Here is a 65,648-nt window from a genome sequence, read left to right as displayed (position 1 = left end):
CAGGAGGAGGGGGAGCCTGCGGAGGTGCTCGCCGATGTCGACGCCGCGGAGGTCGACGAGCTCGTCGCTTGCTTCAAGAGGTGATTGGTTGCCGAAATTGTTGCTCAATGCTCAGTACATGGTATAATATTATTTCAGTCGGAGACCTGTAAAAATCTGTTAGGAGGATCTTGTAATCGAACGCGACCAAAAAGTAAACAGTAGTACATTAATTTTGGATTTTTGGGGCTAATCAGCGCAAAAGGGTGTTCTTTTAGACAAAACAGTAGGCTTAGTGATTCTTAGGAGTTTGCTGGATGATTTAGTTTCACGTTGGAAATATGGATGACATATACATGTTTCAATGCTGTTGGGAGTCCAATTGAGTGTTGCAACTTTCTGCTGAAAATGAATTGATGTATTGCAACTTGAACTTTCAATACATTATCACTTATTGACATTGTAGACATAATTGGAATTTAGTGCCAAATCTGCCACCTCTTTGTACACCTTAGCTGTTATGTCCTTCAACTTGAACAATTTTGCTGATGTGATGATGAAGAGTGCCTAGGCCCAGTCTTTGCATCAACTTTGGTCCATTCCCTGCAGCAGGGAATTAACTCTACTGCTTCTGTTAGCGACATTGTTGTGACCTTGTAAACGTTAGCGTGTTCTCTGCTTCTGTTACTAGATCATGCTAATTTCAGGCTTTATTTTGTTAGACACCTGAATGTTGTGATGCATGTTTGTGCCCCGTACTTGTACTATACAACCTATGGATCAGTACAAATCAATGTGTGTTGGACCTAGCTCTTGTTCAGTAAGGAACTGTAGTTACAGAGTGCTCTTGTAGTCTTTAATAAAGCAGCTTCCCTGGGAATAATTATGGTTGTTATAGGTTATTATGTTGAGAGTAAGATCAATTAATCAGCTTATGTGGGAAATTCTAGCCAAAACAGTCCACTTAGTTATTTTTTGGTGTTTTCTTAGATAATTTGGTTCCAGTTTGAAGTTAAATTGTGCACTTAAGTTTGAATGCACACTCTTTTCGACATTTTAGTGTCATAGTTTGGAGTCTAATTGTGTAGCAAAACTTTTAGTGCCAAAATTCTTGAAGATCAGAATCAGCTCACTGCCAAGCTTGTGGATCGTTAAGCATCTCACTGTTGAGAATATAGACTGTAGTTGGAGATTTTTGTGTCACGTAGGAACCTTAATGATGAATTGCTCTCATTCCCTAAGCAGCTTATGTTGAACTTAGTGTCTGTTAGGTTACTACGGTGAGCTGTAGTTTAAGAACATGGAATTTTCACAGCTTGTTGTAGCTGAAAGATCCATAACACTGCATTGCGTTACAGCTTTACCCTACATTGGGGAACCAATCTATCTATCCCTATTTGACCTTTTTCCGATGAATTTCATGTCTTGTGACCTGGTAACCTTATCCTGTTTTCAGATATCGGTTGAGATCCAAGGTTGAAATAGATAATGTAAGTGAGAATTTTGCATGTTGGCAAAGGTTTGGACGGAATGTGGTGCATACTGAACCATCTACTCAAGAACCTGAGGCTCAATCAATTGGATGGGGACAAGGTATTGACCATGCTGGTGAGTCAGCTGCACAAGGGAATGGTCATGGTTGGCAATGGCTCAAAGATCCTCGGTTAGACTACCTTGGTTACAGAGGAATTTTTCCAGCCGACACTATACGTAAGTAACTTTTTTCCTTGGTATTATTTCCTAAAGCTTCTCTGATATAAATGTCCAATATTTGACATAAATAATGACAGATTTGAACACTTGACCTGTTTTTGTATTCACAGCACCACTGGTTGAGTCTGACAAAGAAGCGGATGAACGACATTATCAGCTTTGGCGGATAGAGAATGGAATTGCAGAAGGTTCAACTGAGATCCCAAAAGGTAAGATTCTTTTTCGAGCAGGTGGTTCGTGAGTCATAACTATGCAATGTTATCATAGTTTCTATTTGATAATTTGACGTCGATAGGTATCATATTTTTCTGCTTCCCTAGAATTTTGGCACATTTCTGGAAGGTTCAGCTCCTGAATAATTTGTTCATCTCATGTTAGACAAAGTTAGCATATCTGTTTTCTTAGTCACACATCACCCAACAGTTTCCTTTATCTCTAATTTGTATTTTGACTAGAAGCTGCTCCAAGTTCACTTACAATTGAGTTTGATTAATTTGTTTCTAAACTATAACTGCAGTATGAATGAAACGTAGACCTTAAAAAAGGTAATATCTCAGTAATACAAAAGGCTTGCAATCTCAGTTGCTAACGTTGGTACCATACATGATATGTGTTCACTGAAACAACTTCATTAGAGTTGATAAAACATTAACGGGCCAGATGGTGTCAGTTTTGTGGTTTTTTCTGGAGGTCTGTAAAAGCTAGCGTAGAGGTTTAGAGTACCTTCCAGCTTTCCCGGTTCCCATGTTTTGAAAGCTCTATAGAATATGAATGGCCTTATCATTTTGGAAATTGTCCAGCTATTGGGCAACATGGTTTTCCTGACAAGATGGCTTAGGTTGCCCCTTCCTTTTTCATGAAGCTGTCCTCTTGTGATTCAGGTGAAGCAATCCCACTGGAGTACAATCTTGCTGCCTTGAATGCGATTTCATTTGAGAAGGGTTGCTACATTGGGCAAGAGCTTATTGCACGGACACACCACCGTGGTGTCATTCGGAAGCGCCTTATGCCAATGAAGTTTGTTGATGAAAAGGGCGAAGGTATAAAATACTTTTCGTGGTAAATAACACAGCGTATCACCATTTTGTTGCTGGATGCTAATAATGCAACCTGTGTTATCAGAACTCGACCAGGCTGTAGCTCCAGGTTCAGAAGTTGTGAACGAAGCTTCAGGCAAGAAAATCGGTACAGTAAACACTGCCCTGGGCTCCCGCGGAATGGGCCTGTTGAGACTTGAAGAGGCACTGAAACAAGGATCGTTCCTTTGCATCAGCGATAACAAGGGCGTCAGGGTTCAGCCGATCAAACCGGACTGGTGGCCAGCTGAGTGGACGCAGATGGTTGACCAGCAGAGTGCAGTTGCCTGAGAGCAAGAGCCGTGAGAAGTGAACTTAAGCCAAAACTTCCAGCGAAGCTCATGGGAGCTACAGGTGGAGTTCTGCCGTCAGGTGGTGTTGAAGACTGGCAGTACACATAGCTAACAGTTTCAGTTTTAGGCAAGCCCTCCGGTGTATCAAGGCAGAGCCTGTTTTCCTCCTCTCTGCCTGCGCTTCACTTGTGCGTCGATCAGAATAAGCGACTTAGCGACTTAGCATGCGACTCGAGCATGTTTTGTATTCGAATAAGTTCCTCTGTTGCCAGCACGCCAGCAATAAGACTGATCTTGTACAACATTTTTTCTTGGACAGTCAGAACTCAGCACAGATTCGTTGATCTCGCTTGTAAACTGTAAAGCATTTCGTGTTCGTGGTTGCCTCAAACACTGTTGTACGCACACGAGGTGTGATGGAATCACGGAAGGAGATAGCCTGCTGTTTCAACGCTCGCTCAGGCTTTGAGCCTTTGACATGGACTGGACCACACAGGCACACTGGGCAGCCAGCCAGCCAGCCCAGGCACCCTCTAGTGCGACGGGTACAAGCAAGCTGTGATCCCCTGCTCTGCTGCAAAAGACACGAGCCATTGCCCGTCATCTTATGAGTCTTGACCACGGAGGCGTGCACGACGCCCTGGTCCTTGGATTCCCTGTGACCTTATGGCCCCTCTCGCAGGCCACCGTCAGCAAGACCAAATGGAATAGAACGGAATGGCGTTGCACAATCCAAACCGTGCCGCTGCAAACTACCACAGCAGACGGACGCTCAGGCGCTGCAGGTAGAGCTCGCCGCGGAGCAGAGCAAATTTTGTACAGTTCGTAGACGACTAGTTGCTGCCCTTCTGCGGATAGCAAACGACGTCTGATACTAGTACCAGGAAAGATGAACAGTGTCCTGCCGATTGTTCAGGACTTCAGGCTGTGCAAATTACCATTCCACCCTCGTCTCTGCAAACAACCTTTGTTCTTGCAAAGCTCCAAATGCGGATAAGATTCGATTCAGAAGGGCTAAAAAGACTCTCTCGTAGGCTGTAGGCTGTGGCCTGGCCTGCATGGTTTAGGATACATCCCCCCCGAAAGCTAAAGAGGGACCATGTGCACACGTGACAGGAAAAGCAGTAGCCTACTCACCGGGAACCATCAAAAGCCTGAAAATTTTATTCAGGCTAGGCTAGCAATCTGATCTTGCCCTCAGCCCGCTCCCCAAGAACAGCACACTTTATGGAGATTGTTACTGTATCAGAGTTGCAGATCGCTCTACAACGGCGAAGCGTTCAGCTCCAGCACAAGACATAGGCCCTGTTTGGCACAGCTGAAACTTATTGAGAAGCCAGCTGGTGGCTAGCTGGTCAGAGAAGCAGCTGGTTAAAGAAGCAGCTGGTCACAGGACCTGTTTGGCACAGCTAAAATTTGTTCATAAATTATTAACAATTAATAGAGTGTCATTAGACAAATAATTAGGCCGGCGCGGGGCGCGGGGGCGGAGGCCGCGCGGGGAGCGGAGGCAGAGGCGGCGCGGGAGCGGAGGGCCGGCGGGGGGCGGCGCGGGGGCGGAGGCCGGCGGGGAGCGGAGGCGGAGGCAGCGCAGGGGCAGAGGCGGAGGCGGCGCGGGGAGCGGAGGCGGAGGCGGCGCGGGGGGGGGGGAGGCGGAGGCGGGCGCGGGGGCGGAGGAGGCCGGCGCGGGAGCGGAGGGCCGGCGGGGGGCGGCGCGGGGGCGGAGGCTGCGCGGGGAGCGGAGGCAGAGGCGGCGCGGGGGCGGAGGCAGAGGGCGGCGCGGGGGGCGGAGGCCGAGGCGGGGGCGGAGGCCGGCGCGGGAGCGGAGGGCCGGCGGGGGGCGGCGTCGCGGGGGCCGGCGGGGTCGGCGCTGGGCGGAGCTAGGCGGCGCCGCGGGGGCCGGCGCTGGGGCGTCGTGGGGGCCGGTGCGGGGAGGATAAGCAGACGATAAGCTGGTTCGGGGTGGCTGCTGGAGGAAGCGCGGATAGACGGGCCGTCCACAAGCGCTGCTCGCGGAAGCTGGGCCAGAAGCGGACCGTTTGGCAACCTCACGACTTAAAATTGTTCACAAGCTGGGCTAGAAGCGGAGCCAAACAGGGCCATAGACAAGAAGCTTGCCAGGAAACTTCTCACGGTATCAGTTGCATGTGGTGGTTCGTGTTTATGTTCAGCAAAGCTAGATAAAAGCGGCTTAAGCCCAGCTTTATCATCAGAATTACTAAACCGCTGTCTCGTTGCCATCGATCGTTGCAGAGGGAACGCAGACACGCTGACACCCAACGGTTTGGATTTCGTATTCGAATTCAAACTGAGCCGAGGCATTCATGCTGCCTGAAGTTTGCTGAACGACCCACCCAACGGCACGCTGGGGGAGTCGTCCAGGCTGCTCAAGCTTTCCGAGGACCAACACCCAAGGTCCCGAGCAAGCAGCGGTGGCAGGACCGCAGGAGTCAGGAGAGCTGTAGCGGATGCCTCCACAGGAGGGTTCAGGAGACCGAGAGGCGAGGCGAGGAGATGGGTGAGGAGCCGTCCGTCACAGTGCCCGGTGCAGTGCAGGGTGCAGAGTCAATGCTGCTCCCAGCCACGGGAATGGCAGACAGCCGAGACTCCACCGAGCAAGCACGCACGAGACGAGAGCTTGGTAAGCACCTATAACTATTCAAATATGGTAGAATCTTTACTCAAATATTATCTTTGATAATCACATAATTGCTCTTGTTACTCTATGTGATAAAGGGGATAAGCAGTCTCATACATCGTGAGAGGCGGACGATTCTAAATCGAAATTCAACCCTTGCAAGGTAAACCTAACACACACGCTTGAAACACCACAGGGTTGTTCCGAAGCAACCGTTTGCCTTTCATTCCGACTCGTGGATCAGTGCCACCACAAGCGACTGCAGGTCATACGCACTTCCAAAGTGCAGGACGTACGTCTGTAGCGCGACTACAAAACCCGTACTCCTGGTTGCCCAGTAACACGTATGCCTACACGTCGAACAAAGTAACCAAAAGAAGCAAATACATGTGGTGGGTGGTATGTCCACTCCTCGGGCCGATCGGTTACTAGGCTTACCGCTTACCATATTTCACGGCATGTGGCTAGTACTTTCAAACGCTTAACCACCGCTACCACACACTGCGACCTTATCAAATTCATCAACACAGACGGGATATCATCTTGACCATGATACCTCATCAAACTCCTGTCCGTCATCCTTATAGTGATAACAGGAATGTAAACATTACAATTCCTATATTGCGCTATATTGCGCGAGTGACAGGAAATCACTCGTCTTCTATCGGTCCTATAAGCAGAGCAGCTATTCGGACTCAAGTTCTAGTGTTCAATATATAGGTATCTGGAGTTATGCAACTAAAGTTTCCAAACAATTCCTAAGAACTTAATGCATACAGATATATGTAATAATATAGGTTGCAGTGTAGTAAAGTAGAGGTTATGTCCGGGGCTTGCCTTCGCTGGTAGGGTTGGGGTTAGTCAAACTATTTTCTTCCGAACCTTGGTTCGGGGCTTCAGAGAAATCCGCGACAAGATTCCCGGGGTCTTCAGAATAAACTTCTTCTTGTTCCGGAATCAGCTGATAATTCCCGTCAGCGAGAGTGGTCGAGTCTATATGAGATGCAAAGTTATAAATCATGGAATACATATATTTTTATATTAATTCACAATAAAGTTGCAATCCAACTTAAGAAAAATTACATTACGGTGATAATCTAACTACCCTGTACTGGGCAGTCATTTATCAAGTATTAGTTATTTTATCTAAACCCATTAGACAACAGGGTTGGTTATACTAATTATTTAACTAGTAGCATGAAGCAACCAGTGGGGTGGTTCCTAACATTTGTATTAAAAAGCTTTATATATTGACTTTACTGATTTATATGAATTTTAAGTTACCATCACATTATAAATCAATTATATTATGTCCAAATTATTTAACACCTAATTCTTAGTTGAAAATTTAATAATATGTTGCAATAATACAGAACAGTACCTTAACATATTTTTTATGATTTATGAACATTTAAAAAGTAATTTTTAGTATAAAATTTGATTAATCAAGTATTTGCAAACAACGATGGTTCGTTAAGGATTATGTATAGTACGTAAGCCCTAGGGTAATGTTATTATGGGAATTAGAGGTGGCTGTAATATATATATATATATATAACTCTAACTTTCAGCATTACTTTTCAGTTGAAACTTAATTTCATGCACAATTCAACTTTACATTATGTAACGACATCTTCGATCGTGAGGTAAGAAGGTAAGGATCCTCAGCCAACTGAGGGAGCTTGGCCTTCCTGTCGGTGATGCGAACCGAACGCTGTTTCTCAAGCAGTGGCCTACTTGAGATGCTGCCAATGTATCGATTTCGATTGATTACATTGGGAGTATATGGTTCGGCGCAGGGTATGACGATCGCTGTTCATACCCCCGCATTTTGCGGTACCCCCGTGAATACGTTATTCAATAACGTATGTTAACGTTGTCTGTACGGCGGTAATTGTACAGATGCTGTTTCTATAGTGAGCAGTAATGAATGGGGACGCTTTCATGACATGCGGGCATGAAAGGTTCATTGGATATATATATATGCATTATGGTTTTCTTCAGGTGCACTAACCACGATCTCGAAACTAGGACGGATAGGGTTTATCGACTAGTTAATAGAGAGAGACGTATTTATATTGTGCCACCGTAACTAACCACGTAAGACCAAGATTACTTGGCAGTTAATTTTTATTTGTGAGATCGATTAGTACGTGCATGCATAATCCATTAATCAACTAAATTGAATGCTTAAATTGATGCTTCCTAAGAAATAGGCAACATGGCGGTATTTCTTAAATTGGGTATGTAAGAATCTTTAGTTGGGTATCTTAGGCATTCATCTGATTTCCAGCCTTTGCTGTTATCAGAATTAGCTATCTTAATCCATTTTACCTTGTAAATTTTCCCAACAGGGTAAAAATATCTTACCATTTGCATTGTTATCGCAGATGGCTGCTCCTACTAATACCTTTTGGGATCAGGAGGGGCACTTTCACACCAATGGTTTACATTGGGAAGGGTTTCCTCGTCTTTTGTGGGAATCCTTGAGTATGTTTCATTATACAGAGCCTCCTCTGTATGATGGGGTAGAGTATCGTGAAGAAGGAGTTCCCCGCTGCAGGGTTAAGATGATAATTCCTCAACACCCTTTCCGCTCATTATGGCCTCCCATAGAAGTGGAAGTGGTTGGATATCATCTAGTGGATACTCTTGAAACTGCTGCTTTAGAAGCTATCAAACTTTTGTGCAATCAGCATCCGATTGAAGTTGCCGCATATCCTATTGGGTTATTTCCTACCATAGACCCGGGTAATTTGGACTGGGATTTTCGGACAGACCATCATGGTCATCTGCTAGGAGATCTGGCTGAAGAAACCGTCCGTATCGTTACCAGGTTTATGGATGTGCAATATCATTATCAGATGCTACTGCGTCATTGGGTAAGTCAGATAACTGGTGTGGCTCAAAGCCACTATCGGAATGCTGACCATCAAGTAACCCAAATAGAAGAATTACAAGCTTTGGTAACACAAAAGAATGAAATTATTGCAGCAAGAGATGAAACTATTCTTCATCGCGAAGATCAGATTAATGAGAGTGATCATATTATCACTCAGCGCGACGCTGTTATAGAATTTCTACAAGAGCAAATTCATGATCTGATACTTGAAGCGGATGATGCTCAGGCTCACATTGAAGAATTGCAGCAGCAACCGATACTTCCCGCTATACCCATAGTACCTGAAGAAGAAGAAGAAGATCCAGAGGAGATTGAGGGTGTTTCAGAGATTGACTCTGAGCATGGGGATCCTGTTCTCAGTCCCTATCACTCTCTTACTGGCAGTCAGTCTTCTGTAGGAAACTTCGACGATTTTTAAATTGTCGACTTTCGAGATGTAACCTCAGGGAATGTAATAACTTATGTAGTTAGTAGTCTATCTAGACCTCGTGCCATTTGATGAAACATAGATGGCCTAATTAGTGAATTCTCGGACATGAGATGTGGAGAACTATCTGAGACAGTGATGTAATATAAGTTCCTGTTTTATCATCTTGTTTATTATCTTTAAATTCTGAAATGAGGTGATTAAATGGAATGTATGCATTGCTTGTCTAAAGAGTTATGTCTTCTGAAATTGGGAGTAAGGCTATATGGTTAATAACGGACATCTCCTTTATTTCAGATGGTTGGAGCCACACGTGGAACCCCGGAAGGTTTCCGGACTGATCAGGCCAGCGGTTCTCAACAACCGCCACCACCTCCTCCCAACCTTGCCGAAGTCATGGCTCGGCAAACGGAGTTGCTTAATTTGCTGGTTCAAGCACAGCAGAATCAGCAGCATCAATTCCGAGGAGGCCGGGATGATCGCAATCCTCCTGTGGCTAGTTACCAAAATTTCCTCAGTACCCAGCCGCGTTTCTTCAGTAAGGCCGAGGAACCATTGGATGCCGATGCATGGCTCCATATCATCGAATCGAAGTTCGCTTTACTGACCACACCTTGTGCGGACTCTAGCAAAGCTTCCTTTGCTGCTCAACAACTTCGTGGTGCTGCTCGAATCTGGTGGGATAATTTCTATGCCATGCAACCCGCAGGGCATGTCATCACATGGGATGAATTCCGGATCGCTTTCCGAGCGCATTATATTCCCGCAGGATTATTGGAACGAAAGCTTAATGAGTTTCTGGCTCTTACTCAAGGTGCCAATACAGTTCTGCAGTACGCACAGAATTTCAATCATCTGTGCCAGTATGCAGGGTATCATGCAGATAATGATGCCAAGAAAAAAGACTGTTTTCGCCGAGGCCTTAACACCAAACTCAAGGAACGCCTGAACCTTGTGAGGGCTAATACTTTCAGTGAGTTGGTCAATATGGCCTTAACTCAAGAAGACTGCATTGTGGCGCATTATGCCGAGAAGAAGCGAAAGAATCCTGCTGGACCCTCGAGTGCTCAACCACCGAGGTATCGGGTTGTTTCCAATACGCCGCCCAGAGCACCACAGCGCAATGCTCCAACGGGTAGATTGGTTTTTAGGCCGCCTCAGCAGCAAGGAAGGTACAGACCTCCTGTGCCTCCACAACAAGCACAACAATCTGGCCAACGGCCAAATATTCAACAAGTGCCACAGAAAGACAGCAACTATCGCTGCTACAATTGCGGAAGTGCGGATCATTTCATCCGAGATTGCCCGCGGCCTAAGAAACCTAATCAAGGGCAGAGCTCCACCCAGGGAAACCAGAATAAGGGCAAGAAGCCAGTGATGCAAGTCCGTCAAGGACGAATTAACTTCACCATTCTTGCAGAACTTCCAGATGGAGCTCCCATCATGTCGGGTACATTTTCTATTCACCATCAACCAGTTGTTACGTTATTTGATTCAGGAGCAACACATAGCTTCATTAGTAACAACTGTGGTACCCGACTAGGACTTGATTCTTGTCCTATCCAGGGGTCATATATGATCTCTACCCCTGGAGGAAATATTACTTCCAACCGAATAAGTAGATATGTGCCAATTCAATTAGGTAGCATTGAAATCAAAACTGATTTGATTTTATTAAGTTTGGAGGGTATTGATATTATACTTGGGACAAACTGGATGACTGAACATCGAGTCCAGTTAGATATATCTTCCCGAGTTATCGAAATTGATTCACCATATTGTGGAGCCATTACTCTTGTTCTGCCTCCGCCAGAATGTCTACACCCTTACACATATGCTATCACAGATATCAAAGTCAAGAATATTCCGATAGTATGTGAATATCCCGATGTCTTTCCAGACGACTTGCCTGGAATGCCCCCAGATAGAGACATCGAGTTCATCATTGAACTTCAACCGGGCACTGCTCCAATTTCCAAGAGACCGTATCGCATGCCTCCAAATGAATTAGCAGAACTGAAAATTCAGCTCCAAGATCTTCTTGATAAGGGTTATATACGCTTTGAAGTGTTCATCTCCAAGGATTATACTAGCTTTTACTAAATGAGCAACAAAAACGCTTTGGCTTTCTAGATTTGTACTACTTCAGATTTCAGCAGCTACTTTGTAGCATCCCACTCAGAAGGTGTTCATCCCCACTCAGAAGGGGTGCAATCTGTTATAATTTTCATTTGGGGTAGTGAACCATGCACTAAGGTTTCCTCCTGGTATAAGGAAAGACACGGACCAAATACAAGTGCATGATGGATGACAACCTATCTTAGACAGAAATGAATTTTCTTCCACGAGGAATAATGCCAAGAAAAGCAATTATCTGTCTCCACAAAAAACATCATCCTTGGTACACCTAGTAAATAAATGAAATGGCACTTGCATAACTTCTTACAAATATAAAAGACTGCTTACCAGAATTATCACTATTTGGTGCACCAGCATTTTGATTCCAGCCAGGCAAGTGATGTCCAGCATTCCCCTTCCATGATTCCTCAAATCCAGCTAGTTCATCTACAAATTACTATGAGTTAATAAATAATCAAAATTGCATTCTGGGCACAGCAAGGAAAACGAGACATATCAAACAAACCTTCATTCAGGTTATGCAGTATCTGTGTACTGTCAACCTTCCCATCTGACTTCAGTTTCCTTGTCAGGGAGTGGCCCTAAAAAGAACAAGGAACAATTAGTTATACTGTACCCAGATTGAAGTCCTCTTTTTATTTTTGCCTGTTTGGATCCATTAGCAATCGGTAATTCAAGATAGTACTAGGCTCGTGCGTGCATCAGGCTACTCAACAGTATATTTTTGATTGAACATATACAGCTCTGAATGGATTGTCTACCTTATCATGTATTCCTCGTGATATTCTATGAGTGGCCTCTTTAGTTGTTGTATCTGCTTCCTTGCTTTCTTCCACAGTGATCTGCAAGAAGCACAATTATTTTCACTTCTACCTCCCAAGCACTGCAAAAAAGAGGCATCACCTGCCGTTTCATATAATTAGCTTACCCCATCACTGCCAGTCCGCCGAGTCTTTGAAGCAGTGTAATAAGCTCCATTAATACCACCATAGGTCACTGAAGAGCTCTGATATGTGAAAGTACGAGCTTGTGATTGCCCTCCACTATTAGCCCTATTGAGATCCCTCCGTAGCTGGACTTGACCACCTTCCATCACTACAGAGAAACAAGTCAAAAGATGTGACTCCATATACGATTAACTCAGCATCTCCATGAAACTGGACAAGGAAACTGAATGAACCCTGCTCCTACCATCACTTGCATCATCTGGCTCCTGAACATAAGAATCCTGGTTTGACTGCTCGTTACCGTGCTCCGCGTTTTCTCCTCCCTCCTCATCAAGCTCTGTTATGACAGGTCTTCTGCCATTACTCTTAGGAGGAGCTTGCTGGATGAATCCATCGTTCCTCATGTCACCGAACGGCCCTCCCATCGGCCCAAAAAGGCTAGGTCCAAACATGCCATGGCCACCCATCATCCGACCCTCGAATGGCTGCGTGAAGAATGGATCATCAAATGGATCCCTCCCTCCAAAGAAGCCAGAAATCAAACTCCTCTGGGGACCAAAACCACCAAACCCAGAAAATGGGTCCCTGCCACCGAAGAAGTCGTCCCTCCCGTTCTGCCCTCTATCCATTTCGGAGCAATTAGGTGTTCTCTGCAAGCTGCAGCAGTTATGGTAGCAGTTAGTAACTTGCAGTCTTGCAATACTAAATACAGGAAGGATCATAGAACGAGAAATTTCTCATGCAAGCATCCTTCCATCCCTTCCCGCAACTAAATTTTACTAACTCCATTCTGAGAAAGGCAGTTCGCTTCTCAAACAAACGCACTGAGCATAAGCATCACTAAACTGTTGTAATCAAGAAAGAAATTTTGGTCCATATAGGTATCAAGCTCTAACTAATCTCCATTTTCTAGGCACAAGACCGAACCCATCGATTGTTCCTGGAAAGCTAATACGCCATCGACACGCATACAAGACCGAACGCATCGACAAGCATATATCTCTAGCTAAAGAATTGAACACCACCACCAATAAGACAGGCAAGATCAAACCGAAATGCTCAACAAGCATGACAAACTCACGACTACCCAGGAATTAACCGAGCAGTTATCTCTGCCGTCCATACCTGGAGGATCTCCTGGGGCGCACGGAGAAGGAGACGGCCGTCGAAGGGAGGGATCGCCGGAGGAATTCCCGAGTCTGGTGGTCGGGGACGGCTTTTATTTTGGGTTGGTGAATGGGGTGGTCGGATTGGGGAGAGGAGGAGGTGAAGGCGCTGTGTGGTCTCTGGAATTTGCCTTCTCCCGAACGTTCGGGTTGTGGAGGTCCGCGAACCCTCCAGAGTCCAGACTGACCGGTCAGTGTAGGGCTGTAGGCAGGCTCCAACTGGGCCAGTTCGCTTACTGGGCTTTAAAGCAATTTCGTGTCTTGGACAAATATCCAAAAAAAATGGGCTCGGAGTAGTAGGCTTGGGCCATTCGGCTTGGATCGGGCCGAGCTGGCTCTACGAAAAACTTTGAGAGCCCGTTTGGATGTGGATATTGTTGAGTTTGGTATTGAATTGAGTTGAATTTCAAATCAGACCTACTTTAAAAATGAACAGTAATACCAAAGCTATTATTTGGATGTAGATGAAATTGATTGATGAAATTCAACATTAAACGAATACCGATTCATGTTTGAATGTACATGCTGTGAAATTGGAATCAGCCCGCGGCAATCGCCCGCTGTCGTCTCCTCTTCTGCCCCCTCGTGAAGCTCCGGGCCAACGGGATACGAGTAGAGGGAGGGGCGGAGGAGCCAAGGAGTGATGGGCCGGTGCAGGGGGGCGACGCGGCTGCTGCGCCGGCGCTACGAAGAAGTAAAGGGGCGCCTCTCCTCCTCTCTCTCCTCCCAACCCTCCCGCTCCTCGTCATTGACCTCGGGGCCGGCAAGTGGCCGCCGGCAGCGGCGGCTGCACCACGAGGGGAGGCAGAAGGGCGGAGGGGCGGGGCCGCCGACGAAGCGCCATGCTGCACGCAGGTGGAGGGGCGGAGGACGGGCCAGTGCAGGGACGCGCCGCGTTACGCCGGTTGGTGGGAGCGGGCTGGCGAAGGGGTGGGTGCTCGCCGCCAGTTGCGAGGAAAAAAACTTAAGGTTTTCTTTGCAAATCTCCCTAAACCGGAAAGGTTGGACTGTGGGTTGATTTTGAGAAAAGTTGTTGGCTTTTTCATAAAATTACCTAAGAAAGGAGGCCAGCCTGTAGGTTGATTTCTCTAAAGTCCGAGGATTTTTTTGCGAAGTGACCGGGACTCGCACGATCTCGGCCGTCCGAGTGACCGATGCGACGGCCGGGAATGACCGGCGACATGGCCATGCTCCTTTGCTCTCTTTTGGTGCATGAATCATACATAGAGATAGAGATATGTAACTTTGTCCAGGGCTGTCAGGTAACTTTTTTGTTATTTGTTAAATGTTGTGCAGCTGAAAGAAATCCTTGATTGGAAGTATGTAAACCTTTCAGGATAGCTACCTAGCCTGTTCCATTAATGTCTTCTAGGTTCTTCGGATATACGTTACTGGAAGAGTGCATATTGGAGCAACTATTTTGTATCTTTCCTGAACAATCCAATATAACAGTGAATAATATTTCTCAGCAGTACATTTCACGCAATGGAGTGGAGGTGATTTGATGGCAAACTACTACGTATATTCCAAAGCATAAGCTTGTCTGTCTGGGAGGTCTTGCATGATGGTCTCGAGCAAATAGAAATTCAGTGCTCAAACATTATTACTCCTTTGAAGGCAGCCAGAAATGATCTCATCAATCAAATTTAATCAACTGACGAAATTATAATGTCTTACAGACCTGAGCAATGGACGTAGGCCATGCTGGAGATGGTTTTAACTGGAAGGCCTAACGGCGCGACGATGAGCTATAGCGTGCTGGTGCCAACGACGACGGACATGCACACCACACCGGCGGCCATTCAATCGGCCTGGCGGGATTGCTCGTGCGCCCGCGCCGCCCAGTGTACTTGGCTTCCTGCTGCGGCCTCCTGTGCACGGCGGCTGGGCAACCACGTGCCTTGGCGAGGCGGCGGCCCGTGGAGGAGCTTGAAGGGGCGCCCTGCAGGCGCAGGCGCAGGCGGCGGCGGCGGCGGCGGCCGGGAGGAGGCGCGGAGGCGAGCGTGATCCGAAAAAACTGATTGGCCCTGTTAGGATTCGATTATTATTTGTTAATAAATTACACTTAACATTGTATCCGTGTTGATCTCGGACTAAGCTCGCACCGCTTAGAAAACGGCCCATACATAGCCAGCCCCCGCCCCCGTGCACATGGCGACGTCGTCGTCGACACCAATATAATCAACCTCGAGGCAGGCGCACTCATGGCGGCGGCGGTGATACCGGCGCCCACATTGCCATGCCTCGTCTTCGACTACGACGGCGAGCAGCAGCGCACGACGCTTTTCAGCATCTCCGACGGCGCGCACCGCGCGTGCGAGATTGAGGAGCTGCGGGGCAAGCGGAGCTGGCCCACGTCGCACGGCTGGGCATGCTCGCGTCGGACCCGGCGACCGCGGCCACGTTCCTGTGGAACCCGCCGCGCGCTCCGGGGACCGCCGCCGACCGGATCGCGGTGCCGCCGCTGGCGCAGCCGCCGCCCTTGCGGTCCGTCTGCGCGCGGTCCGGCGACCCATGCACGGCCGCCGGCGGACGATGCACGGTGCTACTCGCCGAGCCGCCGCAGAGCACCATCCTGTGGTACTGCCAGGCCGGCGGCACGGCGTGGACCAGGCATGAGTACGACCTGGGCAGCGCCAGCATCCGGGTGCCGGAGGGGAACGCGTGGTGCAAGCGCACCGTGAACCGCCTCGCGTCGTGCCAGGACAGGTTCTACTATCCCCACTCGTCGACCCAGTGCGGCGTGATCGGCTTCTCCCCGGCCGGGCTGCCGGAGCTCAGCACCGTGCCGATGAAAATGGTGCGGCCCGTGTCCCTGAGGGCGGCTTGATGGCGGCGGCGGCCACGTATATTGTTGAGATCGGCGGCGACCTCCACACGGTGTACGTGTTCCGCCATGGCATCGACTTCACCGCCGTCGCCGACGTCGGCGTCTACAGGATGGACTTCGCGAGGCAAGATCATGTCAGGGTGGAGAGCATCGGCGATCGGGCTATTCTGGCAGGCTCCGGCAGTTGCTTTGGAGGGTGGTGTCCGGCCACCGAGTTTGGGTTGCTGCCGAACACCGTGTACTGGATGAGCTCGGTCGACGATCGGTTGCATGTGTTCGACATCGAAGTGGGAGCAGAGGAGGTGCACGAGCCATGCAAAGGTGTTGCCGTGCCATCACGCAAGCCATTTTGGATAATTCCTGCGCATCCATAAGTCTGCCACGTCACTTTGACACTAGAATAAAATAGTAGCATTTAGTTGTTCAATGACGCAAATGTGCCATATGAACTATGTACCATTTTGTAATAGTGTCTAAATTAAACAATATTCTAGAACATGGTGACAATTAACTTCAATATTCGTACGATATTAAAAGAGAGTCGTATATTCGGAAATGGCTACATGTAGTATTAGAAAAATCATCAGACGCTAATCATCCATAAAACATATCGTTAGCATGTTGCATGTGCATGTTGGTATTTATTTTTTTAATAAAAGGGCACAAAGATAGAAGATATAAATTTTATGCTCAAATAATGTTTAGTATGTCAAATGTATCATTTATGACCATGGTTGCTTAATAAAATAAATTCAAATCCTTAGTTCAAACATCGTCTATTTGAAAACTTTGAGTGCTGGAAATTCCAAAACTACTTATTTTGCCACTCAAACCAAATCGGCCAGCTCTATTCTCTCTGATTCCTTTCTCTCAATCTTTCTTTTTCTTCTCCCTGGTACAACTGACCACCCAATCTCCCCACCATTGGTACCTCCGGCACCATCCCACCTCCCTGCTTCCCCACTTTTCCCCTGAGCCATCATTGCCACTACCTCCGCCCCTCACCGTCGAACTCCTACCTCCGACCATTATTCTCATCATCCAACCATAAATATGGATCGCTGGTGAGCTGCTAATGCTCGTGCTCTCCTTGTCTCTCAGGTTTGGCCCGAACGCGGCCATGCCGCTCGGCGGCGCTGCCGCAGGCGTTTCTGCTCGCCGCCGGAGCAAATGTGCCAGAGCGGAGCGAGCGGGGGAGAGTGGGGGAGGTGGTGGAGCAAAAGCACAACGGATCCAGCGATGAAATGACGACAGGCTCAATGCAAGTTTCATCGCGTGTCATCTAGCTTACCTGCCACGTCAGCAAAATTGTTGATATGCTATGGACTTAATGCTGATAAAAGATTCTTGACACTACCACTAAGAGTGGCCTAATGGTCATGGCAATGTTTCACGTCCCGCCAGATTCACCATAACCAAACCTCGTTTCAGATCTATATATGCAATAATTTGATATGTATTACCATACAAACATCAATCTAGATTCATAAACAGTTTTTGGCAAAACGATCCTATCAATTTTTCTATTAATCTGTTCGTCAATAACAGCACCAAAAAAGGGACAAAATGTTTTACACATGTCTCTTATTTTACAACCTAATATGCCAGCTCACTTCCTCAATTCGAAAATAAAGAAGAATAACGTGTGATCAGTTCGACAGACATCAGTCATTGGTGACAATTGACAGCATCAACCTGATAAAATGTGAAACTGTTCATTGGCAAGTATGTCTGCTGTAAGCTGCAAAAGCAAACGAATTAATATACTCCGGACTGAGTAAAAAGGATCGAACCAATAAGAAGAGAATGTACCTTATATCGAGTACTATAAGGCGAGAGTTCATTCCATCGCTCGGTATGCAAACTACTTGTTAGCGGCGCTACCTATCGACTTCAGCTTCTGCACGTGGGAGAGTCGTTGCATGAACATAGCAGGCTGACTTTCAGCAATCCCCGTGGGAAAGAATTGATGAAAAAGAAAATGGGAACCCTTAAGGCAGATCGAGTTTTTACCGAAATAAACTGCGGAGGGTCATCGATGCTAGATGAGCCCAAAACGATTTCGCGCTTCATTTTCATTGTAAGCTTGTGCACCGTGCGCAACTGATCCATTGGAGTGTGAAGTGAGATATATGCACAACAGAAATCGAAATTACTATTTTGTAGTAAAGACACAACGTACTTCAGATCTAGTGGCTCCACCAATCATGAAGACGAAAATCCGGTTGCCTAGCCTCTTGAATTCACCTGATGAGTGTCTCAAGACTGAAGAATCACTGCCAATCCAATTTATTATGATAAGGAAGTAGCCAAAGCTTGGAACCCACTGAAGTAGGTGTGTTACTCGAAATTCATAAGGCCCAAGAGGTCCAGACGGAAAATTATGTTTAATCACTACCTTGATTGAGAATCGCCAGAGGTCCGAGACTTAGCCCATTGTGGTGTCCGCCTTGACCTCATAGACATTGGTTGTGGGTTTTGTGGTGGTCCTGCCGTTGATGCTGTTTGAGTGGCACCTTGAGGAGCAGAACTTGGCTCACCCATAGATGGGTATTCTTTCAGAGGTAATTCACCTTTGCTCAGTTTCTCAATTAGCTCCTGTTAATAAATCATGGAACTCCAACTGTTACAACAGATAATTCAACATGTAACGAAATTCATAAGAAAAAAATTGAATGTAGAAAAAATATACATGCACTTAAGAAAATTTCTGAAGGATAAAGGCAACATACTTAATCATAAATTTAAATAGTAATTTTATTTGGTTAATGGTAAGTAATTCTTGACCGCAAGAACCTAAGGAGATACTCTCTTCAGTCAGGACTATACAACAAAATATAACTGCATGCATGTCAATCTTGATGTTGGAACGTCATATGATTCTCACACAAGGTAATATTTGTTGAAGACAAGGGAAGGTCAGTAAGAACATGCCTCAATAAGTGGGAAAAATCGTGATAACGCCCATGTTTCCTCCCCATCCTGTTTTTCTACCCTGGCAGCATTTTTCTTCTGGAATAAAAATTAGAAACATGTGAATACAGGGGAAGATTTAGAAAGTTATTTCGTACAAAGTCATGACTTTTCATCTCTATATGGAGAGAAAATCATGAGCTCACCTTTTGCGCATCAAATTTTAGAGAGAAAGTACCGGTCCTTGATGACTTTTTTGTATCTACACCTTCCAAGTATCTTAAACACTTTATTACATCCATATCATCATGTGGAAGCTTTGCTAGCTGAATATCAATAAATTAGCTCGCTGTCATATAGCTATAGAACAAATAACATAACATGAAAATTTGTCAACAAAGAATGTAGATGCTATTCTATAAAGTTTGTTAACAAAGATCCAAATGACAGAATAATCTTTAGCTTCTTCTGTAATGCAAGATGATGTTAACAATCTCAGTCTATACGGCCCAGACTTATCTCAATGACTCAATCTGGGTATTGGATTTTTTTTCGCAGGTAGCATAATAAATGGCTAATAAGGCAAAAGTATTTTAGATGAACTGGGATGCAAGTGTCCAATTACAAGATGTAAAAGCTACTCTTTACTAGCTTTAACCTCCTTCAGAGATGGATTAAACTTATTTTAAGACTATTACTAAGCTGGATTTATTTTTGCGTTTCTTATTCTTGTTTCCTGTGGGTTTCATTTCTAGCCTACCCCAACTTGCTTGGGACAAAAGGCTAAGTTATTGTTGCTATTGTGTACTAAGCTGGATTTATGTCCAAGCTTCCGCATCCTCAGGTAGTCAAAATAGTTGCATGAGCATTTTCTACCTCACACACAAAAAATGGTGTCATGGTACCTTTAGTTATTGCCAAGTAGTGGTCTTAATTTATACATTTACTCCTATGCAGAAGCAATGCACATTACAATTTTATTATTCCCTATAAATAATCAAGAGTTGATATTAGCTTAGTCTGAAATCCGTAGTGTGAATAACCACATGATAATTTTAAGCACAAGTTGCTTTTGCATTGATATGTACTAATCTGAGAGAGAGGCATATGGGAATTATGTAGGATTTAGCAACTAGGATAAGATATCACATATAGGACACATTCTAAATATCTGGTCCCTATTAATATGCCCTAAATTCCAATACTCATAATTAGTGAGAGCAAATCGAGGTTTACTCCAATGTCATTGTATATCTTTGCATCTTGAATAAGGCGTGCACTATTTATATAATCAATAGCTCATAAGCAGTAAAAAAATTATGTGAAATACCTGCATCAACTTTTCCCCTTTGTCACCTTCAAACTTTTCTGGATATACAATTGCATATATTATCAGCAACCTCAATTTGTTTTCTGGACTCATATCCTTGATAGTAGAACAAGCATGTCAAGCAAAGAACAAAATCAAACTGAAAGGGACTTAGCAGCAAGCCTATTTTTCGTTTCTCTTTCTGAACAAACCTGCTTTGACCTAAGCATGCTGATCACCTCCTTCGCTCCTGCATCTCCAAAAACCAGATCCTGCTCCAGCTGCCCAATGTCACGGAGCCCATACTCCCTGATAAACCTATTAATTTTCCCAGCAATCTGAAAAGGAGACCAATCGAAGTTTTAGTACTCATCAATTGAAATTAGAGGTAAATACAACAAAGGTTGTTGTTCAAAGTAGCAGTTAGGGCCTGTAACCTAACAAACTTTATTTCTTCTATAAATGAAATGACACAACTCTCCTGCAATGTTCCAAAAGGATGTTGTTCAAATGCAAGGCACTGGGCCATATGATGCATAAACTAAATATGGAAAACATGCATTAAGGTGAAAACAAATGCCTTTAAACGACAACTGCTTGCTTTGAACTATATTCAATGCTTACCTATGTGGGTAAAACATGTAAATGTGGAAAGGACAATAATGACATTTCTTACCATGTTAAATAATTTATTTTCTACCGTGGCTGCAATAGATTCCATCAGGAGCGATGAACCATCTTTTGGCGCCCCTTTATAATTATGTACCATAAGATAATATAATTTGTTTTAGTGCTAATATAATTTTGTTCTTGCATCTGTATGAAAGTTAAGCTCCTGATTCCCTTAAATTTATAAATATAGGAAATGGTAAGTGATGACTTGTAAAGATAAAAGATTAAACATCAGAACAGAAAGCATACAGGGCAGATATTCTTTGAGAGCAACCATCTACCTCTATATGTAGTGTCAATTTCTCAACTTGATCACTATATTGCGGCAAAGCTTGAACGATTTTCTGCAGATCCCTTGTTGAGATTTCACCACCATCTCTAGTTGAAAATGGAAACACCACTATCATTTCTAATGCAAGAATTTGGAAATATTATGCATTTTATGGTCTGGCATCAGAAGCAAATTTTGTGCCAATACCTAGTGATAGACCTTTTATATATAATCAAACTAAAGCTACAGTTTAACTTAAACTATAGGTGTTTCTGTATCACTTGCCTTGCAGCATTAAATCCAAATAAAATCACTTGTTCAAAAGAATGCTATATGCTACTGAGATGCATATGGTCATATTTGACGTTTGAATAATTGTGCCGCAGATAAATATCCAGCACAAGGGGTACTCAAAAGTTGAGATAGAATATGACTAACATCAGCAGCCCAGAAGTGTAGATAGCACTATAACTAAAAATCATAAATAGCAGCAGTAACAAAAAAAATTGAGGCATTCTTATGAAATACTGTACTATAGGATACACCATGCCCAAAAAAATCACTCACAATTACATCCGAAATTGAGAAAGGTTATGCACCTTGAATGTAGTTGTGCTGCTTTATTCTTGGAAACAAAATTATTCATCTTTTCATACAATCTCTCGCTAGCCTAGCATTTTAATTAGTGTTAGGAATAATACACCAAAATATAGTTAAGCGATCAAAATGCACCAATATAACACATAAGACTCACATCAGCTATGTGAGCATGGCGAAGCTCAAGCCAAAGAGGATCATGATCCTCCAATACAGCCTCCTTCTGTTCAGGTTCTGAACCTGCCTTTGATACCTTCCAACAGAAAATAACATTAAGAATAAGGAAACTAAAGAGAATTAGTAGATCGTTACTAATATGATATTACAATTACCTCGTATATGTATTTGGTACCATCCATTTCAAGTAGATCATGGCACATTGCATCATAGGTCCATTCGTGAATAACAGGTGCTATCTTTGCAGTCATATGAAATTGTTGTAAGCTGTTATGAATATATTGACGAGGTTTGCTATATTGACGATCTTTACTATACTTTTAAGATGAATAACAGGTTATGCTTTAGCACCTGATCTATAGGCCTGTCAACAATGAGCAGTTCACATGTCTCCTTCTGGGGAAATTCAGGAATTGTTGATTTATATTTTGACACAATATCCCAAACAGCAGTAGCAAGCCACTTTGGAACCATGTCAAATTTAGTAGTTGCGGAAGCATCTCCTTTTGGGGCCCGATACCGCACACATGGAAATTCCTGCAAAGTACTTAAATCAGCTTTCGTGTTTAATAAAAAAGGGGAATAATAAGGCTATTTATTCATAAAATAGCGCAGTAGAGCTAAAGGTCTAGTTGCCTCTGTTGCTAATTAAGATAGGAGATAGTCATAAATCAAGGAAATCTAAAGTTAGCATTGTAGACCACTCCCTCCTTTCTAAAATGTAAGAAATTTTAGTTTTGCACTAAGTCAAACTTCTCTAATTTTGACCAAGTTTATAGAAAAATATATTAACATCTACAATACCAAACAAATGCAAATGTATTCTGTTCACTAAAAGAGAAATTTTCTGTGCAAATATATTAACATCTACAATACCACTCCCTCCTTTCTAAAAGAGGAATTTTCTACTAATTATCAGTGGGCATGAATAGATTGTAACAAATGGAGTTCACTAACGTACTTTCAATGATGCAAATGTGGTCGCGATGCGAGTAGCCATCGTGCTTATAGTATCATTGAACATTTTGGAATTCTGTTCACTTGGGCCATATAAATCATTCAGCGCCGAATCATGGTCAGTTACGAAGCCCTGCATATATAACAGATAAAGTTAGTAGTATAGTGATCATCGTATCATAGACAGAGAGCAGGAGACAAAGGCATGCAAATACAAGGGCATCCAGCATGTTTACTGGAATGGATTTCCTATGCTTTTCACTTAAGAAAATCATGAATATTTCCACCATACTAGGAAATTTTAAAACCATTTAATTCTTTCATAATGCAAGTGCATCTGTGTAACAAAACCAACGACAACAATAGTTTGGTGTCAGCCTTTGCTTGCTTCCTATATAGCCTATAAAGGATCACAACACTATGCTGTTAATTATTTTTATTGAATGTTTGTAGCTGACACCGACCAGAAAGAGAGAAAATAATAAAGTGAGCATATGGTACTTTCATATATTAGTCTCAGAATTCATGTGAAATGATGTAGATTGAAAGCTGAATACCTGCATGTCAATAGTAAAGAATTCCAAATTCATCTGCAACCAATTGAATCACAACATTAGAATTTATTAGAAGAACTTGTGCCATAGCTCAAAACAATGAAAGATAGATACATTGCGAAATAACCTACCTCTCTTAGTGCACCAATCCGTGGTATTACACTGCTGTCATTCTTTATGTAAGATACCAGCTCCTTAGGAATCGGTGAACTAAAGAAGATGTATGCCCTAGCGTTTGAAGTGAAATCATCAGCGTGTTACTCAAAATTTATTACATCTGAAGCTTTTGGAAATGAAATTCTAGCTACAAAGTGGAGGTGGCAGCTCAACGTACTTCCTGTACAGTGGACATCTCCCAGACATATCGGAGAGAAGCATTATGACACTGCAGATTGCAGGAAATGTGCATTAAGAAGAGAGCTTAAGATGAATTACATATTTATTGTGCTACATGGTAAAGTGGATGCTGCCATGGGGCATAGCAGCGCCTACTGAAAATTACTTTTCTTTCAGTGGCTGCAGAAAGTAGATTGCATCCATTGAAGGCATCGGCTCCCTTCTCTTGAACAGATCTTCGACCACTGCAGGATATGGCAGTAAGATTATTATACATAAACTCCTTCAACCGATCAGCTCTGCCCAAGTGTTATTGACCAAAAACAGGTGTCTTTGAGGAAACGCAGTCAGAAGAAGATGGTAACAAACACCCATTTACTTTCTCCTAGATGATCATGCATCCAGGTCTGGGAAACTTACACGAAATCCCCGCGTCGGTAATTTCCGCCATCTTGCAAGCATAACCCATGATCTTCACTGTAAACTTATCCATTATAAGAACCTGCAAATGTGACAAATTTGTAGCACACAATCAATTCCCCTTCTTATCCTGATAACCACCGCAACTAATTAGTAGTGCTCAGACTGATCGGGGTACTTCCATAGCAAACGTGCCAGGATAATCACATAATTTGGGGGAAGATCCATGCTTGTTGCGTTAAAAAAAAAGGAACAGCATTGTGAATAGCTAATTATGATGTGATGATTGGCTTCTCGACCGAAACATACATGGTGCAGACTGAACAGATTGGCAGTAAGCAGGGGATGAGCAGAGTATGCGTAAATCAAGCAGCTGTGCACAAACATCAAAAGTACCTTCCAGGAGCTCTTGGTCTCCTTATCCTTGTCCGGCTTCAGCAAGTCCTTCAGTATCCCTGCAGGACGCAAAGCAGATTGAGATTGTGGGAGGCGGCCATCGAAGAGCCGGTTCAGAGGACGTACGGTCGCGGCAGATGTTGCGGAAGACCTTGGGGTCATCCGCCGGGGCGCCGAAGTCCATCGACATCTCGCCGCCGACGGCTCCGAACCGATCCGATCGACGACCTCCGCACCAGCAGCAGCAGCAGCTCCCTCTTCCTCCTCCGCCTCTTGTCGCTCCCGCACTAGCCTATATCCTGATTTAGCCGGCCGGCCGGGAATGGCGACGAGCGCAGTGGGTGCTTGATAGGTGCGTGCGCGCAGGCCCGCGCGGGGTGGGGAGGGAGGAGGGAGCAGGCGACGCGTGGGGCCCGCCCCGATCCCCGCTGGGGAGGAGGAGAGGAGGGCAACGATGCCCAGAGGAGAGGCTGGCTGGACACTGGAGCGAGGACGCCATGGGCACACGACGTCGGGGGATCGGAGGGAGCGGCAGCTTGGTCGCATGCACGTCGTAGGCGCGCTACACGACTGCGAATCTTCCGCATGCATACTTGCGTGTTCTTCTCTCCCTGCATCCCAAACGGCTCCCGTCGTGTCAAAACTTAGGCTATCTCCATCAATATTCCCTAAATCTCATCCTCTATATCCATCCTCCATATCAACTTCATTCTCTATACCAAATTTAACTCCAACCACATCCTCTATTTCCATCTTCTATACCTCACAATCTCAATTTTTTATCTTTTTCTTCCAACTGCCCTTTCCCCACCCGCAACCGCCGAACGGAGCCCCTCCGCCCGCAGCCCCTCCGCCCGCCGGCTCTGCTTCCGCGCCCCGCCGCCCGCAGCCCCTCCGCCCGCCGCCTCTGCTTCCGCGCCCCGCCGCCCCCGCGCCCGGCGCCCCTGCTCCCGCGCCCGCCGCCCCTGATCCCGCCGCCCGCAGCCCCTCCGCCCGCCGCCCCTCCGCTCCGCCGCCCGCGCCCCTCCGCTCCGCCGCCCCGCCGCTAGCCCGCGCCCCTCCGCTCCGCCGCCTCCTCCGCGCCCACCCCCTCCTCCGCGCCCGCCGCCTCCCGCCCCCTCCCGCACCGTCCCGCGCCGCCTCCCGCGCCCGCCCCTCCTCCGCGCCCGCCACCTCCTCCGCGCCGTGCCGGCCCCTCCTCCCTCCTCCCGCGCCCCTCCGTCCTCCGTCCTCCGGCTCCTCCCTCGGCCGCCCCCTCCTCCGCGTCCGCCGCATCCTCCGCGCCGCGCCCGCGCGCCTCCGCCCGCGCCCCGCCGTCGCCCCTGCTCCGCCCCGCGCCGCACCGCCGTCGCACGCGCCGCGCCGCGCCGCGCCGTCCCCGCGCCGTCCCCCGCGTCGCCCCTCCCGCGCCGCCCCGCCCCCCGCGTCGCCCCTCCCGCGCCGCACCGCCGACCGGACTGCACAGGCCTTATGGGAATATCTGCCTTGCAGAAGTGCATCGCCGCCATTCGCATCCTGGCTTACGGATTACCAGCCAATGCGGTCGACGAGTATGTGCGTATCGGTCCCTCGACAGCTCAAGAGGCCTTGAAGCATTTCTGTCGAGCAGTCATCGATGCATTTGGTGGATACTATCTGCGAGCGCCAACTGAAGAGGATGTCCGCCGCCTCGTCGAGGAAGGTGAACAACGGGGATTCCCGGGAATGCTTGGCAGCATAGACTGCATGCATTGGACGTGGCGTAATTGCCCATCATCGTGGAAGGGCATGTTCACCGGCCATGGGAAGTCACCTTCTATTATTCTAGAGGCTGTGGCGTCCAGGAACCTATGGATTTGGCACGCTTACTTTGGAATGCCAGGTAGCTGCAACGACATCAACGTTCTTCACAGATCGAGTCTCTTTGACCGCTTCATGCAGGGGACCTCGACGCCGGTGAACTTTACAGTCAATGGGCATTCATACAACATGGGATATTACCTGGCAGATGGAATCTACCCAGACTGGCCCGCATTTGTGAAGACCGTCCGTCATCCGATGGAGATGAAGACTCGCCTCTTCGCCGCAAAACAGGAGGGTGCTCGGAAGGATATTGAGAGAGCATTTGGTGTGCTTCAGGCCCGGTGGGCAGTGATTCGTGGGCCGGCCTATCCATGGGGCAGGGACGATGTGCGGGATATGATGACCGCATGCATCATTATGCATAACATGATCATTGAGGACGAGGGTGACAGGGCAACGAACACCATCTTTGAAAATCCCGGGCAGCATGTCGACCTATCAACGGGGAACTTGGGGGACCGACATGCATTTGTTCAAGCACATCACCGCCTACGAGATCGTGATGTCCATTTTCGCCTGCAGTCAGACCTAATTGCGTATAATTGGAACCTACATGGGTCAACGGTTACCAGTGCGACGGATGTGCCACATGTGTGACCCCCTGCATGGCACACCCAATTACATGAGCTAAGCAGGTATGTACAACTGGACTTTATTTTTACAATTACGACTATTTCGTGGAATATATCAAGCTTGATTTCATACTATATAATTATAAAGTGGCCTAGTTATAGTGCCTAGTAATACTGTAACAAAGAAATCCCTGTTGCCTCCTATGATTGTTTGTCCCCAGAAGAAGCAAACCTAGCTACACTATGAATCTAATTTTCGGTGAGCCTTCATGCTCATACATTTCAGTTTCAAAAAGCCTTGGGTTGGTTTGGGCTGAACCCGATGCAGAGTAGTGAAACAGAAGCTGGTTTTTCTACTTTTCTTCAGAACAGTCACTCTAAGTCAATTTCTCTGCACCACGTTATTGCCTCATAATTTCAGAGTTTGCCACCCAAAAAATGTAATGTTATCATTATAAAGTCAGGCATTGCTATTTCCAAGATAATAAGTTATGTTTGGTGCTCATTTGCAGCAATTATTTTGGTCCATATGGCTGGTCTGTAACACATATTGACTGAGTGTACACTGTTCTTCCATTAGCTGATTTTTTTTAAAAAAAATTTGTGCAGTACCGAGAGTGGCCTCTACAGGAGAGGGTCCAAGCTCTGCTGTTTCAAGTGCATCAAAAAACTCAAGCTGCTAGTGAAGGTCTTCTGATAAATCAAGAAGGAAGTGTCTGGTTAACATCAGATGGAAGTTGGCTTTGTGGCATACCCCTTCGGTTATGTGATTGCTACATGTCCTCTTCTATTTTTCTTCAGCCAGTCGCCTAGAAGTTGCTGAGTATGATCAGACAATACTTGAGCAATGAAATCCTGAATGCACCGTGTTAATCCAACCAAATTTTAGTTCAGTTGAACTTCGCTTGCCTTGAAAAATTATGAAGCAGTCAACACTTCTAGTGTTCCATTTCCAAGTGAAGTGCTGCATATGCATACATATATGAATCATTGTCTGTTCTGTTAGCATATGCTTAGTTCCTTACATATATGATTCATTTTCTGTTGTGTCACTATTTCATCGCCATAATCCATTCGCGTTTGAATTTGTGTAACAACGTGCAAGTGCTACTATTATGTGTGGCCAATCAGTTAATGTAACCATTTTTGCTCATGTTTTGAAACGCTAAATTTGCGGTGTTACACGACTCACAGCGTTTGTGCATCGAGACTGAAGTTTGGTATTGGCAATTGCTCATGCTGCGCTGCCGCTGCTGCTGCATGAGGGGTACAACTGTATATGGGAGTGGACTTTGTTTGGGTAACTCTCTGAAACAAGGCAGGGTCACCTGTTCTTCGTCGTCTTTGACCAATTTACCACTAAAAAAGTCTCGTCAATCTGATGTGTTCTCTTGCTGCTTCGCCCGGTTTACTGCTTCCGGTATGAATGAGCTCACAGCTTCACCCGGTTCACAGCTGATGCAGAGAGCAACAATTTGTAACACTGGTACTGCTCCTCCATTTGCTAGTTGTCTAGCCTGTGTATGCTTCCATTGCTTCTTGTTGCTAGGGTCGCTTCTCTGAACAGCAACATGGCATGCCTCTCGGATGGGCATCTATATATCAATCACACATGTCAAAAAAGAATAGCCACATCACTTCAGAAGGCTACTATATCAATTCCATACAGGTACAAATTTACTAGGAAAGGTAGCTGCGTATAGCAAAAATCCATGCTCCTACAATCCTAGCTACCAGGTAACTAGATTTATGAGATAATCAATCAGCAATGACCATTCGTTCTTCTGAAGAAAAATAGAAGATCTAAAATAATCCTCCAAAAAATAGTGAAAGATCTTGGAGGATATGTGCAGCCACCTGAATGACCACCATTAGCTTGCCTACTAAGTATTGTAAATGCAATCTAAACAACTAGTGAATCACATACACATTCTATCTATTTGCCAGCAGCAACAACCATCGATTTGCTGATGCAGAGAGCAATAATTTCCATCAAACTAAATGGAGTCCAACACACAGTTCATTTAAACAATAATTGTGGCAGATCATACAACACTCAGCACTAAAAGTTCTCAAACATGTAACAACATCTCTCGCTGCTCATACAACACCCAGCACTTCAAGTTCTCAAACATGAAACGATAGTTCTAAGATAAGGAATACACGCAATGTTCCGCAATCGTACACAAAGTTCTCAAATAATACAGACAACATCAGTTGGTAAGGCCGATACCAGTCAGGGAGGAGGCAACGAGTACTTCGCAAGGATCTGCTCCTGCTGTCGCTGGTAGAACAGTCGTAGCGCTGGCGAGCACCTGTCGAGATCTATACTAAGAATACGTTCTTCCTCCGCGCGTTCTTCCTTGGCGGCCCGACTGTCCCTGTAATTCTTCTCCATCTCCAGCCGACTCGTCTCCAGTGCCAGCCGACGATCCTCCTGCGCCAGACGACGTTCCTCCAGCTCCCTTTCCGCAAACATCTTCTTCTCCTGCAGCTCCCTGTCCGTATTGATCTTCTTCTCCTGCAGCACACACATCGTGGCGTGGTGGGTGGCCATCTCAGCCTGAGTCTCCTTTATTAATGACAGCTTGTTGCCCCACATATCATTCATTTGTGAAATGTATTCCGACGAGGACGACGATATGGCGGCCTTTTTGCTCGCTGCTTTAGTGGTATCCCTCCCAGCCGGCCTCTTGCACCCGCTGGAGGCCGGGGGATCAGACTCGGCAGGACCGCCCACTCCGTTGGCACCATTTTCTGCTGCATCGGAGGAGTCGTCGTCGAGCACATGTACCTTGGAGTGAGACCCAATGCACGCCTCCCACTTTGGCTCATCCTTCAATAACTTCCAGGAGTGCATCTAGGTGAAAGGCTTCTGCAATGCCGCAGCATACCGAGCCATTGCCTCCGTCGTCTGAACAAGCTCAGAATAGACAAAAATGAGGTGTATCAATTGTATAATTTGCATATCTGTATATAAGTGAAATCCAGGTCCATGTTGTCCATGAATGCAAACGTACAGAAGTTGAGAAGCAGGTCAAGTACCTTGTCCGCGTCCGACATGCCGCTGGGATTCAAACGCAGGACGCCATTGTAGAACTCGGAAAACTTGGTGCAGCACTCTTTGATGTAGTCCCAACGAGTTGTGAGCGACTTCTGCGATCTCTCCGGGTAAACCCCTCGAGATGAGTTGTACCCTTTCATGATCCGTAACCAAAACCCTTCTTTCCGCTGCCCGGTGTTGACAACCGGGTCAGTACTTATGTTTATCCACCACTTTGTCAGGTTCACGTCTTCTTCGGGATTGAAATTTGGAAGCTTAACCTTCGGACCACTTTTCCCAGCATCGGGGTCGCCCCCTCGGACCCTCGGACCTTCACTGACCTGCTGCATTGGGGGTCCTGCTGGAGGCGGCATGGTTGGTGGACCAGGGTAAAAATAAGGAGGTACTGGTGGTGGCATTCCGTATGGGTGGAAGGATCCCATCCAATGCTGCCTAGAGGCAGCATTGGCAGCAGCTTCAACCTCCTCTCTCTCGTCATTGTTGCTGCATCCTTGCATGGCGTAATTGGTCACGCGGTCCATGACCCTACAAATCACAAAGCACAAAAAGTTGTGTGACTTACAGTACAAACGAGATATATGGTTAATGTTCAGTTGAAATTGGCTATGTAAATAGATTGTTGTGCTTAATCATTACAATATAAGTGTATGACCCATAGCCATATTATTACATACTGAATTCTCGTTTTTGCAAAAATTTGCATAAGGTAAGTGGTGCAAACAAGGAACTGTTGTTAAAGGATGGCTATGACTTCAGGACTGATGACAAGGAAGTGCTATGTTGGCTAATGCAGTTCCAAAAGATCCAAGACAAGTGCTAAGTGGCTAAAGGATGGCTATTCTTTCACCATATTATTGTCTATCTAGAACAATATTATTGCATGATCCCTACCTACCTTTAGGCTGAATACATAAAAAAGACAGCAAAACTATAAGATAGAACAAGCTCAACACAAGTATTGTTAAAAGAGTGCCTAGATACAACTGCTAAATTGCTAATGCATAGTAAAGAATCAGCTTAACCATTACGTAAAAAATGCTATTACATAATAGTAAAATTGCTTAACTGAAAGGGAAAGGAATGCTAGATAACTCAATCATCAGAACCTCATCAGGTAACGGTACAGTGTCGAACCAACTGCTCATCCTTTTCAAAATAAATACTACTCCAACAAACAAACGATCAGAAAACCTATGACATAAATTCCTACTTGAACAGCAAACAATCAGGTAACTAGCAGTATAAAAAGTCAACGCATTTTCGATTAGATCATGTGTGTATAACTGAAATTACAGCCATCACAAATATCATGGCAGGAAGGATGTTGCTCAACCTTGGGTCAAATGCACAAAAGAACCTGCACATGATCACTCAGCAAATGTCAGGAATGTCAAAGCCAACAACAAATCGCTCAATCTCAACTACCAATATTTTACCCATTAATGTCAGTTGAACTATTGCTAAAAAAATGACCAAAATGAATCTTCTGTATGGATCTTCATACAGAAGCATAACATGCTACTTAGCAGATGCAGAACATGGTAGCACAAAGTGAAAGGTAACTTAAATTCCCATTATCATCAACACTATTACAATAACAGCTACTTTAATCTACAAACCAAGTTTGCCAATTCCAGCTTCAGTTGCAAATCTTCTGTTCTATCTCTAGAAACAAACACGGCTCAAATCGTTCTTGAAATCCGCCACCTAGCCTACCGTGCACACCAGCAACCCCAAGCAGCTGAGAGCCGCGTGCCTCCACTCTTCCAATCCCGCACCGAGAACCCCCGAATCACCCAGATCTTACCCGCAGCCGCGACCGCGGTGGCCGGCGGCGATTTGAATACCGAGCAGCTAGCAACCTACCGGCAGCTTGCTCGAGTCAATAACTAAACAACGAAATCGAACAGCATACCTTCCCCTCCGGCGCCGCTTCGAGGAAGACGGGATGTCGGCGGATCTGGAGATGAACCGCCGTCGAGCGCGTGCTGACCGCCGCCTCTTTCGTCTCCCTTCGCCGCTGCCCCCTCCCTTTGCAGATGACGGCCGAGAGTCACTCTCGCCTTCCCCTCGGCCGGCCCCGAAGGACGAACTGCCGCAGTCCTCCAGATCCGCCGCGCGCCGGGGACTCCGCTCGGCTGCTTCCTCCTGCGCCCGCGCAGAAGGGGATGGAGGACGCCGGCCGGGACTTCCTTCTCCCCGTGCGCAGGCCCCAGACGCCCCCCGGCGGCCCTCGAGCGCAAGGCCGCTGCCGACCGAGCCGCGTCCGCCGCTCCTGCGCGTCCCGCCGATCTGGCCCCGCCGCCCCTCTTCCAGATCTGCTCGCCCACGGCCCGCCGCATCCGCTAGGCCCTCCCCCACCGGCGACCCAACGGCGGCCGTCGCTTTCCCCTCCCCGGCAATTTCTTCCCGCGGCCACGCGGAAGGCGCTGGCGGAGATGCGGTGGAGGGCGAGGCGAATGGAGGACGGCGCTGGTGACTCCCTCTGTGCGGGACGCAGTCGCCCTCCCCCATTTTACCGCACGATTTGGAGAATGCCGCTGGAGCGCCCGCTTGCTACAGTGTCCCCCGATAATACGGTAGCGAACCGTTTACCGGGTCTCGCTGGAGACAGCCTTAGCTCGTACAGGAACCACATCCTATATAGTTCCCTAGTTGAAGGTTCCCTTCTCACTGCAAATTTGTCTGCAGCCATTTTTTGTAAGACATTCACTTTTATTGATCGATGAGTCTTTTTCTTCTTAATACAAGGAATCATAGTCCTCCTATATTCATTATCATCTACTCCGGATGTTCAGTAATGCAAAGTGTAAATTATTTCGACCAGATTCTCAAAGCTGTGCAAAATCATTATTTTCTCACAAAATGTATCATTTGTAGTTATAACTTATAAGAACAAAATACATACTGGTGTGGAAGTTTATAAGCTATTCATCCTATTTTGAAGTGTACTATGTCGTTTTAGTTTTGTTCCAAGTCGTCAAACTTCTCTGATTTTATCCTGTTTATAGAAAACCACACTAACATCTACAATACCAAGTAAATACAATGATAAGATATATTTCATGGTTGATTTAATAAAACTGATTCAATGTTAAATAAGCATTTTGATTTCAAAGATGAGTTTAAACGGAGAGTCAACATGCCATACTATCAACACAAAAGGGCCTAATCCTCATTATTTCTTAAATTAGTGCCATATTTAAAGTTTATGCTCTGTAAACAATTCGAGTCAGTTCTACTCAAGAAGACAAATTGGACATTTTATAATTCCTTAGAAAGAACAAATTGACACATCCTAGTACCTATCTTGCTCCTTCCTGCACAAATTCTGTACCTGAAAACAGTCCCCAAGACCCTACAGTAGAGAGCCATAGTCTAACCTGCTTTTTTTTTAACTAAATCCTCCTGCTTTCAGTGCTGGGTTTTTTTTAGGGTGCTTTCAGTGCTGGTTTGCCAGATGCCATTGACCCTTGAAGCTTTGAACACCAAACAAGAACCTGGTCTGGGCCGGCCGACCAAAGCACACCCTCCTCCTCCCCCACATTTTCCTACCGACGGCCGCGGGGGCCACACGGCGACAGCTTCTTTGGCTATTCTTCCGGTTTTGCCCCCGCCGAGCTCAGCCGGGGAGGCGCTGCTCTCCCACTCCGCTCCACACCAGATCCAGCCTCACCAGCTCGACCCCATGGCCGTCCGCTTCCTCCTCGCCGTCGCCCTCGCGCTCCTCCTCCGCCCGGGGGAGGCGTCCGTGCACGAGTACCGCGGCCTCGGCTTCGCTAACAAGGGTAACGCCTTCATCCTCCACGCCGGCAGCGAGGGCCTCTACGCGGCCTCCCCCGCCAACGCCACCGCCACCGCCAATGACGATGAGGACGCCGCCGCGGTGGCCGACTCCTTCATCCGGTAATGTGCTAAATAGCAGCCGTTCCGGTTCGCTCTCTGTTCGCTAATTTGGTTCAATGCGTGCGTCTGCAAGACAATGGGTGGGTAGAGCGGGGGGCGGATGCCGGCGGCCAAGCGGATCTTGGATCCTGCCGAGTGCCGACTGGAAGTCGAGCATTCAGTTTTGTGGGACACTTCGATGGGTAGGGGTTTTGTGGGAATTAAGTAATCTTGCGCGTTGGTGTCATGGTGTGCAAGAAGTGCTGTGTCGGTGGCGGCTGGAAGGTATCCGAGATGTGCATTGCCCTGATGCTGGACTTTGCTTAGTGGGAAGCAAGAATTGAGCTAAACAGACTAAACCTCATCGGTTTGCAAAAGTAAGCTTTTTGTTAGTTCTTCAGGTTAAACATAATGTAGGGTGGCATTGGTGAGGGGCAACCTCTGCAGCTGCAAGCCTGCGTTCTGTACTTGTAAAAACTGCAGATGCATTTAATGAACTGAAGATTAAAGAAGTTACATTTTCTCCATGGAATCACGGTTCTGCAGTCAACAGTTATTGTGCTGATTACTTTCAAGATGCTGTGCACTTTTCATTTCCTTGAGTTTTACATACAAGTATGTTACTTATCATCTCGAAAACCCTTCCTTGCAAGCACCAGGGCAACCATGTTAGCCACTGTTGTGCAGAAATGTGCACATGCAAATGCAGTAGTTATGTGTTTTTTTTCCTTTGTTACTTTGACTGAATGAATCAAGTTGCACTTTCTCACTTCTGTATAATTGGATAGGCTCCAGAGATTTGACCTTCAAATTTCTACTGCTTTTCAGGTTTGACAAGATTACTTTTAGGAGACCAGAGGATGCTGTTGATTCTGTGAAGGAGACCAGTTCAGCTAAGGTTCAGGTACTTGTTTTCGAGATAGAAGACCGTGAAATGATTGGTGGATCAGCTTATGGAGGTCAGAAAGCTATTTGCTGTACCTCAGATCTTGCAAAGTTAGGAGCTTGCATAGAAGGTTCTGTCATCTACCGCCCATCCCAGGTAAATCCTGGTTGGCCAAAATTGTTTGTTGCATCATTTGATGGAAGTGATCTGATTGCAACGCTACCGTCAAGGACCATTCCGATAACCAAAACTGGGATGTACAATATGTACTTTATACACTGTGATCCTTCACTTGCTGGTTTGGAGATTGAGGGGAAAACCATTTGGAAAAATCCTACTGGGTACCTTCCAGGTCGGATGGCACCTCTTAAGAACTTTTTTGGACTGATGTCTTTTGCGTTTGTTGTACTTGGGATCTATTGGTTCTATCAGTACATGAAGTCTTGGAGAGAGGTTCTTCCACTTCAAAACTGTATTACTCTCGTGATTACACTGGGCATGTTGGAGATGGCATTGTGGTATTTTGAGTATGCTGAGTTCAATGAGACTGGAATTCGGCCAAAGGGCATCACGTTTTGGGCTGTCACGTTTGGAACTGTTAAGAGAACAGCTGCTGAAGTTATTGTTCTCATTGTCTCAATGGGATATGGAGTTGTCACGCCTACTTTGGGTGGCCTGACATCCAAAGTGGTCATGCTTGGAGGAACATTCTTTCTAGCAACAGAAACTCTTGAGTTGGTAGAAAATCTTGGTGCTGTGAATGATCTATCAGGAAAAGCTCGGCTTTTCTTGGTTTATCCAGTGGCCATTTTAGATGCCGCATTTGTTGTTTGGATATTCATTTCTCTAGCTAAAACCATTGGTAAACTTCAGGTGAGTAAACCTCTTCTTCATATCCTTTATTCGTTCTCCTGCAGTATCAGTTCAGTTCTAGCCCATTATCCTTTGTGCTTGCATTATCTCCCCCCCCCCCCCCCACCCCCAACTTAAGAGGCACTGGCTTATGTATACAACACACTAATCATTCCTAATCTTTTGTCTCTGGATGATAGGCAAGAAGGCTGATGACCAAACTTGAGATTTATAGGAAATTCGCAATTGCACTGATTGTGTCTGTTCTGGTGTCTGTTGGCTGGATTGGCTATGAGGTATGCTTATTCATGTCAAAACCATACTTTAAATCTAGGATTATCAAGGGACATTTCTGCATCTCAAATAATTAGATTAGTTGCAGCAGGAGTGTAACTTTGTACTTTTAAGAATCTGGCCATTTTGCCTTGTTCGGGTTCTTTTGTTTGCAACTTGGTTATGCATCTGTTTCATAATTAATTGATGCCGTAACACTTTATTTTCTGCAGATTTACTTCAAATCAACAGATGTATTCAATGAACGATGGCAATACGCATGGATTATTCCTGCATTCTGGCATGTTTTGTCTTTCTCGCTTCTTTGTGTAATTTGCTACCTGTGGGCACCTTCGCAGAACTCAATGAGGTATAGTCCTAATCCTTTTGTAACTTTCAGCTGGATGATGTTTTGGTTGTGCCATCTCATGAGAATTTCCTGTTACAAATGGAAAAATTTACAGCTCCTTGTTTTTCCATCTCAGATTTGCTTATGATGCAAGCGAATTCTTCGACCGGAAGGACAATCTATCATTAATTAGGCCAGCGCCCAGTGCTTCCAAAAATGGATGGAGTTTATCTTCTACACCAGATGACAAAGCAACAAAGAATGTGAATACCGAAACATCTTTTGATGGGGATGACGAGGAAAACAAAAGGGAGTAGAACTTATTGTCATTCGATCGGGGGAGGGAATATGCAAAGACGTGATCCATTGAAGTGGACAATGGAGCAATTTTGGTGTTTAGCAGAGGATTGGCCTTGTTAATTCTAGTTAATGAAATACTTCACTTGAGGTTATTTCTTTACTTGATTCATTTCCACAATAGCTTATTGGCTTATTGCACGGCCAGTCATGCTGTTATCATCATAGTCTGAATGATGATACATGATAGGAACAATTAGTCTGTGGCATTATGAAGGGTTTATGCTGTATAATATTTATATTATAGACATCATAGTGCTGGTTCACGTGAACTCGGCCTATGCTATGTATGTTAGAGGATAAACTATTTTACTGGATCTTTGTTAGAATTTCACTTGATTAAGTAATGTTTCAGTATGTTTTTGTGATCAAATGTTATCAAGTCAGATCATGGGTCAAAAGCAGCAATTCAACTATCTGATTCAGACTTTAAGCATATAAGTATTGAAGAGCTCTTTTGGGATGGTGTTCTAAGTGATAAAATGTAGTGCTAGCAAAATTTCTGTGTTGCAAACTAGCAAGGTCCGCTGAACCTTGGTAAACTGATACGATTGTATATATCTAATGATTTACATATACACCATGTAGCTTCTGGCTTCTCGAGGTGTGATGTCACAGGGGATCCAATTGGTTGATGGATGGATCACTTCGATCCAAACGAACGACGTTTTAGGCCTGTTGGGAATACACCTGACTATAACTTTTACCTTGTTTGGTCAGCCACGAGCCCATGATCGGTTAACAAAACCATAGTCAAACCAATGGTCATTGTTTCCCTTCTTCCTGTCTCCGTCCGACAAGCATTCGACCAGCCAAGGGAACCTGCACGATTCCTTCATGCGCATTGTCATCCGAGGAATGGTTCCTGGTCTCTCGAGAATGTCAGTGCTCCAACATGCCAACATCCACATGGCTCCCCCTCCCTCGTCAGCCGGCACCCAACACCAACTGAAGCCGAGACCCATCACCTGGAGTCCTGGACGGCCGGCCGCCGCCGCCGCCGCCGCCGCCGTGGCCGCAGCCGAGCCGCCCGACCAGGCAGGCGACCACTAACCGTTCGCCGCTGGGGGATGTGCCAAAGCAGTGGCCGGCGAGACGCGACCCCTCGCTCCGCCTAGCCGGTTCACGAGCCGCACGGCGCCGCTCACGGGCGCGGCTGGCACCGGCAGACACGGGCACGCCTCGTCGCTGTCTTCCCGCTGCCTCTTCCAGTCTTCCTCCAGGCTCGTGTGCACTTGCCATGCCACGCGATGCCTGTCGCCTGGGCCAGGCTAATCATGCTTGAGTTGATCAGCAGCACATCTGCTGCGAGCTGGCATTCTTCCCCAATCGAGGAGCAAAGCAAGTACCAACATCAGGGCAACAACAGTACCTGCAGAACATGGTTGAGCAGAATCAATCACTCAGTTAGAATCACCCGCAATGGGTCCGAGAATGAGTCAGCGGCTACGTGTATGTTTTTGCACGTCTAGCAGGTAAATGCTGGGAGCGATAAGCGTTATGTTTTTTTGGACGGATGAAAGTGGTTGTTCTATGCTGCCCCTGTACACTACTCTTTCTGGATCCAGCGACTCGTAAGAAAAGCACGGACCAAGCGAGTACATAAGTTGTTGTATGTTGAAAAGTTGAAGAAGAGAGAAAAAAAAGTTAAAAGGGATGAGAAAAGGTTAACGGGAACAATCATTTAAGAGAACAAGCATAACTATAATAAGATAGGAAACACATCCATCAATCTTGCCCCGTCATATGAGAGTGACGGTAGTGCGCATCTTCTCAACGCGCTGACAAGTACAGACTCTAGCGTAACCATGGTCGGATGCTGACAAGCACAAGCTCTAGCATGGCCGTGGGCAGACCCCCTCAAAGATCAACAACATTTGAAGCGCAACATCAATAATCTTCATCGGCAATGGAAGCTACTAAAGATCAACATCCAAATCTGTCTTTGTCACTGTAGCACAACGTCCCATGCTAACCAGAAAAGGAGAAGAGTATACTAAAGACTGCCTCTAACCAAGCTCGGGCTTCCCATTTTTCGAATCGGCTCGGGCTTCCAGTTATTATTTTTAGCTAAGAGATAATTAAATGAAACTGTTCCGGGCCTGGTTTCCTCTAACCAAGCCTGGCCCTATAGCAGATGTGGACGGGCCAATGCCTAGCAGCCTCGGGCTGGACCTGAAACGTTTGGCTTTAGAAAGAGGAAGCATAACTAGCGTAGGGAAATTATGGACATGGAAGTCGACGACAAGAAGCACCGAGACGATGTAGTAGCATTGTGGTTAGTTGATGGCCGATAATTTCTGAAAATTTGTGAGAGAAGGAACGGTATACGATGCAATCACGGTGGAGTGTTGATGCGATCTAGAACAGATTAACCAAGAAATTAATTGATGCTTAACATGCATGCCTATCCATAGCAAGCTGCAGGTAGTGTTTAACATGCATGCCTAGGAAACAATGTACACCATCAGGGATGCCTCTTTGATGACTATGGTATTGGAGGTATAGATCCTTGGGAGCAGAAGTAGGAGAGAGGGGACGAGTACAAATGAAAAGGCTATAGTTAAGGTAAGCATGCATTTATTGGGCCGTATCAATGAGAGATCGGAGGACAAGGAGAGGAAAGTGGATCACTACTTACTTCCAGTGACATACATTAAAGCACTCACTTAAATCTTCTTCTAAAAATCTAAGAATAACTTGTCATGCACTGACTAGTTCACACTAATTGAAAGAAGGCCATCGACATACTTCACGCTGCGAGGAAGGAGTATTTACCGATTATGCATAACAATATCACCCTAGATTGATTGATATCTATACCTAATTATGTATAAAAGAACATGTGCGATCCAAGGCACGGCAGTAGTCCATAGTCCCTAAATAAGAAAAAAAGATGATAAAAGGAGTAAATTCTAAAATTTGGCTCTCATTACTCGAGAGAAATGGAGAGGGCATCCTGCTTATTTTCAGTCAAGTAGAATGCTTGCATGGAAAATGCAACTGTAACTTTGATTATAGGTATTATTGTAGTTCTATACTGACTGAAGTTGTAGTGCACCCTGATTTGCTGTTATGACCGTAAAGAGATATAACAAAGAGGATCCTCCAAACAAATATTTCAAAGCCAGAAAAGATACGGTATTGCATGACCTTACGATTCGCTGTTATGACCATAAATAGATATAATGAAGAAGATGCTCCAAACATGTATTTCAAGGCCATAAAAGATGGTAGGAATTACATAATCTTATATATGCGTAACCCCAACACAATTTCATCTATCAAGCAGCATTCTTCAGATACATGCGGACCACCAAAAAGATGATGAAATACTCAGATACTGTACATGTCAAACAATTAAGTTACAGGTTACAACTATGTTACATGACTGAAAGAACATTCCTATATGAACATGCTCCTCGCAAAAAAAAAATGAAAGAGCATATTGTAACAAATGAACAAGCAGCTCGCTTACAGTGGAAGAAGAAACGGGACTTTTGGCAGCTTTGTCAAGATCCTGATCCCGCTTCAGATTACCTCTAATCGAAGAAATCATCACCACCAACTATAGCCTTGAGTCTCAGAAGAACAAAACAGAAGACCCGACTGCACCTGTTGGCCTTCCCCCAAAAGAATTAAAGAATACAAGGCACGAACACCCAGCCTTTTGAAGCCATCGCTTTCATCCATGAGATCTCCTCCGGTTATGCGGCGATGATGGAGCCCCCTCGAAGAAATCTTCCATTGCTATCTCAAGATCCTCAACCGAATACTTGATGTACATCTCTGGGTGCCTGCCATTCTCTATGTGATGGCGGAACCTGCCAAGGAAGGAACGATACGCTGGGAGCAGCTTCTCCGAAATCGAGATCCTAAGCTCTTCTCTCAGCTGTGTGTCCGGCACATACCAGGCGGACTCGATCTTGTGTGCCGCCTCGAATGCGCTATTGAAAGCCTTGAATCGCTCCCGCAGTGCAGATTTCGATACCCCGGACGAGAAGCCACCACTGGCATGGAGGCCCTCATCTCTGAGACAGTTCAGAATCTTCAGCCATGCGATTCGCTGGTAGCTTGTGGCTGCCAGCCGGAACTTCCCCGTGAGCCGCTTCAAGTACTCATCCCCAATCAGCCCCCGGAGCTCAGCTGAATCCTTCACCTTGTGCACGATGTAATGCACGTTGTTCATGAGGAACAAGTGGTACAGTGCTGCATCCTTGTAGAGTAACGCCTTGCTCTCAAGGTTGTGCTCAAGAACAGCAATGATCCAGACGAGGTGAGCGGCAAGGGGCAGCTGACTGTCAGGGTCGGGCAGGTCGAGATCGGGGAAGGCCGGTGCGGCCTCATTGCCCTCAGCGAAAATTCGGGAGGTAGCTGATGGTCGCGAGATGATGAGCTCGGAGAGCGTGGTCTTGTAGTCCGAGATGAGGCTGCTGTAGTTCATCACGTAGCGAGTGAGCGGGTGGATGGTGCCGCCCGGCACCGGAGTCTTGGAGGGGTCGCGGAGCACGGCGTTCTCGAACTCGGAGAGTATCCCGCGCACGGCGTCGGCCAGCGGCGACCTGATCTCGGCAGCCTGCACGTATATGGACTTGGCGGCCTTGGAGGCCGCAAAGATGTCAGAGATGTCAGGCAACATGTCGGAGAGCGCGTCGTGCAGGTCGATGATCTTGAACAGCTTCTCGGGGGAGCGGCGCCCGATGCTGATGGCCTCGGCGAAGCCGAAGAGCTGCAGCGCCGCGCCCTTGACGGCCTCGGTGAAAGGCGCGTCGTGGGTGGCGACAGCCGCGGTGGCGGTGGCGGCGGCGGCGGAATCGCACAGCGGGAGGTCGCGGAAGATGTTGAAGCAGAGGCGGCGCTCGCTGGCGAAGACGGGGACGGCGGCGCGGGCGGCGCGGATCCAGCGGCGGACCTTCGCCTCGAGGGCGTCCCCCTCGAGCTGCTGGACGTCGCCGATGCTGAGCTTCTCGACGCCGAGGCGGCGGAGGGCGGAGTCGACGGCCGGCTTGCGGACGGAGGCATACACCTGGACGCACTCGCGGCCGTACCCCGCCTCGGACATGCAGGAGACGATGGCGTGGAGGTCGGAGATGGCGTCCGCGGGGTACAGGTCGACCTCGCGGATGCTCAGCAGTGAGCGGTAGGTGCGGCGGCGGCCGACGGAGGACGACACGGAGCCGCTGCCGTCGTCGTCGTCGTCCTCCTCCGCCGCCGCCCGCGTGGCATCGGAGTTCCGCCGGCCGCCGGACGGGGTGAGCGAGCTGAGGCCAGCAAGCGCCTCGATCTCGAGGTCGAGCGCGCGCGCCGCGAGCACGTGGCGGAGCTCGTCCTCGAGCCGCGCCATCGCCACCTGGACCGAGGCGCAGGCGTAGCCCGCCGCCGACGGCGGCGCCAGGCGGCGAATGTCGTCCACCGCCTGGAGGAACCGCTCCGCCTCCACGCGGTCGCCGGCGCCGCCGAACAGCATCGCATGCTCGTCCCCGGCCCCGCCGCCCGGGGACGCCGCCGTGGAGCCCCACCGCATGACCACCCTCTCCGCGGCCTCCAGCTCCGCCGCGGCGGATGCCTCCATGCCGCCTCGGCTCCTACCGCCCGCTTGCTCCCCCCTTCCTCCCAATCTACGCTACAGCAGCGCGCGGCGGCCCCCGATCGCGCTCGGGCTTTCGACCGAGGCGGAGCCCGCGAAGAGCAGTGTGGCACGGCGAAAGCTAAGTCCTAGGCTAGGCAGCAATCAGCGGCGGCGACGCGATGGAGAGGAGGGCGCTGTCCTGTCTGCTGATCCCGCTAATATTTATACCTAATCGCCTCGCTCATCGCGGCGACTTGGCTTCCTCTGTTTGCGCTCCCATTGCGTTAGCAAAGCTAAGGCTATACGCATCACGCTATGCGCTAATTGTCATACCGAACAGAATCTAGCCACGCTATTTGTTTAGATAGATTGGTTTGGTGCAGCAATTTTTTGGCGCATTCTGCAACGTTATTGCGCCAAACACTACGCTAATCGAACAGAATTCAACTACTTCCGACGGATATTTTCTACGGAAGCCGCAAAATTAATTCGAGAATGTTGGACAACGCTGCGGAGGCGGGCCTATTGCGCCTATTTTAGTATAGTGATGCGCAGTACGCCAACTTTAACAACTTTGATATGTATTTTAGCGTAGAGTTACGAGTATCTTTTTACGGAAAGATGCGCCAAAGTGATTTGGCGCTGCGCTAAATATGCGCGATGCGGATAGTCTAGCCAACCGGCAGGCCGATCATCGGCTGACGGCGGCCGGCACTACGGACCCACCTGCCGGTGGGGTATCCTCAGCGATGGGCCCGCATGTCAGTGTCTGGTGCCGAGCTTGTGGGCTTGTGGCTCGGCAGCCGACAGCCTGTCAGCAGTCGCCAGTCTCGGCTTACGGCAACCTTGACGTGGTCAAATTCGTCATCACGGCCGTCCATCCATTCCATCACGTGCTGACAACCCAGTTAATGAGTACCGATAACCCCGGTGGTAACCGGCGGTCCTGGCGCACCACGGACTCCCGAAAACAAAACCGTTGGTTGCTAATACGAGGGTCAGGAGACAGTTACGGAGCGGACACGTCAGGTGACGGACGGTGACGACGGACCGACGGCGAGGCGACACGAGGCAGGAAGGTAAGCTGACAGCTCATTCCGGCCGGTCCTCTCGACCGGACGGCGCACCAGCGGAGGGGGTGCCGGTTTTCTGGCGTCTGGCAGCCGCCACGGATGATCCACGGGCCTAACGCAACAGCCTGATGCCTAACAGTTGATAAATCGATATCAAATCGCATCATCAAGAACAACCCCCGGCCCTTCGTCGGGTTCGGAGAGAAAAAGGGGAAGATTTAGGCCACATTTGGCAACTTAAACGCATGGATCTCCCGATTAGGCAGTGTTTAGAGAAACGGCATCGGCGGTGGGAAAGAAAGCTGAGATTTTTAATGGCTGCATTTTGTTATTGCCTTGCTCTTGCTGTCCATTTTCGGAGAGCGCCCGCGGTCGTCACCCTTGAACTTTTAGGAACGAGCTGGATCTTTCTCCTCTTTCCTTTCGCTATCCGAGTCTGATTTTTAAGTATTATTCTCTATCCGATTCCATATTCGTATTTAAAAATTAAAATAAATGCAGAATATCCGAATATATCCACAAAGAAAAAGTACCCATTTAAATTATCTGAAAGCTATCCATAAATGACTAATTATATTAATTCTAATATTACTAATGATGTAAATAAATAAATAGATTAAATCTAATTATTTTAATTTTTTATTTAAGGATGAAACTAATTTGGAAGAGAGGAGAAATAAGACGTGCTTCTCGATATCGAGACGCCGTCAAGGAAAAGAGGCAGTTCCAGACCGATGACCGAGTGATATATAGTAGGATTAACTCTGCGCGAGTGAATGTGAGGAAGGGAAACAAATTAAACAGGTGCTGCCACCAGCAGTACTGATGCGTACGTTCACTCGACCGGTTCTCGCAGAACGCCCACGAAAACAACTTCGAACAGGTCGTGATGCCCGTGGGTCGGGTTGCCGTTCCTGACAGGGAAGCGGGGGGAGGCTGCGTGGCGTCCAGCTGCCGCGATTCGGAAGAAACACCAGCGGAGCAACTAGCTAGCTAGCTGTAGGCAGCTGCTAGAAGAAGCGTTCGCCCGCTCGGCGTTCGTTGATCCGAGTCGCACAGGTCCTAGGTTGATCAAACAGGATCACAGTGTTGAACTGCACAACGTCGCGTCGCTCCGCAGCAGAACCGGTCGCGGATCTCGTGACTGCACGTATCGCTAGTGACGGCTAGCTGCTTCACCACCTGCTGCCAGGCAGCCAGGCAGGGCATGGGCGCATGCCACTCATCGGGCACTCATTCTGGAAGGTTCTTTTGTGACCCAGATGTCACATATATACGGGGTTTGATTTCATCCGAGCAAGCAACACCACAGTGGTCTCCTTTGTTTTGTATTCTGTGCTGGCTTTGTTAAGCGTAAGCGGTTGTCCGGTTGACACTCGAGCTGACGCATCCATAGAGCAAAGTCTCCTTCCATAGCCGCAGGATGACGAGGCTGCAGAGGCATCTTTGATGTTCTCTGGTCGCATTGCAGTATCTCATGGTGTTCTGTTCTACAAGGTCACATGCTCGACCGTATGAAAGGGGATGGGGGGAAAGAAAGCGCGAAAACCAGTAAAAGACCGTGGCGCTCTGTTTGTTACTGTTGCAATAGGTTTTCCACCTAGCATCTCATGTGATATCATCATATAAATTGCTGCCAGGTACAAAGCGTTCACGGCTCCATTCTCTGGCTGGTAAGGTAACTAGCATTCAGTGGGACGTGAACGCCTGCAAGATCAGCACCAAAACCAGCGACAACAGCCTGTGAGCCATCGCAACCATGCATGCAGGGGCAGGAAGAGCAGAAGCAAAGGAGACGGCACGTACCGAGAAGATGTTGCAGTGGCCTGGGTCGGCGAGGTGCGCGAGGAGGTTGTCGATGGGCCCCTGGCCGGTGTAGACGGCCTGGAACCAGAAGCCCACGAAGGCGAGCATGGCGAGGCGCCCGTTCTTGATCTCCTTGGTGCGCAGCACCATGACGGGTTCGGGGGACCCGCGGCCCCAGTTGGCCCAGTCGAACCACAGCCCGCCGGGGTACCCGACGTCGGGGACGGGCTTCTTGCGGTTGGGGAGGTCCGGCTCGATGTCGACGCAGCCGGGGTTGAGCATGTCCGCCCACCGCCGGCCCTCCGCCCACCCCATCAGCGCCATCTGCGACACGAAGAGCGTCCAGGGGTCCGCGAAGTACTCCCGGGACCCGGCGTCGAACCACGAGAAGCCGCCGTCGATGAAGCCCCACCGCGCCAGCAGGTCCGGGACCAGGATCCCCACCGCCGCCAGCATCGCCCACCGCCCGTGCATCAGCTCCGCCTGCGCGAACCAACGCAGCATCTCCGGCTCCGACCCTGCAGCCATCGTGTGCGTGCACAAACGTAGCCGCGTTCATTGCTGCTTGCTTTGCTGCCCGTGTCGTGCGCACGACGTGTTTGATTTCGCACAGATCATGGCGACGCGACAAGCGTGTGTGTTTGTGCGTGCGTTTGTGCTAGGCCTCTAGTTGAACCGAAGCGTCTTCAAACAGTTGCAAACAGAACACGAATCACGCGGCTACAGGCTAGCTTAGTACTCCTGTTTCTGTTTCAAATTATTAATCGTTTTAAATTTTCTATATTTATAAATTTTATTATTTATCTGGACATAACATATATAGTAAAAATTATGTAAGTAAAACTTATGTATTAAAAAAATCTAAAACGATTAATAATTTAGAATGGAGAGAGTACTAATCAGGATGTTCTGCATGTGTTTGATAAAAATAGCAAGCACTTTGCTGAGGAACATTTGTGTTACATACCTAGTCCAAGCGGGTCAAATCCAAAGTCCCCTGGGAGGCTGCAAGTGCAAGTCAAAAAAAAAATGTCAGAACGAAATGGTATCTCTACGTCGTCACCAGTAGACTGGCGTCAGTGGCATGCCAATCTGTGAGATTTTTCCGTCCGTGGTGCGATTTACCTGCCGTCGAGCCACGAGGGAGGGGAGGTGCCGGGGAACCAGACCGGCCTGTCGGGCCCCAGCGGCTCGCACGCGGCGGACACGCCCTTGGTCGCGTTCGCCCGGCGCCCCGTCCTCGTAAACGAGACCACCGCGGCAGCACCCGGCGGCGGTGCACGGCCCGCCCGAATGCTACTAGCTCTGCTGCGGAGAAACAGACGGCGCTGTCAGCCAACAGCCGGGGACGCGCGAGGCGGACGCTCGCGGTGTGGCGGCGCAGGGGGCGCGCGCGCCATGGCTTACCTTGGCTGGAGGCTGCATACCGCGAACGAGCTGGTGGACAGAGCCATGGGAAGGAGCGACGGAGAAGGCGATCGGGAGGGAGGCGGGCGTCGCCGGTGCGCGCGCTGTGCTGCCGCGCTTTATCTGCTTGGAGTTTTTCAGGATAGGGAGCGAGAGGGCGTGGCAGGCGAGGATAGCCAGCCAATCAGGCGCTGCCAGCCCGCGTGACGACAGCTGACAAGTCGCTTGCGTGACTAAGAGGCTTTTATTGGGCTTTTGCCTCCTGATTCGTAGGGTCAGCATTGGGCTGTTAAGCTGAAGGGCCTGAAAGATTTCTGCTTATCATGACCTTTCTTGTTGATTTTTCCCCCCCTGGTTATGCTGCAAGAAACTAACTTCGAAAGTCAAAACTGCTTGAATTTGAAACAAGAAATCTGTTTGTCATGGATAATTTCGAACCGAGGCCGTACGACCTTGCTGCAGCAGTTTCAGCATGAATATCCCCCCTTAGTCTTTGAGTTGAAGCCATCTTGACAAACCGAGCTCTATGAATACAACTTTGAAAATTTCAATCTACATTATACATCGAGATCTGTGGAGAACAGGAGAAGGGCAAGCCAAGTGCCTCAACAGTAAAAGCTATCAAAAGTGTACAGTTGACTGTAACCAAGTTAGTTTGTGATAATACAGAGATGGGAAATGAAAAGAGAACAATACTGATGTCTTGCTATGAGACAGTATAGACAAGTCAAACCTCCTTAAATACATGCCTGAGGTGAAGGTTGTAAAAGGCTACCAAAACAATGCTTCTAAACGTGTTGAAAGGACTATGAGAGCTGTGAATACTTCCTACAGCAATGGTACAATGGGATCAACTGCCCTTGTCAAAAACTGTAGTCGATATCAGAAATATTCTGGAACGTCGATTGTTTGACCAACTCACGCCGCTCGTTGTACATGTCCAGGTTCTTGCAAGGCACGGGGAAAACATAGCCAATGACCTGCCCCTGGACGAAGGAGCACTGGAAAACATGGTGCTTCCTGTCTGCTATACCCACTGACATGTCACGGAAGGTAACATTCTTCACGGGGATCTCTGCGCTTCCCTGTATCCTGACAGGTACGCGCACACCCTGCCCGTGGATTGACGTGTAAGAAATGTTCTCGATGATGGGCACAGCCTTCGGGTCGAAGCCTTCATCTGGGTGCTCATTGTAGTCTGTCTTTATGACAATACCGACACGGACATTCTCTAAGCTAATGTTCCGATACACAATGTTGCTTACATAGGCCCCTCTTCCAGGGGCAGTCTTTATCCTCACACCTCGCCGTGAATCCCAAACATGAACATTCTCTACCAAAACATTAGAGACACCACCAGACATCTCGCTTCCTATCGATACACCAGCACTGCCCACAGAATGCAAAAAGATCAAACATACAATCACATATGGTTTTACAAAGTTTGAATACTGGTGTTGATCGATATCCAGATCATGAATCCTATAAGAAAGCTAGTGGCAGTATGACAGACAAACCAACAACGAGAACTTGAGAAGAAAGTATCATGTGTCCCTAATTCTGGTCTAGGTAAATAAATGATCCAGTAGACAAAATAATCTGGTAACATGGCATAAATAGCCAGCAATTATCAGAAATATAAAAACAAAATAATAACAAACCCTCAGCAACTCGTTCATATTATCAACAGGGCAAGAAGTGCCATTCACTAGCCTATGATATTTGAAAAATGTACACATCATCATACTTAATAAAGTGAATCAGAACAGCCTACGAAAACAATCTAATATCTCACCTGACCATGGAACGGATTATGACATTCTGAATAATAATGTTAGCAGATGGACGCCCATAAGCAATTCCATATTGATCCCAACCACTCTTTATAGCTATCCCATCATCACCAACAGAAATATAGCAATTCTTTATCACCACATTTTCACAAGAATCTGCACATACAGTATGAATAACAAAGAGTCTGATCAATGAAGCATAAAGTATAGCAAAGAAAAAGGATTCAAGATAACACGGACATGTAGTGCAGGTTTCATGGGCTCCTACTGTTGCTAAAGAGTTTAGTGAAAGCTAGATTACATTTTAAATTACAGGACAGGATACAGCTACAATGAAATGAAGAAAGTTCAGTAATAAGAAACAATAGCAAGCGTTAGGAGTAACCTGGATCTATCCCATCAGTATTTGGAGCTCCAGTAATTGGAGCCAAGATGGTCGTTTCTGAGATAGTAACATTCTTGCAGTCGTATGTATGAAGAGTCCAAAAGGGAGAATCGCGAAGAGTGATATTTGAAATGATAATATTACTTGATCGCATGAGCTGCACTAGAGGACCCCTTGTGTGATTAAGGAGTTTTCTCCGAAACTTTACCCACCAACTTTGACCTTGTCCATTTATGGTACCATTATGACCTATTTACATAGGAGTCAGCCAGACTGAATGTCAATTGAAAAATTATTACAATTTCAGGAAAATGGAACTGCAGAAAAATTATTACATCCACACTTTCATTCTTACAATGAAAGAATTCCTCTCAAGTTAGAATTAATTCACTAAATTCAAGTACAACTAGAGATTAGGTGTTTCCACGAAATAAGTATCAATTAAAGTTCCAACAACTTTTAACACTTCCTGTGGTCCCAACAACTTTTGTAAGTATACAAGATGGAACCAATTTGGCGACAATGATTTTGTATGAATGAATAAGATAAAGAAATAAAAAAACGCAACATACCTGTTATAGTCACATCCTTCAGGTCTTGACCATGTATTAGGCTTCCGTATCGAGGTCCCTTGTGCTCTCTTCCATACCCATATGATGGTAATGGAGACATTAATGGCCAATATCTTTCATCCTTGGATATAAGTAACATAAAGAAGTCGCCAATGTTAACTCAATTGGTAAATAAGTGCACCAAACTGAAAAAGGTACCGGTACAAATAATTTGAGCCCTGGCAAATACAACAGCACCAAAAGAAACAAAGCGAACAAAACAACTTGGCAGATAAAACATATCAAAGCAGTGACTAAATTCAGTTGAACTTAAACCTAACTATGGCATATAAAGCAAGTCAGAACTGACTTAACAAAACCACAACATATAAGTTGGGACTAGCCACGTGCTTCTTGTACCTATCAAGCTATGGGGGTGTTTATGGGGGTGTTTGAATCCAAGGACTAATTTTTAGTCTGGGTCACATCGGATGTTTGGATGCCAAATAGAGGGATTAAACATGAGCTAACTATAAAACTAATTGTATAAGCTGGTGCTAATTCACGAGATGAATCTATTAAGCCTAATTAATCCATCATTAGCACATATTTACCGTAGCACAACATGGTCAAATCATGGACTAATTAGGCTTAATGGATCCGTCTCGCGAATTAGCCTCCATTTATGCAATTGGTTTTGTAATCAGACTATATTTAATACTTCTAATTGGTGTCTAAACATCCAATGTGACGGGACTAAAGTTTAGTACTGAGGAACCAAATAGGCCCTAACTTTGACAAGTTGGTCGCTTCAATGTTAAATGCTTGCCCAAGTGTTTAAGTCTTCAGCAAATCTTTGAAGTGTAGTTGAACATGAGAACACCTGGCAGCTATTTATGTGATGAACTTGGCAGCAAATTTTGATACAATTTTAAAAGCAACTATTTATGTAATAAAAGAAGCCTGCATGTCACCAATACCAGATATTACTAATATCTCATTGAACTGCATAGTATTTGCATTACTCCAGATGACCTCACCATTTTATGCAATGATCACTTGTTGCTATTACTTCTATGATGTCCTTGAAACTATGGTTGAACGACGCTACAATAGAAGCATCCCTTTTCACTTGCCTGAGTACATACTTAATACTTGCACAACCGAATCCGAAACCCGACCAAAGATCCCAAAGCAGCATCCTTTTCTTTTGAAAATAAAAGGCAGCGTTTTAAAATCCACAAAGCTGAGCAAATAGCAGGTGAATGCCTCACCTGGATTCCCAGGATCTCAGCGCCGGCGGCGAGGAATAGCGTCATGCGGCTGGTGAGGTTGAACGGCGCGGTGAGCCACCGCCCGGCGGGCACGGTGAGCCTCCCGCCGCCCCTCTCGGCGATCGCCGCGACCGCCGCCTCGAACGCGACCGTGTTCACCGTCCTTCCGTCCCCGACCGCCCCGAACTCCCTCAGATCGTAGACGGGCGGGGAGGCCACCCACTGCCCCATGGCCGCCACCGGTCGCTTGGGCATGGGCGGGCGCGTGTAGAGCCGCACGCGGCCCACGGAGGTGCTCTGCCACAGGAAGACGAGCGCGAAGCCCACCAGCCAGAGCGCGACGAGGCACGCCCTGAACGGGGCCGGCGCCCACCGCCGGTGGTGGTGCGCAGCGCCCCCACCCCGCCGTGGGGAGGAAACGGCAGAAGCCGCCGCCGCCGCCGCTGCCGCCCCGGCGGCGGCTGCGGCCGCCGCGGCGCGGGGGGAGGAGGCGGCCGCCGTCTCCAGCATCGGATCTGGTGGCGACTGGGCGTGGGATCTATCCGCGGCGCGCGCACCGGCCGGTGGGTGGGGCGGTCCAGGCTCGGGCGCGGGGGCCCATGGGGGAGGGGATGAAGGCGCGCGCCGGCGGAGGCGACGGACTCGGCAGCTCGGAGCACGGGCTTGGGGCGCCGTTTTAAAAAGCGCGGGGCGGGTGGTGCGCGCGGCGGCGAGTGATGGTGGTGGGTTGATCAAGTGCTCGGCTGCTCGCTCGGCGCCGCGGCCGTGGAGACTGGAGTTGAGTTGGGGCGGAACCAAAACGACGGCGGCGGCGGAATGACCGGGCTGCCCCTGTCCGGTGGCCGGTCAGCTCGGCCGCGCGGAGCCGTCGGATCGGCTCGCGACGGCGACACCTGGCGGCCGTGGGCCCTGCTGCCAGTGGGCAGTGGTGGGTTCGGTTCCGGCGGGCCCACGCGCGGCGGTTTGACCCCGTCCTAGTGCGTGGCGCCCCGGGTTCGGTCCAGGTCCATGATCGTTTCGGTGCTGGGATGACGCCGATCGAGAGGTTCCTCCTGTCGGAAGGGGGGCATCCACGAGCACGGCACGACAGGGTTCCCCGTTAATCAGAGACCCCCGCGCTGATTCTCCGGATCTGGAGCACGCTCTGGCGATTGATTATGCCTTCCAACACCGTCGCCCGTGTGGTTTCTCCACACGGGTTTAGAAGCTCGGCGATGGATCCTCGAGCGAGGTGGCGTCGCTGCGGATTGCGTGTGTCGTCCGTCGCTCTGTTGTCTTCGGGCCATGGGCCAGACTGAATGGAAGCAACTTCAGATGACAGTGTGACAGATCTCTCCTCGAACCGAAAGCAACAGGGTAGAGCAGCAGCGTGCTTATAGTGTTCTAGTACTACTATCGTTAGGGGGTGTTTGGATCCACCCCAAATGGCAAAAGGGTAAATGGTAAAATTTTTACTCCTGTCACATCAGATGTTTGGACGCTAATTAGAAGTATTAAATATAGTTTAATTAAAAAACTAATTACATAGATGAGGACTAAATGACGAGACGAATCTATTAAGTCTAATTAATCCATAATTAGCAAAATTACGGTAGCATTTGCCCTTTTGCACTTTGGGGTGTTTGGATCCAAAAGTGCAAAAAAAGTGCAAAAGAGCAAAAGTTTTGCACTTTCTCTTTCTCTTTCCCATTCATCCAAACAGGCCCTTAGTAAGGAATCAGGTCGCCGTTTCAGCAGGAGCTCCTTTGACAGACAGGGCTTCAAAACCGGCTCCAGATCCGACTCCACGTGAAGCCCTGCCAAACGGGGTGCTCCACGATGGCTCCACCGGAGAAGCTCCTAAAATCACGCTCTCTAGAGCTGTTTGGTCGAGAAGGAGCTACAAAACATGGCTCCTCCATCTCGCCTACCACCTTTGCCCTCTAAAAGTAGTGCGCGGCAGCGGCGGTAGGAGACAACCGACCGCGGGATCGTCGATGCTGGTGAAGGACGGGCGCAGGGGCGCGATGCCATGGTGGGGATGCACGGCTACCGGAGCATGCAGCGGTGGCAGCCGACCACAGGAGCGCACGGTGGCGGAGGGGCCTGCGGTGGGGGCGGAGGTGCTGGCGTCGTGGGGGGAGGAGCCGCGACAGTAGGGAGAGGAGGAGGATAGAGGTGCCGGCGGTAGGGGTGGAGGTTCCGGCAGCGTGGGCGGAGGAGCCGTGGGCCGCGCAAGAGGGAGAGGAGGAGGGCGGAGGTCCCGGCGGCAAGCACACACAGCCGGCAAGGGGAGGCGGAGGTGACGGCCTATGCGGCGTACCGAGGAAGAATGGATAAGGAGAGAGAGAATAGGAGGTGTAGAAAAAATAGGAAGATTTGAGGAAAAAATAGATAATGGTAATATGGTCGTTTAACTTTTTCCATATATATTAAATTGGAGAAGTCGTTTTACCAGTTTCAGCTCCATCAGAGAAGTCGTTCCACCGGAAGAGTAAAAACTAGAGCGAGGAGCCGCGGCACTGCCAAACCGCCTCTAACTCGGGAGGGAACGGGGAACAGCCTGCGCCGGATCCAACGCTTAAATTAACGGGGATAACCGGTACGGGCAGCCACAAATTTCGCGTCTTTTGCGGGTTGACCTGCGAGATGGCCAAGGCGCACACTGCGCGATGCCACCCTCCCTCCAGCACCGGCGTTTCCCACGTGAAGATACCAGCCACCGTGGTTAATCTGTCTCGATTTTTTTTAGGGCAGTCACAAGGTTACTCGGAAGTTGGAGAACAATCGTGCCAAATTTGCCTCGCGATTTACATGAGCAAAAGAAATTGAAATAAAACTTCTACGGAGCTCTTGAACATCATGCCAAATGCTCGACGGCGTGGGTGGCTTCCAGCCCATCCATATGAAGCGGGAGTTTGGAAAGTCCTAATAAACGGCCTATATACTTTGAATAGGCCCATCTAAACGGATCCTGAGGCTGCTTTGCACCTCAATTAGGCCCTTCTCTGGGCCGTCAGTTACTGCCACCCAGGAAAAAAACTAGGCTCCTACTGAGGAGAAAGCAGGCTGAGCAAAATGCACGGATGGGCCGAATAACGCACAAAGCAATTTATGTTGTGTTCTTTTCCGTGTTCAATTGCCAAATCGAGCTTTGCTTGAGATCCCGCTAATCTGTGCGACACTCACACCTACGCAAAACTTAGAAGTAACACAGGTCAAGCCCGCAGCAGCTATATATCTTGTCTACAAAATTCGTGTCCATCATCTGAAGACAAGTTCAGATGATTCCAGCCTAATTAAACTTTCTGCCTAGCTGTTCCGTTTCTTCCTCCTTGCACCGCCGCTACTGGTGTCCGCTGCTGCTCATGCCGCCACGGTTGATTCGCTTCTTCCTGGTTAGGGTAGGGGTTATCAGGGTTCTCGATTGTCGGGTGGGGTTGCCTCCAACATGGTCGGCTCTAGAGGAATGTCGCCGGCGGCAAGGTGACGGACGGAGGTGGCGGGTTGTGGGCAGAACAGTGAGGCAGCGGGATGCCGCCGATCGCGGGCTGCGGAGGACAACCGGTGGCCCGTAGTTGCGGTGGGGGAGTCACATCAATCTCTCGACGACCGTCGGAGCTAGGCTACGGCAACCGCGGTTTCAAACGGCGGAAGCTAGACTCCGGCGGTGGCGCGGTAACTCCGAGAGCGGGAGCCATTGGAGGCGGAGGTGGTGGCGGTATAGGGGCGAGCGGGGTCAGCGGTGGCACGGGGAGGAAAATGAAGCCACAATTCATGGTCCGCTCGCTCGTGGGCCACTATCTTTAGGTGACGCTTATAATTGCGCCCGATCAAGCCTCCCACATTCATCTTTTTTGTCCCTGGCAGATCTGCAGCCATGAAAACTTGGTCATAATTCTGTAGCAAACTAAGAATTCGGGGTGAACATGACTGTAATCACACATGAATGAAACGAGAGAAATCACATATGACTGTAATCAAATAGAGTACTAATATCCAATGCGGGTGAACATCCGTACTCAGTTTGTTGGGGCGATTGTAAACTTGGGAGTACTATTCAGTCGCCAAAATATGCAAGACTAAGAGTGATTATGATATCCTCACTCACTACAAGAGTCGCCAAACGATTTGCTTCACTACGCCTTATACTCTCTCCTAATCATATTGGTCCATGCATGGATATAGTATCAACCAAAGGCGAAGCTACAGTCAAATTGACCGTGGTGCATGGCCTATAGAACTAGTGTACTTTCTCATAATTATCATAATTATATGGTGAAAAAAGTTTAGCTAGTGGTAAAAAAAAGTTTTTCCCTGATACATGGGCGCTAGGGAAGCCTAACGTGGCTTCGCCCCTGTTATTAACTTTTTTTGGCATAGCTACAGGCAATTGTTTGGAGGACCGAATATAGTATTTGCTTATGATTGTAGTTTTTATCACCTAAATGAAAAATAATGATAGACTAATTACATTACCGGCCATAAAGTTACAAAATAAGAAAAAGACGAAGGGGTGGAAGAAATGCATCTAGTAATTAATCATTATATAATGAGAATCTCATCGGTGATATGTAAAAAAGCTGGAACCTTATTTTCTTGGTAGGTATCCAGAATGTCTTTTTGTCGCCCTCACGGCCTCATGGAACATGCGAGTTCTCTGTAGCTTTGTTGGGAAACACCTAGTTGCTGTCCTGCTCGTTTTTACGTTAGAGGTATTTTTATCCAGCTAGATCAACGTGCATGCTTCTTCTTACATGATCAAGCAGCGCTCCTGCTTTATTTTTTTTAAAAAAAGATCAAGGTGCATGTGATGTTGGACCGATGCTTTTGAATTGGCTTTTGGCATCTCTGCTGCATCACAACTTCACAAGAAGCCGCAACGGGCCTAGGGCAAGGATTGACGAACTTGAATGAACACCAGCGCCGATTGGACAGGCTTTAATTAGGCTACCCCAGCCGGCCGGCACCCGCGCACTCACACGGGAATCGTGGCACAAATCTTGGGAGCCCCGTGCCTATCTCTATCCCCGAGAGCGCCGAGCCGCCTCGGCGCTGGTCATAAGAATCGCGTGACTGCGCCGCAGTCCGGGCCCGGCCGTACGGCTGCGCCTGCTCCACCGCGGCTCCGAAAGGAAACCTCTCTCGCCGTCCACCATCCGCGGACCTCGGGGGAGGCCTTGCTGGCGCGGCGAGCGAGCCGTCGCCGTCGACGGGAGAGCCGTCGCGGCCTCGCGGGTCATGCGGTGGGACGCCGCCGGCAGATGAGGTGGCACGTCGGAGGCGAGGCGCACGACGCGCTTCGGCCTCGCGATGATGAACGTCGCTGCCGACAAGCGTCGTGGCAGCACTCCCGAACCCACCGGCTCGCCCCGCCACGGCGACGCTCGCGGGCGTGTCGTCGGATCGCCCGGTCCCAGACTCCCAGCCCCGCCCAGGTGATAAGCGTGACCAACAGTGTCAGCAAACAGCGCCGGCGGTTGCGCTGACGGGACCAACTCGTCAATGTCGGTGGCCGTTCTGAAGCTGGCACGACTCGGCGGCGGGAGCCCCGCCCCTGCGGCCCTGCCTGCCTGCATGCGCACCGCAGCTCAGCGTAACTGTTCATCCACTCCACGGCCTGAGATCTACGAGACTCCCTCCGTGATCCGGAGAAATAAAGAAAGAAACGTGCCGGACGAGACACGAGACGTAGCTTTCGTAGCAACGTACCCAGCGTGACGTACGCCACGCCGGCCTCAGGCACACGATTATGTACGATCCGAACAACGCGCGGTGCACCGCAGCCCGCCGGTCGCGCGTCACGTCTCCCTCTGCCCGCCGGTCCGCCCCGAGCCCCCGCCCAAATCACGTGTTGCTACCACGCCTTTCCGCCCGACGGGGGCCGTTCACGGGAGGGAGGGACGCGTCCCCTCCCCGTCCGATCACGTCGCCACCGCCACCGCCAGCGCGCTGCGCGTCCCCGACCCGACCCGTCGCTCTCCGGCATTCCCATTCCCCGAGGACCACCACCGGCCCCGTCACGTGTTTCATGCCACGCGACTAGTACGCGAGTCGCCTCGCCTCCGCGCCCCGGCCCCGGCCCCGTGCGCGCCACTTGCCGTTTTCCTTGGCACGCGCTATTAAAGGGCAAAGGCCAGTCGCCCATTCGCGAGGGGAGGAGGAAATTGTACAACAAGAGAGAGCAGCTTGTCGCGAGGGGAGGAGGAAAGGTGTTGAGCTTGGACGACACATTCCGCTGCTGTGCTCTGGTGAGCTGAGGAATGGGAGCGGAGAGGCAGGGCGCCGGCGGCGTGGCCGGGCGCGCGCCGGCGCGGGAGAAGTCCACCTTCGCCGTCACGTGCAGCCTGCTGAGCCAGTACCTCAAGGAGAAGAAGGGCGGCCTGGAGGGCCTCGGTGGCCTCGGCATGTCGCCGCCGCCGCCGCCGCCCGCACCAGCTGGTAAGGCTACAGCACTGCTCACAGCTCTCATGATCTCTTTCATGCAAACCTCTCCGTTTATAGTGCCATGCATAAGCCTCCCGTGAACACTGATATTTGTGCAATACCGCTTTAATTTCTCATCGCGTACCCGTCGTCGCAGGAGCTTTCCGGCCGCCGACCACCATGAACTTGCTGTCCGCGCTCGACGCGCCGGCGGCCGAGGAGCCAAACGACGCGGCGAAGGCCACACCCGAGGAGGCGGATGGGCACGATCAACAGACCGCCGAAAATCCGAGGTAAATACATAAATAAAATCCGTAACCGTCCGTACACTAGTAAGCTGGTGAGGAAAGCTGAACCGTTCCTTCAACTGAAAGGAAAGGCAGGGCGTAATCATCATGTTCCGTCCTCCCAGCAACAAATTAAAGAGCAAGCTCAGCAAAAAAAAGGAACAATTTTGGCATGTTTTTTCTTTTTGTCAAAGACATTGTTCTTGACGAAGGGGATTCAGCAATGATTTTAGTTCTTGCAGGGAGGCAGCAGCCGGGGAGGACGAGGCGCAGCCGCTGACCATCTTCTACGGAAGGAAAGTGGTCGTCTTTGACAAGTTCCCGCCCGCCAAGATCAAGGACTTGCTGCAGATCGCGAACGCTGGCGGCTACGGCGTCGACAGGGCCGGCGCCAGTGCCGCGCCACCGTCCTCACAAAACAGCCTCTCAGGTAATTCGTCGTCCTCTCGCAGTTCTGCCATGGCACGGTGCTAGTACTTTTGTTACGCGAGCTATGTTGGAAAAACAAATCCTACCCTGCCGGTGACAGAAATGTTTTGGGTTTTGCTAGCAGACATGCCGATTGCGAGGCGGAATTCGCTCCACAGGTTTCTCGAGAAGAGGAAGGGCAGGTAACCGAGTTGCTTTCACAATTTTCAGCTCTACAAAAAAAATAGTCGCACCCGGAATTACCAATCAAGTTTAATCAGGATCCTGACATTTTTTTTTTCTACCATGCCCTGAACTCCAGGATAACTGCGAAGGCGCCATACCAATCCAGCAGCCCTGCTGGCGCCGACGCGTCGAAGCAGGCGACTGGGGACAAGAACTCCTGGCTGGGGCTGGGCCAAGAAGTGACGGTCGTCAAGCAGGAGATCTGAGCTTGGGTTTGGAAACAAAGCATGTCAATCAGTAGAGACTGCCAGATTCAAGGACGGTGCTCGCCGTGCCGTAGCTTCAGGTTAAGGGAAAGAATAATTTTACCGTCGGTTACTGCTAGTGAAGTTAGGGATATTGTTCAGCTGGCGGCGACCCCCTACCTGGCCGCCGGCATACGTAGAGGCATAGGGCAACTGGGCAAGCCGTTCGTTTGCGAGATTGTTTGCTGCTGGAGGTGCACGTGCTCACGGCAGTTTCGCTGTTTCGGTCTGCGACCGCGTTACTATGTTGCAACGGATGGTTTGCCTTTGCCTCGCTCGATGTGTGTATGCTTTTGCTATGGAACGTTCAGCAGTGCACGTTCCTTACCATTTTCTCAACAATTCGTTGTGCTCTCTTGCGCCGGATCCTTCGTCGCAGAGGAGGCTTGTATGTTCAGTTGAAGGTATTTGGTCTATTTAATTTTATGAACATTTATACGTGTAATGTATTGTTGGACAATAAGTGCGCTTTTCTAAATCCAGCTCGAGTCGTTTGCAGCAGCAGCAGCAAAAACCAACTAGAGAGCTACGGTGTCTGAAGCTTTCGAATAGTACACGGGAGTAGCTCTTTCCCGAACGGATTACTAGTGGCTTCAAATGGGGTCTGCACTGTAATATTACTAGTCCACTTGACTCCTTGCATAAGCAACCAGAAAGAAAAGGACATTCAGAAATGATTCAATTTTCAGCCAAACGGATCCTGATTTCAAAAGGCAAGCTTTCGGCAACAATGGCAGCGCAATTTTCGCTCCGGTCACGCGTCCTTTGCTGAAAGAACCGGAGCTAGCCCCGTTTGTAGAAACGTGCTGGAACAGAACTGGAGGATTTCCTGCAGCTGCAGTCGATGGACCAGCCTCTATTATTTCCCCCGCAGTCCGGTAGCGCTCGGCTGCTAGCCCTGCAAGATCCGGGACGGAAACGGCAATGGCAAATAGCGCACGAGTTTGGCCGGGCCCCGGAAGAGAGAAGCACGCCAGCCACTGGTCCTACGCGAGACGGACCGCGCGCGCCCACCCGCCGCTGCCGTCCCTGCACGCCTCGGCATGGCGGTCGCGTGTCACCTGCGGCGTCCCGGCGCCCCCTCCCTTCCCCGGCGACGACGTTCACCCGGCCGGCGTGCATCTCTGTCTGTCCGGCTCCGGCCGCGCCGCGGCGTGCGTCCTCCGGCTCCGCTCTCCGTCGGTGTCGCGGCGGTCTCGGTGAAGAAAAAAGGGTCAGTAGGTGTTGCCGTGTTGGTCCGGGGCTCGAGGTGAACTTGGCGCGGTTTCCTCTGGCCTGTGGATTCCGCGCTCTAGGCTACTGTAGCGTGTGACGATAGGCCTGCAGGTCTCCGGTGAGCGCCGGACGTTTCTGCGACTAACCAATGCGGAGAGACCTCGCACGGACGGCACAGTGGATGACCCGCCGTTGGCGGCTAACTTTGTGGGCGCACAAAACACGTGCTCGCGCTTGTTTTTCGAAGAAAAAAAAATATATTTCGTATGGCAAAAGTATGAGATTCATCCCTTATATTTTATTTTATGCAATTCAACCTCTTAATTAAGTAAACTGGTGGATTTATCATTCTCATCTTAGTTTAACAATAACTTAGTGCCACTGTCTTATATTGTGCAATCATCTGACTAATTCCAAATTAGCAATCTAATATGCTGAGTTGAAGACATAAAGCCTTGCAAAAAATTCAGTAAATCCTCTAAATTAGGTACTCATAAAAATTTATCGAAAAAAATAAATGGAACTAATTCACTAGGACGATAAAAATTATTCTTTCCCTTAACTTAAAGCTACGGCACGGCGGGTACAATCCTTAAATCTAACGGTGTCTACCGATTGACATGCTCATAGCATATCAATCTCCGAACTATTATAGCATTGACTCACACCGATTCACACCTTACCGATTCACACCGAACTATTATAGCATTGACTCAACAGAGGTGGCTAAGCATTATGATTAGTTAGATATTACAAGACCTAAACCAACATCATATGACACTAAATTATTGTTAAACTAAGGTGGGGACGATAAATGCACCGATTTAGTTAGTTAAAGGGTTAATTTGCACTAAATAAAATATGAGGGATAAATATCACGCTTTTGCAATAGTTGAGGGATGAAAAATATATTTTTTCTTTTTTTAACGGGAAAGCACTGATGAAATCTAACTTATTTGTCTGAGATACGTGGAATTAGAAGATCACAACCTCATCTGACCTTATTTATACCTTAAAAGTATCCAACCTTAGTCCAGTTCTCCGGTAAGTACCGTTTCTATTGTATTAGGTTCTGTTTGGATCCCTCCTACTAAAATTTAATCCCCCCAATTTTAGTCTTTTTTAGTCCTAGAAAGCCAAATGCAGGGATAAAAAAGAGATTAAAGACTTTAGTCCATTAGTCCCAAAGAGGTGGCTCAAAGGGAATAAAGCCCTATTTTTCCACCTCCTGCCCCTCCCACCAACCCTATCCACTCGCCCACCGCCCCTGGCGACCTTTCCCCACCGCCGCCCCTCGCGATCCTGCTCTTTCCGCTGCCGGCGGTATCCCCCGCGCGGTCGTCGGAGCTCATCCGCGCAACCGGCGGCGCTCACGCGCCAGGCTTCTGTCCGCGCCGCCGGGCGGAGCTCGCCCTCGACCGCACGCACGCGCCGCTAGGGGGAGCTCTAGGCAGGGCTCGCCCGCTGCTCGACGGACCTCGTCCGCGGCCACTCGCGCGCGCCTCCTGCCCGCGGCCGCCATGCGGAGCTCGCCCGCGCCCGCACACCCGCGCCGCTAGGGGGACCCGTCCGCCGGGCGGAGCTCGCCTGCCGCCGCCGTACGCTGCTCGACGGACCTCGCCTGCGGCCACTTGCGCGCGGCTCCTACTCGCGGCCGCCGTGCGGAGCTCGCCCACCGCCGCCATTACTAGACGAACTTGACAAGAAAGCGGCAACACATATTTTAAACCCTAATGAAGTAAACTTGACACATTGCGTGATGAAAGGATTAGCGCTGTTAAGAGAAGAAGAAATAAAGTAATGTCTGGGGATGAAAATAGTCGGAAATGATTAGTGAAAGGCTCTATCACTTTCACTTTCATAATTTTTTCATCAAAAATGAAAATGATACAATATTATCAGAAACAAAAACAGCATCAGTATTACGGTAATTGCAGAAAAGAAAATATACGATCGAGAACACATCGATAATGATCGAAACCTATCGAAATGATATTTTGAAAAGCAATAAATATGTCAAACCATAGAGCACAACTCTAACCATATGACTTGATATATTTTATGCATAAGTACTGATGGTTATGTCGGTGTTTTACCGCCTGCCCACCAAGAGGTATAACCGAGGTGGTAAGTTTTAGGTAGGGTGACACCGAGATTAGAAACTCGAAGGTGCAAGCAATACAAGGGTGCAAGCAACACAAGGTTTAGACAAGTTCGGGCCGCGATGTGCGTAATACCCTACGTCCTGTTTGGTGGTTTGTATTGCCTTGGGTGTTGATGTTATGTTTTGAGGGGGTCCCTGCCCGCCCTTATATATTCGGGAGGACATGGTTACATGAATCCTAGTCCGACACTAGCCTAGGAATCGTACACGAATACAACTCGAGTAGTTTTCTTCTGTACCGGCTAGTCCTTCTTCACATGCGGTAGAGTACAATATAGATAAGGTATAGGACATGTCCTATCCCCTAATCCTGTATGAACTACGTTATGTACACAGTCCCGTAGTTCCGGGTATGACAAGCCCCCGAGCTCTTCGTAGCTGAGTATTGCAGGCTCCTTGAGTACTTTCGAAGTAGTCTTCGGCTTCTTTTTAAGCTCCATCTTGAAGTTCTTCTTCGAGTACTTCCTTAGTTGCATCGAAGTTATGAGGTACTCATGCCCTGAATTACTTTTTTGGTATGGTGTGCGTGAAAAATCGCACTCCATATGGAGTAGCCCCCGAGTCTTAGGTTGAATCAAAGAATCAGGCTGAGGGTCACAGTAGTCTTGAATCTTCCTCCCTTACTTTTCGAATAAATTCAAAAATTAAATAGTCGATGCCACGTATCCCGCAGCCCCGAGCCTTGAATCCAAATCTTCCAGGTTTGGAAAAAAGGAACCAAAAGTCATGGCATGCAGTGAAAAAATCTCTTGGGAGATAATTGGTGTGATAATACAGATGATGGAAGTTAGATTTGGAATTCGAAAAACCTCTTTTTTGAGAATAATTAAATCTGAAAAAATGATTAATCGAATAAGTTATTAAAAATCCACCAAAATGACCCCTCATCTTCCGAATATTCTTTGAGACGACTCTTCAACTTTGGAACAGTAAACCTGTATCCGGCCGCTGGTTATTTAACCCCGCGGTAACTTAAGGTACAATCCGTGCTTCCAATCTTCAATCCACTGAGAAATTTCCAAATCTACAGTCAGATCTGTGCTCCGCCTTCACCCCCTTTGTCAAGCCCCAAAACTAGACTAATCCCTCCGCCCCTTCTCTGCAGCCCCCGAGCAACTCGTGGCAAGCAGATCTAGAAATGACGCCCAAGAGATCCAACGAGAAGGATGGGAAGGGGAAAGAGTCGCAACCACCATCTGGGAGTGGACTTACAGTAAGTGCTCCAACAACGAACTCATGAATCTTGTTTCCGAGGGTTTGCTTCAGGAGAAAAGTTTTGTCAACTGGCGTCCCTCTTTTCGCGAAATTCTTCCAATGGAAAATGTGGATAAAATCGTCTCATTTTACCATTTTTCTGAATGGGGTTTGGCTCTCCCCCCTTGCTCTTTCTTCCGTGGCCTTCTTTATTTCTACGGGCTTGAGCTCCAGCACCTCAACCCGAATTCAATCTGCCACATTGCTATCTTTATCCATTTTTGCGAAGTTTTTCTTGGAATTGAACCCCACTGGGATCTTTTCCACTTTCTTTTCCGGATAAAGCCGCAACCCACCTCCAAAAATCCATCCGTTGTAGGGGGCGCCGGCACCCAGCTTAGACAACAAGCCGGCGGTAGATACCTTTTCTACAAATTTACCTCCAACATTCCTGGATGAAAGAGCCATTGGTTCTACATCGAAAACCATGTCCCCCAGCTTCCTGAAAGATCCGGTAAACCCCCTGTCGTGAGGCCAGTGTGGAACACCGAACTCTCCAGAGGTGACATGGATCAAGTCGACGAGTTGCTAGCCATCATAGCTACCCATAAAGAAATAGGAGTGGCTGGCATGTCCGTAATGTTTTCCTTCTTCAAACACCGGATCCAGCCAATCCAACAGCGCCATACGCTAGGCTTCGAGTACATAGGTGCTGAAGACCCGTCTCGGATGTGCGCAGAGGAGCTGACTGACGATGCCGCGCTCATCCGGGTCAAACGAGTGCTGCTGGACGTGAACGCAGTTCCCTACGTTCCGGATTTGTTTTCTACATAAAATCCTCCAAAGCCGGTAAGTGTTCGACTTCTTTGGAATAAGTTCTGTTTTTTTGTAACCGCTGACTGAAAAATCCTTTGTAGGGACACGCAGAGTTGTACCGGAGTTATCCACCACAACTTGACATCCCCCGACCGGACCACCTTCTTCCCAGCACCGCGGCTGAAGTGAAAAAAGCCCAAGCATCTGATGCATTGCCCGGCGGAGAGACGACCGAAAGCGGGAGCCCCCTAGCGAAAAGGGTAACCGAAGGGAAGGTAAAGAAGAACAACTCCCCTGGATCATCCGTGGAGTTGGCCGAAGCCTTGCCATTGGTTCCTCGGGGTCATCGAGTAGTGCACAGACGTAAAGCGCACGTAGTCGAACCCCTGGTATGAAGCGGCTGTTCCGTAGAGTTGTCAAATATTGGAGTTGATGAATGCTTACAATGTCTGTTTTGCAGTCCTCCTGCTTCTCCTCCCGACCCCAAGCGCCAAAAGGTGATCGGGGCCGAATGCACTGGGGATGATGTTCCAGCAGGTGGTGCCGCAGAAACTGCTGGAACGGACCCATCGACTACATCAGCGGAGATTTTAATAATTGCCGTGGCGGGTACCTCGCCATCGCCTGGTGTGACTCCGCCACCAGCAACGAGTACCGTGGTTATAAAACCACGGGCCCTGAGACTAAAGAAATCCGTCATGAAGAAATCTTTGCTGTAAGTGCAGATCTTTTTCATATTCTGTTCTTTTCGACTTGTTTAATGATATAATTGATTCTGCTTCATTAGGACCGTGTCTGCCTTGGGGTTTAAGCCGAAGCCTGTCTCGACTACACCAGCCCCCGAGCCGCCAGCCCCCGAGGAGGACAAGACACTGCCCGACTCACCACCCCCCGAGCCCTAGCAACCCGAAGCCAGTGTCGGTGGTGAAGAACAAGTCGAGGCTACTAATGCCCCTCCTGCAGATGGCACAAGTAAGTGTCTGACCTCCCGTGGCTAACTGCTTAGACCACAAACTTCATGTACTGAATGCGTATCAACTTGCAGGTGCCCCACAACCATCAGCTGAAGAAGCTGCGGGTACCTCAAGAAACCCTGAAGATCTCCTGGTGTCCGGGAGTGGATACCAGAACATCATCACCACAGATCTAGTGGATGATCCGCTCCTGACGGTCGACAACATGCGATACTTCCAGAAGATCTCCAAGGAGATGTACCAATTTACCCTGGTAAGGCATGATTACTCTTCTGCCATTATACTTTGTTAAGTTGCGCCTTGTGTTGCCTCCAGGATACAAAAGGCATGCTTGTCTTAATCTTTCCCCTTATGCAGGATGTGGCCAAACTCTCACAACAAAAATTTGAAAAGCTGAAAGCAATCGTGAGTGGCCTCCAGGATCTCCGAGCAAAGGATCAATACATATCAGAAGAGCATAAGAAGAACATGTATCTTCAGAGAGAGCTCGATAAGCTGAAGCTGGAGCAGACGCGAGAAACATGGCTCCCCAAGAACGATCTCCGCAACCTTAAGAAGTACAACTCAGAGCTCTAAGAACAGCTCAAAGAGCAGAAAAAGGCGCACCAAGGCAAGCCCTTTCTTCACTCGAGTACTTTCTCGTAGCAATTTATCTTGAGTTCTGAAAACTTTCTTCACCGCAGAGCTTAGGAAAATCTTAACGTATAAAGAAGAGTTGCTTACTGAGGCGAAGAATATGCTGTATCGCCGTACAGATGACGTCGAGAGGCTGCAGAAGCTGATCGCAGACACGGAACAACAGTTCATCGACTGCTTTCTGCAGATCAAGACGCTGGACGAAGAAAAGGAGCAGTGCCAGAAAGACCTGGAGGACCTGAGAAGAGCATCGTCGCGTGACTATCATGCCTACGGCAAGAAGTCAAAAGTACCCCGAGTGCAACGACTCTGGGCTTAGTCGAAATAGCTCCTCATGTGAGCTCGTCCAACAAGTTAGATATAATCTGATCGAATGGATGTAACCTGTTAGGAAAAACGCGATCGTCA

General features: G+C 48.2%; 10 protein-coding genes across 15 annotated transcripts in view; 4 read left to right on the top strand and 6 right to left on the bottom strand.

Moving 5' to 3' along the window:
- The window catches only part of LOC112882746 (putative transferase At4g12130, mitochondrial), a 4,344-nt gene extending 892 nt beyond the window's left edge, over positions 1 to 3,452 (top strand). The window contains exons 1-5 of one of the 2 annotated variants that reach the window (XM_025947873.1): positions 1 to 80; positions 1,499 to 1,689; positions 1,803 to 1,901; positions 2,574 to 2,732; positions 2,815 to 3,452. The exon at positions 1 to 80 is cut by the window's left edge and continues 892 nt beyond it. In XM_025947873.1, the coding sequence (XP_025803658.1) occupies positions 1 to 80; positions 1,499 to 1,689; positions 1,803 to 1,901; positions 2,574 to 2,732; positions 2,815 to 3,059 (774 nt within the window). In that variant the 3' untranslated portion in view covers positions 3,060 to 3,452. Of the gene's footprint in view, positions 81 to 1,435; positions 1,690 to 1,802; positions 1,902 to 2,573; positions 2,733 to 2,814 lie in introns of both variants that reach the window. The other variant, XM_025947872.1, reaches the window with a different exon arrangement.
- A 1,489-nt stretch (positions 3,453 to 4,941) lies between these two features.
- On the bottom strand, positions 4,942 to 13,408 carry LOC112881098. The gene is made up of 8 exons (XM_025945803.1): positions 13,240 to 13,408; positions 12,359 to 12,771; positions 12,096 to 12,262; positions 11,929 to 12,009; positions 11,673 to 11,748; positions 11,495 to 11,593; positions 6,611 to 6,692; positions 4,942 to 5,080 (listed from the first exon to the last, which is right to left on the bottom strand). Exons 2-8 carry the CDS (start codon positions 12,741 to 12,743, stop codon positions 4,942 to 4,944), a joined length of 1,029 nt encoding a protein of 342 aa, XP_025801588.1. The 5' UTR covers positions 12,744 to 12,771; positions 13,240 to 13,408.
- Positions 13,409 to 17,974: 4,566 nt separating this feature from the next.
- Positions 17,975 to 25,644, bottom strand: LOC112881097 (probable protein transport Sec1b). Its single transcript, XM_025945801.1, has 21 exons — positions 24,839 to 25,644; positions 24,713 to 24,771; positions 24,317 to 24,398; positions 24,063 to 24,141; positions 23,895 to 23,945; positions 23,692 to 23,788; positions 23,564 to 23,596; positions 23,011 to 23,139; positions 22,401 to 22,586; positions 22,205 to 22,288; positions 22,030 to 22,125; positions 21,875 to 21,945; positions 21,286 to 21,382; positions 20,545 to 20,670; positions 20,354 to 20,449; positions 19,230 to 19,349; positions 19,045 to 19,122; positions 18,509 to 18,708; positions 18,293 to 18,386; positions 18,124 to 18,213; positions 17,975 to 18,010 (listed from the first exon to the last, which is right to left on the bottom strand). The coding sequence occupies exons 1-21, from the start codon at positions 24,900 to 24,902 to the stop codon at positions 17,975 to 17,977; spliced, it is 1,968 nt and encodes a 655-aa protein (XP_025801586.1). The 5' UTR covers positions 24,903 to 25,644.
- A 538-nt stretch (positions 25,645 to 26,182) lies between these two features.
- Positions 26,183 to 27,151, top strand: LOC112881096 (protein ALP1-like). The gene has a single exon (XM_025945800.1). The coding sequence runs from the start codon at positions 26,183 to 26,185 to the stop codon at positions 27,149 to 27,151; it is 969 nt and encodes a 322-aa protein (XP_025801585.1).
- Positions 27,152 to 30,594: 3,443 nt separating this feature from the next.
- LOC112882227 lies at positions 30,595 to 32,609 on the bottom strand. Of its 2 annotated transcripts, none has more exons than XM_025947237.1 (2): positions 32,106 to 32,609; positions 30,595 to 30,715 (listed from the first exon to the last, which is right to left on the bottom strand). In XM_025947237.1, the coding sequence occupies exons 1-2, from the start codon at positions 32,530 to 32,532 to the stop codon at positions 30,699 to 30,701; spliced, it is 444 nt and encodes a 147-aa protein (XP_025803022.1). In that variant the 5' UTR covers positions 32,533 to 32,609; the 3' UTR covers positions 30,595 to 30,698. The 2 variants fall into 2 exon arrangements, with proteins under 2 accessions (XP_025803022.1, XP_025803021.1); XM_025947236.1 differs by lacking the exon at positions 30,595 to 30,715 and adding an exon at positions 31,311 to 31,547.
- Positions 32,610 to 33,759: 1,150 nt separating this feature from the next.
- Positions 33,760 to 37,165, top strand: LOC112879615 (transmembrane protein 87B-like). The gene is made up of 5 exons (XM_025943955.1): positions 33,760 to 34,096; positions 34,904 to 35,834; positions 36,014 to 36,109; positions 36,320 to 36,456; positions 36,572 to 37,165. The coding sequence occupies exons 1-5, from the start codon at positions 33,879 to 33,881 to the stop codon at positions 36,750 to 36,752; spliced, it is 1,563 nt and encodes a 520-aa protein (XP_025799740.1). The 5' UTR covers positions 33,760 to 33,878; the 3' UTR covers positions 36,753 to 37,165.
- A 2,968-nt stretch (positions 37,166 to 40,133) lies between these two features.
- On the bottom strand, positions 40,134 to 42,522 carry LOC112882760 (exocyst complex component EXO70B1-like). The gene has a single exon (XM_025947893.1). It carries the CDS (start codon positions 42,362 to 42,364, stop codon positions 40,478 to 40,480), a length of 1,887 nt encoding a protein of 628 aa, XP_025803678.1. The 5' UTR covers positions 42,365 to 42,522; the 3' UTR covers positions 40,134 to 40,477.
- Positions 42,523 to 44,879: 2,357 nt separating this feature from the next.
- LOC112880534 (photosystem I chlorophyll a/b-binding protein 6, chloroplastic) lies at positions 44,880 to 46,806 on the bottom strand. 2 transcript variants are annotated; one of them, XM_025945197.1, is made up of 5 exons: positions 46,648 to 46,806; positions 46,366 to 46,545; positions 46,208 to 46,245; positions 45,241 to 45,758; positions 44,880 to 45,141 (listed from the first exon to the last, which is right to left on the bottom strand). In XM_025945197.1, exons 1-5 carry the CDS (start codon positions 46,692 to 46,694, stop codon positions 45,124 to 45,126), a joined length of 801 nt encoding a protein of 266 aa, XP_025800982.1. In that variant the 5' UTR covers positions 46,695 to 46,806; the 3' UTR covers positions 44,880 to 45,123. The 2 variants fall into 2 exon arrangements, with proteins under 2 accessions (XP_025800982.1, XP_025800980.1); XM_025945195.1 differs by having other exon boundaries at positions 46,366 to 46,548; positions 46,648 to 46,805.
- A 419-nt stretch (positions 46,807 to 47,225) lies between these two features.
- On the bottom strand, positions 47,226 to 51,473 carry LOC112880533 (probable polygalacturonase). Its single transcript, XM_025945194.1, has 5 exons — positions 50,651 to 51,473; positions 49,398 to 49,518; positions 48,826 to 49,074; positions 48,443 to 48,596; positions 47,226 to 48,036 (listed from the first exon to the last, which is right to left on the bottom strand). The coding sequence occupies exons 1-5, from the start codon at positions 51,158 to 51,160 to the stop codon at positions 47,511 to 47,513; spliced, it is 1,560 nt and encodes a 519-aa protein (XP_025800979.1). The 5' UTR covers positions 51,161 to 51,473; the 3' UTR covers positions 47,226 to 47,510.
- Positions 51,474 to 56,758: 5,285 nt separating this feature from the next.
- Positions 56,759 to 58,686, top strand: LOC112879520 (protein TIFY 10c-like). 3 transcript variants are annotated; one of them, XM_025943789.1, is made up of 5 exons: positions 56,759 to 57,070; positions 57,213 to 57,348; positions 57,576 to 57,772; positions 57,893 to 57,953; positions 58,073 to 58,686. In XM_025943789.1, the coding sequence occupies exons 1-5, from the start codon at positions 56,893 to 56,895 to the stop codon at positions 58,200 to 58,202; spliced, it is 702 nt and encodes a 233-aa protein (XP_025799574.1). In that variant the 5' UTR covers positions 56,759 to 56,892; the 3' UTR covers positions 58,203 to 58,686. The 3 variants fall into 3 exon arrangements, with proteins under 3 accessions (XP_025799574.1, XP_025799575.1, XP_025799576.1); XM_025943790.1 differs by having other exon boundaries at positions 56,761 to 57,070; positions 57,896 to 57,953; XM_025943791.1 differs by having other exon boundaries at positions 56,762 to 57,070; positions 57,585 to 57,772; positions 57,896 to 57,953.
- The last annotated feature ends 6,962 nt before the right edge of the window (positions 58,687 to 65,648 follow it).

This window comes from Panicum hallii, chromosome 2, assembly GCF_002211085.1.
Source record: "Panicum hallii strain FIL2 chromosome 2, PHallii_v3.1, whole genome shotgun sequence".
NCBI classification, from domain to species: Eukaryota; Viridiplantae; Streptophyta; class Magnoliopsida; order Poales; family Poaceae; genus Panicum; species Panicum hallii.
Note: the sequence above shows the minus strand (reverse complement) of the source record. Positions and strands in the feature narration are given on the sequence as shown.

Excerpts from the sequence above, each read along its gene's own strand:
- LOC112881098 (XM_025945803.1), bottom strand. The coding sequence starts at position 12,743 with ATGGATAGAGGGCAGAACGGGAGGGACGACTTCTTCGGTGGCAGGGAC. Across the intron at positions 12,263-12,358 it reads GCCAGATGATGCAAGTGATG|TGATGGAAGGTGGTCAAGTC; the intron begins GTAGGAGCAGGG and ends GTTTCTCTGTAG. Across the intron at positions 11,749-11,928 it reads CACGAGGAATACATGATAAG|GGCCACTCCCTGACAAGGAA; the intron begins GTAGACAATCCA and ends TGTTCTTTTTAG.
- LOC112881096 (XM_025945800.1), top strand. The coding sequence starts at position 26,183 with ATGGGAATATCTGCCTTGCAGAAGTGCATCGCCGCCATTCGCATCCTG.
- LOC112880533 (XM_025945194.1), bottom strand. The coding sequence starts at position 51,160 with ATGCTGGAGACGGCGGCCGCCTCCTCCCCCCGCGCCGCGGCGGCCGCA. Across the intron at positions 49,519-50,650 it reads CTGAGATCCTGGGAATCCAG|GATGAAAGATATTGGCCATT; the intron begins GTGAGGCATTCA and ends CTTATATCCAAG. Across the intron at positions 48,597-48,825 it reads TACTGATGGGATAGATCCAG|ATTCTTGTGAAAATGTGGTG; the intron begins GTTACTCCTAAC and ends CTGTATGTGCAG.
- LOC112879520 (XM_025943789.1), top strand. The coding sequence starts at position 56,893 with ATGGGAGCGGAGAGGCAGGGCGCCGGCGGCGTGGCCGGGCGCGCGCCG. Across the intron at positions 57,071-57,212 it reads GCCGCCGCCCGCACCAGCTG|GAGCTTTCCGGCCGCCGACC; the intron begins GTAAGGCTACAG and ends CCGTCGTCGCAG. Across the intron at positions 57,773-57,892 it reads CTCACAAAACAGCCTCTCAG|CAGACATGCCGATTGCGAGG; the intron begins GTAATTCGTCGT and ends GGGTTTTGCTAG.
- LOC112881097 (XM_025945801.1), bottom strand. The coding sequence starts at position 24,902 with ATGTCGATGGACTTCGGCGCCCCGGCGGATGACCCCAAGGTCTTCCGC. Across the intron at positions 22,126-22,204 it reads GTACCAAATACATATACGAG|GTATCAAAGGCAGGTTCAGA; the intron begins GTAATTGTAATA and ends TTCTGTTGGAAG. Across the intron at positions 18,214-18,292 it reads GTGGAGCCACTAGATCTGAA|TTGCGCACGGTGCACAAGCT; the intron begins GTACGTTGTGTC and ends CCAATGGATCAG.
- LOC112880534 (XM_025945195.1), bottom strand. The coding sequence starts at position 46,694 with ATGGCTCTGTCCACCAGCTCGTTCGCGGTATGCAGCCTCCAGCCAAG. Across the intron at positions 46,549-46,647 it reads GTATGCAGCCTCCAGCCAAG|CAGAGCTAGTAGCATTCGGG; the intron begins GTAAGCCATGGC and ends GTTTCTCCGCAG. Across the intron at positions 45,759-46,207 it reads ATTTGACCCGCTTGGACTAG|GGTCGGAGCCGGAGATGCTG; the intron begins GTATGTAACACA and ends CGATGGCTGCAG.
- LOC112879615 (XM_025943955.1), top strand. The coding sequence starts at position 33,879 with ATGGCCGTCCGCTTCCTCCTCGCCGTCGCCCTCGCGCTCCTCCTCCGC. Across the intron at positions 34,097-34,903 it reads GTGGCCGACTCCTTCATCCG|GTTTGACAAGATTACTTTTA; the intron begins GTAATGTGCTAA and ends ACTGCTTTTCAG. Across the intron at positions 35,835-36,013 it reads AAACCATTGGTAAACTTCAG|GCAAGAAGGCTGATGACCAA; the intron begins GTGAGTAAACCT and ends TCTGGATGATAG.
- LOC112882227 (XM_025947236.1), bottom strand. The coding sequence starts at position 32,532 with ATGCGGCGGGCCGTGGGCGAGCAGATCTGGAAGAGGGGCGGCGGGGCC. Across the intron at positions 31,548-32,105 it reads AAGCGGCGCCGGAGGGGAAG|GTTCTTTTGTGCATTTGACC; the intron begins GTATGCTGTTCG and ends GATCATGTGCAG.
- LOC112882760 (XM_025947893.1), bottom strand. The coding sequence starts at position 42,364 with ATGGAGGCATCCGCCGCGGCGGAGCTGGAGGCCGCGGAGAGGGTGGTC.